Source organism: Carcharodon carcharias, chromosome 1 (genome assembly GCF_017639515.1).
Source record: "Carcharodon carcharias isolate sCarCar2 chromosome 1, sCarCar2.pri, whole genome shotgun sequence".
NCBI classification, from domain to species: domain Eukaryota; kingdom Metazoa; phylum Chordata; class Chondrichthyes; order Lamniformes; family Lamnidae; genus Carcharodon; species Carcharodon carcharias.
In genome coordinates this window covers 129933686-130005774 of record NC_054467.1, presented here as the reverse complement: position 1 = coordinate 130005774, position 72089 = coordinate 129933686, and the positions used below count along the sequence as shown (strand labels likewise).

The 72089-nt window shown below is 44.2% G+C and overlaps 1 protein-coding gene across 1 annotated transcript; it reads right to left on the bottom strand.

Annotated features, from left to right (window-relative positions):
- Positions 1–16934: 16934 nt before the first annotated feature.
- On the bottom strand, positions 16935–37488 carry LOC121275322 (histone H2B-like). The gene is made up of 4 exons (XM_041182812.1): positions 37465–37488; positions 25564–25652; positions 23568–23658; positions 16935–17096 (listed from the first exon to the last, which is right to left on the bottom strand). Exons 1-4 carry the CDS (start codon positions 37486–37488, stop codon positions 16935–16937), a joined length of 366 nt encoding a protein of 121 aa, XP_041038746.1.
- Positions 37489–72089: the final 34601 nt, after the last annotated feature.

Here is a 72089-nt window from a genome sequence, read left to right as displayed (position 1 = left end):
ATCTACTCCTCCTTTTACTGCCCTCTTGCTAATTATGCATCGATAGAACACTTTGGGATTCCCCTTTATATTAGCTACCAGTCTTTTCTCATGATCCCTCTTTGCTTCTCTTATTTGCTTCTTCTCCTGCCCTCTGAACATTCTGTATTCCGTTTTGTTCTCAGTTGCATTTTCTACCTGACACCTGTCATAAGCACATCTTGTCTTCTTTATCTTAATTTCTATCTCCTTTTTCATCCAGGGAGCTCTGGATTTGTTTGACCTACCTTTCCCTTTTGAGGGAGTATGCCTTGACTGTGTCCGAACCATTTCTCCTTTGAAGGTATCCCATTGCTCAGCTACAGATTTTCCCGCCAGCTTTTGGTCCAGTCTATCCAGCGCAACTCTGTTCTCGCCCCATTGAAGTTGGCTCTCCCACAGTTAGCTATTCTTAATCTGGACACCTACCTTTTTAGGAACTGCTCTGCCATCACTCTAAACCTAATGATAAAATGATCACTGTCTTGTAAATGTTCCCCCACTGACACTTGATCCACTTGGCCCACCTCATTTCCAAGGACCAGGTCCAGCAGTGCATCCTTTGTTGTTGGACTGGACACATACTGCAGTAGAAAATTCTCCTGAACATAATCTTGGAACGCTTGTCCCCCCTCCACCCTTTATACTACCACTGTCCCAGTCTACATTCACGTAATTAAAGTCCCCCATTATAATTACTCTACAATGTTTGTATCTCTCTGTAACTTCCCTGCAAATTTGTTCCTCTATATCCTTCCCACTAGCTGGTGGTCTATAGACTACACTGAGCAATGAAATTGCAGCCTTTTTGTTCCTTAGATCTAGCCAAATTGATTCTGTCCTTGAACCCTCTGGGACATCCCCTTTCTCCAGCAATGCAATGCTCTCCTTAACCAATACCGCCACCCCTCCTCCTTTTCTTCCTTTCCTATCTTTTCTGAACACCTTGTACCAAGGAATATTTAACACCCAGTCCTGCCCTTCCTTGAGCCAGGTCTCTGTTATTGTCACAACATCACATGGCAATCTGCACCTGTAACCCCCCAATTTTATTTATTATACTCTGTGCATGCATATAAATGCACTGTAACCCTGATTTAGACTTCATGACATTCTCCCTTACTCCAACACCACCTATTAACTTACTATTCTTTACACTAGTGTTATCTGTCTTTCCCAGTATTTTATGTGCCCTGGTATTCCTCTCTAATAGTCACTCCTGGCCTCCACACCCCTGCCGAGTTAGTTTAAAGACCCTCAACAGCACTAGCAAAACATCCTGCTAGGAACTCAGTCTTGGCTCTACTCAGGTAAACTACCTGCCTAGCTGTCTTGGACTGCCTGGCGGTCACCTATTCCCTTTCTGCCTGCATGCTCCTAGTTTGCGGTGTGATCACCTCTGTAAACGTGTTATCCACGTAGCTCTCAGCCTTGTGGATGTGCCACAGTGACTTCAGCCACCGCTCAAGCTCCAAAACCTGGAGCTCAAGTTTCTGTGGCCATCTAGGACACCAGCAATGTCTATGGCTTCCCACATATTACATGACACGCATTCCACACAACCGAGCTGTCCTGCCATGTCTTAACTTTACTTCTCTTACATTAACTTTAATGTACTTTGGTTTACTTATATTACTTTATTATACTGGCCCTGACTTAATTTTACTCCCCTATTTCTTGCTTAAAAAAATAGCTACTCCTTTAAAGATTATACGCTTTTCTAATTTGCAGCTCAGCAACTCAGAGCCGAAGTTGCCTAAGCTGCAGACACTTTCTGCAGATATAGTTGTCCAGGATGGCAGTGCGTTCCACAGATTCTCACACACTTTAGTCATGATACACCATCAGCCCTGCCATTTCTGTCTAACCTTATTTATTTAATTAGTCAATTAATTAATAATTTACACAAGATAAAGTAATAGAAGGTTACCGAGCTTGGAGACAAGGAAGGGAACTCACCAACCACTGAGGCTGAAAAAAAGTAGACAAATGGGTAACTCTTACTCCCTCTGCACTGATTTCTCACCTGAACCAAATTCCCAACTCCGCACTCAATATATGTCTCATTCAGGCATAGTTGTGTCCGAGTGCCTCTTTCTGCTAAATGCTTATGATCTTCACCACCTACATTATGGGCAGAATCATCCAATCCCATTGGCAGTGGGCTTCATGGTGGGCGAGAGCGGACAATATGGCAAGAAGGCCAAAAATCAATTTCACGCCGTTGTGAAACCAGTTTCGAATTGTCCGCTCCACCCATCAATGGTGGGCCATGTTTCTGGCCGTCCGAGGTCAAGAAATAAATTTTAATGCATTTGCATCTCAATATTGTGCCCTCATGCCTGAATCATCCCGCCATGTCAAATTTACCTCCCACATCAGCAAGGTTTCAGAATAGCGTGCTTGACAACTGCCTTTAAAAGGTATACAACCTGGTGAGTTGAACTCCGAGGAGAAATTGGAGGTGAGTTCACACAATCTTGCACAGCACTCACGAGCATTGTCTGTAGGACATCATGGAAGAGGAGCCATGCATTCAGTTCTGGTGGGGGGTGGGGGGATGCACAGACAACTTGCATTTTGCTGGCTGGTTTTCATTGCGGTGCCAGGGAAAGGGCTAGGGAGAGGGGACATGGCAGCACAGACTGAAGGAAATACACCAGCGCAAGCCGGGGTTGGGGGGTGGGAGATGAGTGGGGGGAGGGGGTGAGGGAAGCGGCCATGCAATTGGTAAAGCTTGTCGAGGGTGAGTATTCTTCCGCAGCTGAGACTGTTCAGCAGCGCCATTAACATGCTTGGAGTTGGGCCTCTGAAGCTTTTCTGCCCACTCAAACAACACAAAAGCATGAATGTGCCACCAAATGCTCCAGAAGCTTCTGCTCCTTGGGCACAGACTGCAAATTAATGTGCTTTTAGGCAGCAGCAGAACAATTGGTTGACTGAGCAAGTTGTAGAATCCCTTTGCTGGTGGAGATGCTCAGAGCCCCTTGTAATGTCTTTATTCAGGTTTGGACCAGAATCACTTATGGTTCAAGCTAACAGAGGAGCCTTACAGTGTGGGTTAGGATAATTCCTGTACCTGAGCTGAGAGCACAGCATGTAGTCCAGTGGCTGAAGCTGCCGCCAATTGGTCAAATGGATTGTTGCTGAGGTCGGTGGGATTTCCATGAAGCGCACTACATACTGGCCATCCAAGTGGTGGTAAGCGCTCTCCAGCATGCATGAAGGGGCCCTGAGATGCAGCGGGAGCTGGAAACTTAAAGATCCATAGGACACATATGCTAACCCACAGGTCTCTCTCTTTGATCCTGCAGGAGGAGGACATCAGGATCATGGAGCCTGGTGATCTAGTGGTATGCCTCATGGTTTACAGAGACTAGAGAAGAAGAAAGAGAGTGTGGTGGAAGTGCCTGGCTTGGCAAAGGGAGGAGCACCTCCCTCAAGCTGAAAGGGCAACAAGGCATGCAGCTGAAGATCCACAGAGAGCCGTTGCTTGTAGGCGCCTGGAGAGATCCAGTGTCTGTCATTCCTGCAGATGATTTAGAAACAGTGTCGCCAAAGTCTGCACATGTCTAAGGAACTGGTCAGTCACATCTGCCACCTGCTGCAGGACATGAAGGGTATCTGGCCGTCAAAGTGACTCTGGCACTCAATTTTTATGCCAATGCTCCTTTCAGGGCTCCACAGGTGACCTGTGTGAAATCTCGCAAGCCTCTATGCACAAGTGCATGCAGGAGCAGGAGGTCATGGAGGCCATCTTCACCAAAGCACAGAACTTTGTGCATTTCACCCGGGATCAGGAAAGCCAGGAAGCAAGACCACTGGGATTTACACAGATCTCTAGTTTTCCACAAGTGCAGCGTGCCATCGACTGCACTCATGTGGTGTTCAGATCTCCATGGGAACAAGCAGTCAACTCTGAGGAAGCAGTCAGCTTTGAAGAAGAGTCACACTGATACAAAACATTAATTCTATTTCTCACTCCACAGATTCTGCCGGACCAGATGAGTTTTTCCAGCATTTTATGTTTTTATTTCAGATTTCCAGCATCCGCTGTATTAAGCATCAAACTACACCAATCACAAGGGCTTCCACTTGCTGAATGTTCAGCTGGCCTGGGACTACCACAAACATATCCTACAGGTCTGCGCACAATTCCCAGGGAGCATCCACGACTCCAACACTCTTAGTAGGTCTCAGATCCCTGACATCTTCCAGGGTCCACAGATGCTGCAGAGTTGGCTGCTCGGGGACAAAGGCTGCCCACGGAGGACGTGGCTGATGATACCATATGGCGGTCTCAGATTGCAGCAGAGAAATGGTATACCAAGGAGTATGCTGGGACCCAAATTTTGGTGGAGCAAACAAGAGTTATTTTGAAAATGATGTACGAGTGGCTCAACAGGTCCAGTGGAGCAATGCAGTTCAATCCCCATCGTCACTTGCACGCTCCACAACCTGGTGCTGCAACAGGGGAGGACCTGGCAGAGGAGGAGAAGGAAGAGCTGCACATCCCCTCCCATGAAGAGGACATTGAAGGCGATGATAGTGATGAGGTCTTCAAAGATGAGAATGCTGGCAATGAGACACTTACATTGATCAGATGAGGTAGGCGCACTCGGGAGGCCCTCATAAGCCACAATATTCATGGTGGATGATGACGAGATGTAGTGAGGATAGCCCTGATATCTTCATCTTGCACCTGTAAAAGTTTGACTCCTGTGTGACTAACGGCAGCGCACATGCCCTCAGTGCTCAGTCTCATGTCTTGGAGATGCAGTGGAGGCCCTAATAGTCACTAGATTCCAAGGGGATGATGATGATGACATGCAGTGAGGACACTCCATAAATCTTCACATAGCCTCTGTGAATGTCTGACCCCTGTCTGGCTGAGGGCAGCTCGCTTGTTCTCTGTGATCAGGGCCATATCATGGGCACGCGGCTATGAAACTTTAAATGCACCTGATCCTTTGTCAGCTTTCAGTACCTGGCCTCTTCAGGAGCACAGCATCACCTGTCACAGATGTTGAAGAGAAGCGGGGCCAGCCCACCTCAAAGATACTGAGAGCACACAGAGAGGATGACGGAACTCTGTGACACCTGCCCATGACATTCTGGCAGCAATGACAAGCACCATTGAGTTGCAGGTATCAGTAATGTGTCCAGTGAGTGTGAAGCTGGACTATCACTTTGGTCTGAAGGTTACACACTGCACAGGGAAGAAGCCCTGGACTGAGACACCTGCCTTTATCTTGTGTAGAAAGGTTTCACATCTGAGTGACATGAACACTGCTCATCAGAACAAGAAGCCATAGACAAGGAGACATTCTTGGGAGTTTATTTATAATAGTGAATATTATTTACAAGTGATTAACACTCATGCTCAGGCTGTGCGATTACATCTTCTTCACCTTCCTAACCCTGCGTTATGTCTTGGTGCTCCCTTGCCACCTAAGGGGGAGGTGGAGGCAGCCTGCTGACTGCTACAGTCTGTCTATGATTACTTCCACATGTATCCTCTGGAGGGCCCAGAAATAAAAACAGAAAATGCTGGAAAAACTCATCCAGTTCTGGCAATATCTGTGGCGAGAGAAACAGAATTAACGATTCAAGTCCATATGGCTCCTTCAAGCTAAAGGGAAATGGAAGTGGATCAAAAGTGAAGCAAAATAGAAGGTCAGGGATAGGTGGGAGCTCAGGAGTGATTGACAAAGGTGCCGTGGACACAAGATAAAGGGAATGTAAATGGTAGTGGTGAAGATTAAAGAAGGTGCTGATAATGGCATAAATGTAAGAAAGCAGAATGTGTTAATATCAGAACAGGCTCTGTAAAAGAACAACATAGAAACAAGTGTCAGATGGCCCTGTGAAGGGTCGGGGAGGGGTTTGTGGGAGGGTGGTGGGGTGCTGGGAAAAGGGATAAAAATAAATAAATAATGAAAATAAAAAGATAAATTTAAGGAAGGCAATTGGATTAATAAAGGAGGGTGAAGATGGAGGAGAAGTTCATGGTCTGAAGTTGTTGAACTCCATGTTAAGTCCAGAAGGCTGTAAAGTGCCTAATCGGAAGATGAGGTGCTGTTCCTCCAGTTTGCGTTGGGCTTCACTGGAACAATGCAGCAGGCCATGGACTTGTGGGCATGAGAGCAAGGTGATGTGTTGAAATGGCAAGCAACAGGAAAGTCTGGGTTATATTTCCAGACTGAGCAAAGGTGTTCCGCAAAACGGTCACCCAGTCTGAGTTTAGTCTCCCCAATGTAGGGGGCAATGCATTGGGAGCAGCGGATGCACTGGACCAAATTGAAGGAGGTGAAAGTGAAGCGTTGCTTTACCTGAAAGAGTGTTTGGTGCCTTAGGCTGTGAGGAGGGAGGAGGTAAAGGGGCAGGTGTTGTACCTTCTGCAATTGCATGAGAAGGTGCCGTGGGAAGGGGATGAGAAGTTAGGGTTGATGGAGGAGTGGACCAGGGTGTCCCAGAGAGAATGGTATCCATGGAATGCTGACAGTGGGGGTGAGGTATGTTTGATGGTGGCATCATGCTGGAGGTGGCAGAAATGATGGAGGATGATCCTTTGAATGTGGAGGCTGGTAGGGTGAAAAGTGAAGACTACAGGGACCCTATCATGGTTCTGGGCGGGAGGGGAAGGGGTAAGCGCAGAGATGCAGGAAATGGGCTGGGCACGGTTGAGGGCCCTGTCAACCACAGTGGGGGGCAACCCTATGTTAGGGAAAAAGGAAGACATGTCAGAAGTACCATTTTGGAAGGCTGCATCACCTGAACAGATGCGATGGAGCAAAGGAACTGAGAGAATGAAATGGAATCCCTACTGGAAGCAGGGTTTGAGGAGCTGTGGTCGAGGTAGCTGTGGGAATTGGTGGCTTGTAAAGAATATCGGCGGACAGTCTATCACCAGAAATGGAGACAGAAAAGTCACAGAAGGAAAGGGAAGTGTCAGAAAAGGATCATGTGAAAGTGAGAGAGAGGTGGAAATTGGAAGAAAAATCGATAAATTTTTCCAGGTCCAGTCAGAAGCCTGAAACGGCACTTATACAGTCATCGATGTACTGACAAAAGAATTGTGGGAGGGTGCCTGAGTAGAACTGAAACAGGGAATATTCTATGTACCCCATAAAAAGACAGGCACAACTGGGGCCCGTGCGGGTACCCATAGCCACACCTTTTGTTTTATTTAAGCGAGACAAGTTAATGGAGAAATTGCTCAGTGAGAGAGCTCAGCCAGGTGGAGGAGAGTGGTGGTGGATGGGGATTATTTGAGCCTCAGACCATCCTGGTGTTGGATGGAGATGTAGAGGGATTGGGCAGTCATGGTGAAAAGGAGGCATTTAGGGCCAGGAAACTGGAAATTGTTGATATGATGTAGGGCATCAGAAGAGTCATGAATGTAGGTGGAAGAGACTGGACAAGAGGAAAGAGAATGGAGTCAATATAGGAAGAGATGAGTACGGTGGGGCAGGAACAGGCTGATACCATGGGTCTACCATGAAAGTCCTCTTTGTGGATTTTGGGAAGGAGGTAGAAGTGGGCTGTGCAGGTTTGGGAGGCTATGAGCTTGGAAGCTGAGGAGGGAAGACCTCCAGAGGGGATGGAGTCAGTAACAGTCATGGAAACAATGGCTTGATGTTCAATAGTGGGGTCATGATCCAGGGGGAGGTAGGAGGAAGTGTCTGAGAGTTGGCGCTCAGCCTCTGTGAGGTAGAGGTCAGTGCATCAGACAACAACAGCACCACCCTTGACAGCAGGTTTGATAACAAAGTTAGCGTTGGACCTGAGAGAACAGAGTGCAGCAAGTTCAGAAGGAGGCAGGTTGGAGTGGGTAGAGGAGCAGGGAAACTAAAACCGCAATGTCACACTGACACTTCTCAATGGAAAGATCAAGAGCAGGCAAGAGGCCAGAGAGAGGGGTCCAGGTAGAGGAAGAACACTGGAGGCAGGTGAAATGCTCCGTTGAACGGGGAGCGGGGGGAAGACTCTTGCCCAAAGAAGTGAGCATGGAGACAAAGGTGATGGAAGAAGAGTTCAGCATCATGCTGAGCCCAGAATTCATTGATGATGATGCCATCACCAAACATATCTTTGCCTCACTAAACTGAAGGCCTGGGTCATGCTTTGTGGAACACCTTCACTAAGTCCGCAAGCATGGCCCAGGCCTTTCTGTCGCTTGCCATTTCAACACACCATCTTGCTCTCATGCCCACATGTCCGTCCTTGGCCTGCTGTAACGTTCCAGTGAAGCTCAACACAAACTGGAGGAACAACACCTCATCATATAATTAGATGCTTTACAGCTTTCCAGACTTAACATTTAGTTTGACTATGTCAGACCATGAACTCTCTCCTCTATCGTCACCCCTTTATTAATCCAATTTTTTTCTTTTATTTTACTTTTTATTTTTTTATCCTTTATCCCCAACACCCCTCAACATCTCCTCCCCCACTCCCACAGGGCCATCTGTCACTTTTTTCTATGTTGTGCTTTCATAGAGCACTGACCCTTGCCTGTTATTAACTCTTACCTTTATACCACTCTCAGCATCTTCTTAGTCTTCTTGGTCTTTGCCACTACAGTTAACACCCCTTTTGTCTTGTGTCCATGACATCTTTGTCAATCTCTCCTTAGCCCCCCAATTTATCTCTGACCTTCCAACTTGCTCCACCTCCTCCTCCCTATCTAAACAGAATAAAATCAGTCACATTTCTACTTTTCTTTAACTCTGAAGAAGAGTCATATGGACTTGAAATGTTAATTCTGTTTCTCTTTCCACAGATGCCTCCAGACCTGTTGAGTTGTTCCAGCATTTTTTGTTTTTATTTCAGATTTCTAACATCCGCAGTATTTTGCTTTCACCTGAAAGATTCTGGCCCCTGCTTTGGGTATCCTGCTGTGGGCCAGCTGCAGCCTCCTTGGCCTCTGGAGCTATAGCTGCAGGCGTCACAGGGAGAGGGGACTTTGATTGGCCGGATGTTCTGGAGTCACTTGGTGGCATGAAAATATAATAATTGTCATAATATTATCATGATTTATTGTAAAGGTAGGTTAATAGTGGGATAAAAGCAAAATACCGTGGATGCTGAAAATCTGAAACAAAAACAGGAAATGCTGGAAAAAACTTAGCAGGTCTAACAGCATCTGCGGAGAGAAAAAAAAACAGTTAACATTTCAAGTCCATACGAATCTTCTTCAGCTCTTCTTCAGACTCTCTTCTTTCTCTCCACAAGTGCTGTTGGACCTGCTGAGTTTTCCCAGCATTTTCTGCTTTTGTTTCAGGTTAATAGTGGGGTTTGGATTAGTTTCTCTGTATTTAGGTGTGTGTGTGGGGGGGTTGGGGGGGTGGGGTAGAGGGCGGGGGGCGGGGGGGTTAATTGAATTGCAGACAGCTTGTCTGGAGCTTTTGGGCTATCAGAAGAGAAACTAGGTTTGAAATGCTAAATATGTAAGCATGGCTGAAGTTTTAGAATTTGAGGAACATTTGCATTTTTAGATAAACCAGAGTCATGAATTTCAAAGAGATGATAAGGTGTTACACCTAGCCAACAGAGGCTAAGCCAAACAGTGTGTTTATTTTTCCCAAAGATTACGGATAATATGAGTACTATGGATGATTTATATTATGGAAAAAGTAAAGTTGCAAATACATATTGGGACAATGGAATTTACATTAAAAAAGGATAAAACTGTATAAAGGACATGAGGTTATTTGTAAGAAGAAGGCACTCCAAGATCTAACAAGTGTGAAAAGGCTCCAGCCTCTGTATACCAAGCTGCTGTCTACAGAAACCAAAGCTAGGCCAATTGACTTTGAATATCACTGTCCAGTGTATTGTATGCTTTGCCTGGGTCTGTTGAAATCTATGTTGTTTTACTGTTGCCTTAACAGAGGTGTTAATGGGAGCTAGATTAATTAGGAGATTTAGGAGTTATTGTAGTAGTAATTTGTAGACCTATGTATGTGCTTAAAATCTTTTCTTCTGTTAATAACTGTTTAATTTAGTTATGTAAAAAAAAACGCTAAGCAGTGGTGGGTTCATTACTATGGAATTCAAGCCATCCATCTCAAAATAAAGTACACATTGCAAACAGTTGTGGCAGCTGTTTCAAGTTTCCCTCTGGGATTTGAGCAACTCAGCATTTACCATCCACTGTGCCATAACACCTGGATGGATGGCCCAGTTGAGCTGCTGGTCCCCTTCCCCCGGGTGCCCGAAAGCCCCGGCTGATTCCCTGAGGAGAAGTGGAAGCTGGAGTAAAATCAAGCTGCCCTGCACCCCTCTTGCATTGACACGGTTGGAGGCCAACTATGGTGTCAGTGATGGAGTGCAGCCAATGCACCAGTGCAGGACCAATGTCCTAAACCAAGGTCTCCATGACAGCTGCCATCCTGCCGTGTTGACGTTGGTGCATTGGTATGCCGGTGCTATCACCTCGGACTGAAGGCAGATGGCCCACCCCCTCCACCCTATCGTCCTATGCAATCTGAGGAGTGCACCAGATATCCCTTCCTGATCTTCCTGTGATTGTCTTTGCAGCTCCACCAACCTATTGAGGATCGAGTCCAGAGGCTCATCATCTGACTCAGATTCAGCAGATTCCTCACTTCCAGCAGATTTCCAAGTACCAGAAGCCAAGAATGTCCCTGCCTCTGCCTATAGTAGAATAGATTGTGTGCTGTACTCACCAGATTGTGATCCCGAGGCTGTTCTGCATCTAGGTTTCACCGAGGTGCATGGTACTGCACTGGTGAAGCGTGTGGGTGAGTATTGTGATGGGTCTTCAACGGTGCTGCCCTTAGGGTCTTCATCTGAGCTGCTCTCGGCGCTGGAGTCGGGGTCAAGTCGGCTTGAGGGCGACATGTCAGATGTGCCTAGGACAGAAAGTGGACATTATTAGTGCTTGGCAGCCGCGTTGAATACAGAGCAGTGAACACAGAGTAATGTTGAGCGACGGATGATGTGGTGCAGGATCCTCACATGGGTGTTCATCTCTGACCTCACCATCATCGCAGGAATGGTCCTCATCCCTTCTGGCCAGCTCCAATGCGCGAGTCTCAAAAGGAGTGAGGACCTTGATGTGAAGCACTCCAATCCTGGTCTGATACCTCTCCAGTTGATTGTGCGCTATCTTGTCCTGCATAAAGACAGATGGAGAGTGTGAGCAAGGCACATGCCAGGCCAAATATGAAGGATGACAGCTGTTGCGTGTGTACTGAGTGGAGCCATGGATGGCTTGAGGAGGCTATTTCCAGAGGAGATGAGGCCAGGTGGAGGTGTGAGGATATGTGTGAGAGAGTGCGTGGTGATGTCCCTTAATGCAAATCTGGGACACTCTGCCCTTTGTTTCTGCAAGGTATTTAAGGGCAATTGATAAGCAAACTGAGCAAGTTCTTAAAAAAAGCGGTGAGCTACTGTTCATGTGGAGCAAAAGGCAGAGTGACATAAATTAACTCATGTTCTGAAGATATGCAACTCATCCCTTAAGTCCATGAAACCGCTGGCTAATTTATGCATTAAGAATTATGCACTAATAAACTATACGGTTTGCCCACCATTTTTTCAGCAAAGCCAGACCCAATACTTGAGTTTTTTTCTGGAGTCTCTAGAATCACAGAATCGTACTGCATAGAAAGAGATAATTCAACCAATCAAGTGTGTGCCGGCTCTTTCGAGGGGTGATCCAGTTAGTTCCACTTTCACACTCTTTCCCACATTTGTGTAATTTTTTTTTTCCTTCAAGTATTTGTACAATTCCATTTTGAAAGTTACTTTGAATCTGTATCCAGACTGTCCGTTCCAAATTCTAACCACATGTCACGTAAAAATGTTTATCCTCATATCCTCAGGATATTTTGTCAATCAACTTAAATCTATGACATCTGGTTATCAATATTTCAACTAATGGAAACAGTCTCTCCTTATTTGCCCTATCAAAACCCTCCATGATCTTAAAATCCTCTATCACACTCTTCATAGCTATTTCTGTAGTAAGAAAAGCTTTCCCTTGATTCCCATTGACATTAATTTTGGGGTTTCCTTGATGTCATGCTCGATCGAACGTTTCCTTGAAGTAAAGGGCAGTGACTCTCATCTCACCTCTGGAATTCAGCTCTTTTGTCTATGTTTGGACCAAGGCTGTAATGAGGTCTGAAGCTCCTGTCGGATCGCAAACTGAGCATGGGTGAGCAAGTTATTGGTGAGCAAGTGTCAATTGATAACTCTGTTAATGACACCTTCCATCACTTTGCTGATGATTGAGGATGGACAGATGGGGTAGTAATTGGAAGGATTAAATTTGTCCTGCTTTTTGTGGATGGGTCATACATAATAGGGCAATTTTTCACTTTGCCAAATAGATGCCAGTGTTGTACGCATACTAGAACTGCTTGGCTAGCGGCACAGCTGGGTCTGGAATACACATCCTCAGTACTGCAACTGAGATGTTGTTTGGGCCAATAGACTTTGCTATATCAATGTGCTTAAGTACTTTGTGATAGCACATGAGTCTTCCTCTGAAGACTGGCATCATTGATGCTGGGGGTCTCAGCTGAAGGCCGAGATAGATCGTCATCCATTTGTCACTTCTGGTTATAGAAGGTTGCAAATGCTTCAACCTTGTCTTTTCAACCACAACCAGACCCCTCATCATTGAGGTTGGATGTAAGTGAAGCTTACTATTCATGAATGGATGGAGCAGAGCTTAGATCTGATCTGTTTTTATGGGATTTGTAGGATTGGAATCCCGTCTAACTAGCAAATTTATGGAACATAATTTCAAACCCATGGACATGACTTGACCTCATGAGTGGAACTAAAAATTATAAAAAGATAAGCAACAGTCAACAGTATAGGGCTGGGCAGCAAGGACTTAATTTGGACTTTTAGTGAAAAAAAGTGATTCATCAAAGGCCATTACCTGCCATCAACTAACATCATCAAGAAGTCTGATTACCTAACACAATGGTACAAAGGACATATCATCAATAGAATGCACTCAAGGAATCATGCGACCAATGTCTGCACCACAGACAATAGTGCTGGAATAGGGTCATTCACTCATTAACTTTGGAGCCATGTGCTGTTACTGTGCTGTTACTGTGCCACCTCAAACAGCAGAGGAATTGCTCATGCAATGAGAACTGATAACATTCATCTAGCTACATCTTCCATAGAAAATCCCATATTGTTTCACCGGGCAGGAGCTGATGACATTTGTTTGGACTTTGCATGGAATCAACTAAATAGACATTGGAACAACAAGAAATATGTTTTGACATGTCTGAGTTAAATTATCTTAAAAGAAGAGCAGATCTGAGTATCTGGGCCGCAGTTGGAAGGAGGGCCAGGGCTGGTCACCTTGACTCGGGCCTACCTTCTACACCGGACAGAAGGATCAAGTTTGGTCACCTTGACTCAGGTCTACAGTCAACATCAGACAGAACAGCCATGTTGGGGATTGTAAATTACAGCCAAATTGTAGTGATATTTGTCTGAGGGTTTTGTGAAGGTTTGGCGTGAAACTTGATGTTTTTTGCCAGTAACTTGTAACTTGTTTCAGCCAAATATTGGTGGTATTGGTATGAGGGCTTTTTCTTAAGGTTTCAGGGCAAACGTGGTGTTTTGCCTGTGTTTTTATAAGTTTAAGCCCAAGTCATGGCGACTTCATGTTGGGTATTGGGAACAGGTTGCTTTAAATTTTGGGTTTTGTATTGTGGGTTTGTGGGTGATTCAATAAAGCAATTGTGAATTATCAGAAGGCACTTGTCTCGGCCATTCTGTTCAAGCCACACACTTGTGAATCTGGCATCACGAACTTGAGTGTGGGGTGGGTCTCTGAGGGAAAAAGAGGAACCTTACAGATTGATTAGCTCTGTCCATGGACGACAGAGCTTGTGCTGATGAAGAAGATGGGTAGTAGATTTCAAGGATGCCTAGCAACTGCCATTGTTCAAATCTAAGTGAATTTGTTTGGAAATCTCACGAGGCTTCATTCTCTTCTTTGAGGCAGAATAGTAGCAGGGTGGGGCTTCAGCTTGTTCTTCTCAACCCACATTGCCTCAACTATTTTCCTACATCAGGAGTCACATAACATGCGGAACAGGCTCATAGCAGAATTCCTAACATTAAGTTAGAGCTCAACACTGCTGAAGAAATGCAGCACCTGAGGACAGTTAAAGCAGCATGAAGAGTCACAAAGAAGAAGTAAGCTGCAGATATTGTAAGAGCAAAGTACTGCAGATGCTGGAGATCTGAAATAAAAACAGAAGTGCTTGAAAAGCTCAGCCGGTCTGGCAGCACCTGTGAAGAGAGAAACAGGGTTAGCGTTGAGTCCAATATGATTCTTCTTCAGATTTTGTAGGTCTCAGCGAAGACTGAATTGGAGAGAGGACAGGACTTAATAGCACCTCCACCTATTCAATAAATTATGGATCTTCCTGTCATTATTCTGGGCTACTAACATCTTTCCCTAGCTATCCTGCCCATAGTTTAAGCTAACACATCTCCTACACCAGTAAAAATTAGAGGTAGAATCACTATATATATTATATACCTTATACAAAAGAACTATTTTACATTTAGTTTGTGACCATCTTATTGCATTTCCTTTCATGGACCAAGATATATTCTGGTTAAAAAAATGCTGAGTTGGCACTTTTTTACTAAATGTACCTAATAGTTCTGAAAATCAGGTCTGATGTTGCGATGCTTTCTCACTCAGCAAAGATGAGGCTTAGGATAATCCCAGTAGATAAAATATTTAATGCAAGATTTTTTTATCTTTCATTACCCTGCACTCGTTCTGAAACAAGGGGTGGAATTTTATGACCCCGTTTTGGCAGGGACGGAGCCGTAAAATGCGGCGCGCCATTCAAAACTGCATTGACTTTGGTGGGGCCATAAAATCCTGCCACCATGGAATGCCGCCCAAGGTTACTGAAGATGCTTTTGAATGTAGAGGGAGTTGAGAAGTACTTATGCAAAAGTCTAAGATACAAGGGCTGAAGTTTCTAGATTTAAAAAAGGGTTAAGTAAAACAGTAAACTTAAGTCACATTCTGGTTTGCTGCTGGTCTGCTTTTGCTTTCATTTTGAGTTCAGCTCCAAACTCACTGGAATCCAGAACAAGCCTGTATTGGCCATTTCCGTACTTTTTTAAATAATTTCTGGGTTTTTTTTTATTTGGATTTTATCAAATCTAGATATAACCAGTAAGTAAACAGATGTTCCACAGAGGGAAACAAAACATTCAAAACTGTAAATTGGCAAGGGGGAAGAATTAATTTGCACTGAGGAAAGCATGATTAATACATGTGAATTGTGCCTTTTAACTATTAAGGTAAATTGGCAACAGCCTGGGAATAACTAGCATTGCATATGACCAATTCATGGGAGCACTGAAAATCATTGCTACTCTTATTTATATATTCAAATATGACCTACTCAGCTTCCAACTGAATTATTTTCCTCCTGAGCGTGAAGTGTTTTTTGAGGTATTTTCCTGTGAAAATAGTTGATACAGAAAATGCTGTTTATGTAGATGAAGCATCCCAAGGTGCTCATAAACTGAATTTATAATGAACATTGGAAAGGTATATCGGAAAGGCACAATTCTAGAATATTTTCATGCGAAGCACAATTGCTGGAACATGGTGTGACCGTACATTAACTCCTGCTTCAATTACTGTAATCAACATTCAACCCATCACTTCGGAGGTGGGAACAAGTTTTAATGATCTGGATTTTCACCTGAGTCTTTTGCTTCTTTTAAGATGTCATGGATGCTTTAAAAGGTATTTCCCCAAAGACACCAATGAGCAATGTATTTATATGTGTGTGTGTCTATTTTGCTTACCCGTGGAGTGAGAAATTCAATTTCAAATAACCCAGCACCAAAGCATTTTTACTTAAAAAAGGTAGGGTTAGTTTATTTCACTCTATTGTTCTGGAAGTTACTTAAGACAAGATAAAGTTACTAACGCATTCACACACACACACAAAGTTTAGTTACAGATGAAAATAAAATGATTCTTATAAAAGTTCAATAGTTTAGTCCATATTTGGAGCAGGTCTGGTATTTTTGAATTTGAGATATTTGGTTGTCTGAAGTGGAGGTTTTGAAGTTGTAAGATTGTCTGTGCAGCTGTGATGGCTTCCACTGTTGTATTGCCAGAGGTTGCTTTACCAGGTGAGCTTAGTAGGGGAAATTAGATTTTCAGGGAGGAGTGAATGTTCCTTTCTTCAGTTTCTGCAGTTGTGGCACTTTCAAGCTGGCTAGTTACTTACAGCAGAAGCTGTGCCTGTTTCTATATGCCTTTCTTTGTCTCTCCCATGGATTGGATCTCCTTCAAGATGGTTCTCTGTGGATCTGCCAGCTTCTTGCCCTTTTCAATGAATCATGTAGGTAAGGCAAGACGGCTGCTGTTATCATCTGACCTGTACAAGACTGCTGAGTCACTTTCTATATAAAGCAAATGGGAAGTCTATTACAGCTATTCAAAGTGTCCTTACCTCCTGTCGTGGTCAAGGTTGTTCACACCTTTTGGTGGCTTATCAATTAGTACCTTTGCATTTGGAGGAAATGCCATCAAGTCAATGGACAACATTTTCCCTGCTAAAGAGCACACAGATCTCCCTGAGGCAAAGTGCTGCCTCAGGGAGATCAGCTCAAATGTGAAAAGCATTTAAAATATAGAAAAAAAATTACTGCCGTGTCGCCTCATGTGACACTGTCACACGAGTTGGGACATGTCCATAACTTTTATTCTAAAATATTCTGAAACTTTTTAATCCCTCATGAAACTTCATCCCGCCATGGATGAGGTTTCATGTTTTTTCTGAAGCCCACCTGGGCTCCCAGCCTGCCCACCAACCTTAAGGTTGAATTTTAAATAGATCTGTCGAGAAGCTCTATTTGCAGCTGGTATATTTAGTGACCGCCTTGGTGCCCTCGGAGACAGCGTGTTTGGCCAGTTTCCCCGGCAACAGGAGGCGGACGGTGGTCTGGATCTCCAGGGAGGAGATGGTGTGCCGTTTGCTGTAGTGGATCAGGCGGGAAGCCTCGCAGGCAACCTTAAGGTTGGATGGACAGGTCCATTAATTGGCTTAATTAGTTTTTCAAAGGCCTTAAGTGGCCGTTGACAGTTCAGCAGGTGCCGAACTGAAAATCTAAATGATGCGGGGTGACGTTGGGACTCCCATCCGATGTCACCCCGTGTCATTTACGCATCGGCGAGTGGGCCCTGCCCCTGCTTGCCGACCGGAAGGTGCAGCCCAATAACTTTCTGTTTATTCTTTTGGAACACTCATTGAATTCAAAATGTACATGTCTGAGGATGTCTTTTCCTTGTCTGGCTGAAGGTGTTCCAGCCCGAACCCTCAAGAAGAAAGTCAAGTGACCTTTGGAAAAAGTCTTTAAACTCAGTCCAAGGTTTACAAAATGTGACATTCAATATAGTTTTTTCCTAAAACTTTTAATGTCATAGCTGTGAACCATAACAATGGATATTATGGACAATAATAGCAAAGTCAACTATGAAAATTGGAAATCTATTTTATTTCATCCCATCATGGCTCCTGAGGTCTGTCCATGATGGGATACTAGGTAACCTGGCATGGAGGGTGGAAGGGAAAAGGGCTGTGAGCATGGGTTGGCATGAGTTGGCACTAAGTTAGCATACACATTATAAAGGGCTTGGAGATGAGAGGGGGCATAGGTTGGTATGGAGTGTATGAGGGGCCATCAGAACTTAGGTGGAGGGACATTGATTGGCATGGACGATATGAGGGTCTGACGTGGAAATCTCATCTGCTGTTGATGAGATGTTAATTAGACTCATTAATTGAGCCAGTTAAAGCCGATTATCTCTGAGCTCACTGGGATTTAATGGTGGCTCAGGGATTTAAAGGAACTCACACAGGTCCCCTATGCCTCCTGAAGGCCACCCAGCAAACGTTCATATTTCAGGTAGTGGTAACAGCAAGTCATCGTTAGTGTTTTTTAAGATACCAAGTGGTAATGTTATTTCTGATTCTGTCACCAGGTATCCAGGAGACCCCATCTCTCCATTCACCAATGCCCGGACACTGTGCCGCCCTGCTGATCTACAAGGTTGCATCTTCTGTACTGGTCAGAGTGGCTCTCATTTGAGGGCCACCTCCAGTTCTTTGTCTTTCCCTGGTGTCCTGCACTCTCTTCTTCTGCAAGGAGAAAAAGCAGAAAGATATGAGTATGAGAAATGGAAATTGTGAAGAGGATTGAATGGCAACATTTACGGAAGCTGTGAGGCATGGGCATGAGATGGCACAAAGTGTGAATGTGAGTCTTGACTGTTCAGGTGGGGATGTGAGGAGGTACCTGGTGAGAGAGGAATGAGTGGAGCTCCAAGACATGTTGATCTGAGTTGTGCTGTGCAGGTGAATGCTGGGGAAATCAGAAAGTGGGGATTGGATCCTGAAGGTGGGACACATTTTGTCTTTCCTGGCCTCACAAGGTCATTGAACCTCCTGCTGCACTGAATCCTGGATCAACGAACTAAATTTCTGCTGGTCACTCTTTCTGCCTGTTCCAGCCATACCTGCTTGGTCTGAGAGGTTGGTCTCTTCCTCCCACCTATAGGAAACAAAATTTCTCTTCAGATCGCCCAAATCGTCTTCAAAGAGTCAGAGAACTGGACAGCACCTTCTCATCTTGTGCTACCATTGTTCTTCTTTCTGAAGCTTCTGGAACCAATGCAGAATGTTCTATTCTGACAACCACCATGGTTCCTTTAACTAAGAATCCTTCTGTTGACACAGGCGTGAATCACCATCATGTCCTCACTCTGCTATTGGTCAAGAAACCTGGAAATGGGATGCTAATGCCATGGCTGAGCTAAATAGCCATGACAAAGCTTGGTTCATTCACAAACAAGTTGCCAAACCAATGCTGACCCCCTCACCGTGAGGAGGTTGATTTGTTAAAATTTCTGCCCTAAACTTCTCTTGGCAATCCCTCGAAATAAATCCACACAAAATGACTGGATACATTTACAACTGTCACAAAGCAGAAATAAAATGCACAGAGTTAGAAATTGGTCTGGAACCATTTTTCTGCTCCAGACTCGCAAAGCAGGAGGCCTGAACATCGATGGAATTTGGTCCTCGAGTCTCAACTGAGTAATTGAAGCATGCTTCTAACACTGTTCCTCCAGGTCCATTATTCTTTTTAAGCTAGGTGTTGGGTTGCTGCCACTTCAACTTAAATATTATTGTAAGACAGAGTACTGTCATTTTATTTGAAATCTGTGATTGAGACTTGCATTGCTATCCAAGCCAGGAAAATTGATAGTCTAAATGAAATATAGAATGCTGTTCGCTGTAAGCAAACCGTGCCAGGATTTTCAATCTCAAGTAACCTGTTAAAAACTGCAGGACCCTTTTTGTTTACAAAAGAAAAGATAAGCAACATCACTGGTCTGTAATAAAAAACAATATTACCAAAACCATGGAACATCTAGCAAGATGCCAAGGGTCATAAATAGAGTTCAAATCAATAATAACAGCCATACTTCAAAGCTGTGTTTTGCTTTGATGCAAAGTTGGAACCTTAGTGAAACTTCGAACAGAATCTTCTGGCTGCCGTGCAGGTGGCGGAGTCCGCACGCCAGCGCTTAAAATGTCGCGAGTGTCCCAAGGTCAGCGCGCGGCATCGCAATATTTCGGTCGGCGGGCGCGCTATGCAGCGGGACACGCACCCGCCATTAATTAAAGGCCTTGATAAGGCCATTAACTCTGCAATCGACCACGATTTTGAGGGGCCCGTGTGAACTTCGGCTCGGCGCACAGGCCCAACGGGCAGGCAGGTAAGTGATCTTTTCACAAACCTCATCCACTGACGGGATGAGGTTTGATATCGGGTTTAAAAACTTTTAATAAAGTGTTTGTGTCCTCACTAACTTGTCCCATCTCGTGTGACATTTTCACTTGAGGGGGACATGTTAATGATTGTTTAATTTTTTTATTTTTAGACTTTCAGAGTTTCAGTGATCTCCCTGAGGCAGCTTTTGCCTTAGGGAAATGTACGCTCTTTCACGCACATGCACAAAAGAGCGCACTCTGGCAGCTGGGGAATCCCTCCCCGCCTGCACAGGAAGCGCATAGCGCTTCCCATCAGGCGGCACACTGGGTGGGCCTTAATTGGCCCACCCACTTAAAATGGCGGCAGGGCCCATTTCGGCGGCAGCGATCAGCTGCCCACCTACCGCTGAGTCGGTCAGGCCCGCCCGCCCATCAAGGACAAAATTCTGCCTGTCATCTGTCAATAAGTCTGATATGAAATAAAAATGGACACAAAGATCATGGCGATGTGGGGCCGGATATTTGTGTTCGGGTGGAAAAATGTGATTTAGGCCCTTTTACAGCTTCCAAAAATTTAGCCCACCTCGGATCCTCATTCCCACCACATTTTGGTCTCATAAAGATGCATGCAGGAGGGCTCAGGTTTTGTGCACCGCAGTGCAGTGCAGGAGGAGTGTGAGTGTGAAGGCAGGTTGGTTAGAAGGCCCATCTCCAAGTTCTTATAGGAGCCCAGATATTTTGCTGCCTAAACCTCACCCCTCACCCCCATTCATCCCCCATGCCCCCTGCATGCCCCTTCATAACCCCATGACCCCATGCCCCAACCATGCCCCCTCATATCCACAAGCCCTCTTATCCTCCCAATGCCTTGATGTCATCTCCCATTGCAATGAAATGCTTCAATATTTTAGCTTTCCTGAGCCCATTCCCACCTCTATCAGGAGACAAAATTCCACCCATGTCTATTCTGAGGGTTCATAAAACCCAATCACAGAAATAAAATATAGACATGGCTGGACATATTTTAAAATTGCTAATTCAGCTGGTATAGGTGATGCATATAGTGTTTGGAAAGTTGTGAGAATATTGCACAAGCTGATATTGATTCATGATGTCAGGGTTTGTCTTCTTCTGAAATGCAGAGCTGTTGATTCCACAAGCAAATTTTACTGAGAAAACTTTAAGAAACATGGGTTATTAAGGCAGGGTGTAATCCTATTGTTTAAACAAATCCAATACGTTGATCGATAATTGTAGCTTAAGGTGGATTTTGATAGGACAGTACAATCCTATCAATGAAAAAACCATCTCCACATTGGAAAGGTGAGTATAAATATCATGGTAAAGAGTGATTTGGGCTGCAGCTTGGTCTGTTGCTGAAGGGCATGATCGATAAGAAGTGGCAATTTACTGGGCAATTCTATGTAGAATCTCTTGTAAGATTTTTTTGACTAATGGGCATCTTGTATTGATATCCAGTGTATTGTGTTGCCAAGTGGTTTTCCTACCAAACCTTGTAAAAAAAAAAACATTTACTAGTAAAAACATTAATGTTTAATTTGATCTTTGAGTGCTGCCTTCTTATTTCATGTAATTCTTGTGTTCAAGCCGCAGGGTAACCTGTCAAGGGTAAAAGGTTACAATTTACAATGGCGCTGAGGATTAAGCAGATTGCAATGGAAAACAGAGATTACATTGTACACCATGGCCTTATTTATCCTTTACTCAGAAGTTTGTTGCTAAACTATATGATGGTGACTATCCTGGGATTGTTTCATCTTCCTCAAATCATATAGGAACCAAGTCAGTTTTTGCTCATTCACTTATTTAGCTGAGTTAATTATTTTTATTTACAGAATCATAAAATCATTACAGTGTAGAAGGAGGCCATTCAGCCCATCTTGTCTGCACCAGCTCTCTGAGCACTCTAACTTAGTGCCAATCTCCTGCCTTTTCCCTGTAACCCTGCACATTATTTCTATTTAAAGATAGATTCTATTTATTAATCTTTCTAGCATGAGTATTTTTATAGGATATCACTGTTTAGTAAAAAGTCCAGTTGCAGAAGTACCTCTATTGAAGAAGTAAATTTCATTCACTTAACCACACCTGCACTCCCTCCCCCACCCCCCACAACCAACTCCCAGGCTCTGGATGGTACGTGTGTTATCATCACTGTTCTTAGATCAATGCCGAGTGCCTGATCTGTCGCTATCGTCACTGTGGCTTATTCTAATTGTCCCAGCCAGAAGACAGGAAGGAAATATATATATATATATATCTAACCTTCAGAAAGCAACAGGGACCTCATTTCCTCTAAAGAGGTGCTAATGCCTGCTGTAAAAGCAGAAAATTAAATTCCAAACAAATACACCAACACCCTTAACATTTATAAGGCAGAGCTCTAGCCAATGGAGCCAGTACATCTGCAAGGACAAAAGGGACTCTGACTCCTCCATTAAACACCTCAAGATTCCAGACCTGGGAAAATATATCCTTTGTCCAACACCCAGGAGAAGAATTGGGAGATATATCACATGACTTGCCCCAAGCTGCTAGAACCTGTAATATTGCTGTGTGGAACTGAATCCAGGCAGTCTACCATTTTACCATCTAACAGGTAGCAGCAGAAAGAGCTATGTGCAGATAAAGTGCCTGGCCTTAATCTACACTGTATACTGTGTACTACTGGAACATCACACCTCCTGTATTTGTGCCCATAAGACTCATTCATCTCTATGTGCCTTCTTCCATTATGAAGTCCTCACTTCTGGACAGACAGATCACCCTGTAACAGTTTCAGCCTGCTAACCTCTGAAGGAATACATCACTGGATTTTTGATTCTGGGTCCTGGACTCATGTGAAACCATAACTCTTATTTTTATCGTGGTCTTGCCCTGTACCCCTTTCGTTCCCTTATCAATCTTTTTTTAATTGTATGAGTGCAAAAAGGGGCAGACATTGCAAAAACCCCTTTCCATGTTTTATGAATGTAAAATAAGCCAAATCACTTATTTTACTTTATCTTAAATTTGCTTTGGGGTTATTAATAGAGGATTGGATCACTCCAAAACTGAAGGATTGGAGAAACAGGCTACCACTTATAAAGGGGGAAACCAGAAATCAGAAACACCTTTCCATTTATGAGCGGGTAGTGAGAGGAGAAATCAGGGCTGTTTGAATTAATCCCCTCCTGTTTGTAACATAATAAAGAACCTAGCAATATTTGGGGTTAAGGTAGAGATAGTAGATCAGCACCCTGGATGGCAAAATTCACAGCTTACATCACTGATCTCACCACTGTAGGAAAATCTGGACAACTATCTTCACCAACTCGCACAGAGCAGTGCATCATAGCCACAAGGCTAAAATGAATCTTGAGGAAAGTTCCTAATATGAATGAAAGATGCCAAGGCCTATTCAGCGAGAGTACTGTGAATGAAATGGTTCCACCAAAAGACTATTGTAGGTCACAGAAGTCATCAGAACATAAATAAAAGCATTCCAGGTTACATACTGAAGCACAGAACATGAAATTCTGTGGAAGAGATATATATTTGAGCAAATACCATAACAGATACGGGCAAAGAGAACTTTCCGTACTGTGTAACATCAAAGGGTTTTGCTTGGACAACATTGATAATCAATGAACATTGTACTTCACCATAAGCATGTGAAGTAATTTCATTCTTACATCAAAGCACCTTGGTCAATTTCCAGTAATCCAAAGTGAATTGTTGCTTCTGACTAATTGGGTAAGGAATCTTCAGTGTTTTATGCTTTCCACAGCTATATCTTGGTGATATAAGACCATAAAAACAATCAAATGAGAAAAGATCTTGATGGAATTATGCAATAACTGGACCATGCAACATGGCATAATCTACAATAACTGGTTTTTATCCAGCGAACTGAATGTTAAAATTAACATTTTGTGGATGTATCCTGTTTTGAAATCTTTATGCTATGTATAGAAATGACATATAGGAAGTGATAGGGCCAAGGAGGAGTAGATAGGAACAGAAGGGTAACGAAACTTGAACCTTCCTACTTCTCAGGATATCAGGTAATGAAGTGAACTCATTGCCACAATTAAAAGGTTCTCTACAATCATCTTAAATTTACCTCTGACCTGAGAAAGTCTTTGCAGATTAAACAGTTGAATTATTACCAGACTATGGAGAAAAGGTATTTTGGATAGGTACTTATGTCTTGACATATGTGCAGTCAGTAAAACCAATCTTCCTCAGAAAACCAGCTGCAACACAATCACTTTAACAATGCACTTTGTAACTTTTGAGGTATAAAAGAAACAAGTATACATAAGGTGTGAGGAGTTACAGCCCTTATTTTACTATTTTGACATTCTTCTTCTGAATCTTTGACTCACCTGTAGCTTCATAAGCCTGATCTTTGGTCACCCAGCAAGAGCAGAGCACATAAGCCTGAGGACTATCTCACGGGTCTGCTCCTGGCCCAGGCAAAACTGGCAATACACAGATGCACGATGAATGCAACCTGCCGGAGGGCAGGGGAACAGGGAGAAGAAGGGGTTTGCTCTGTCTGACTGCCTCTTTTCTGTGGTCATATTTGCACCTGGATGGTCCAGGAGAGGAAATACTTTTGAAGTAGTCATTTGGTAGTACAGAAACTGAGTATTGATGAAAAAAGAGACATGTTGAAGCTTTTCCTCTGTCATTCATGAGGACGCTTCTCAAGAATACCAATAAAGGAGAAAACAACAATTCATACTGTATGAGAAGAGATTGGTTGGTAAGTAGGCTATGATTGGTATAGGCATTGCCATGGATAATGCACCAGTGATGTTGACTGACAGTTAATTGCCAAGCAGTGTTTGAAATTTTTACCATGCAATTTTACCTTAATTGGTTAAGGCATTGCCCTGAGGAATGAGTCAGTGAAAGACTGTGACTTATTTTGCTCAGCTGAAACATGCACAATGTGTGTACATATTCTTTCTGTCTGCAAAGAACAAGGCCCTGTGTATTAATATATGTAGCTTACAGTACACGTAAATGTGCCATGATGCAAGCCCAACTGACAATCTTAACTTGGTTTTCAGCGTAATTCTTAGCATACTGAGGATTACTTAGCAAACGTTGTCCAATCGCAGAATCACATCTAATGTTGGACACTTTGTTTTGAGTTTTGCAAGCACAGGCTTGCGAACAGTGGCTGGGACATGCTGTTTGATACAATCCATCATTCTTTGGGATGTACAGCCTACACAATTAGCATCACATTGGCCCTGGAATTCATATACCACATTATTCATTTGTGTGATGGCAGAATGTCTTTTTGGTTTGACAGTAGCATCCTGTTAGTGGTGAATACCATTTGTGTTGCTACTACATAGTAGAGGTTAACATGATTTTATTGCAATGTGGAGAGTGCAAGAAATAAACTGGGGGAATGAGAAGCCATCATTTTACAGGAAGGTATTGGGCAAGAAATTGCCTTGCATAGAGCCACCTCTAACAGGTGAGGTGGTGTGTGTGAGTCCAAAATGCTAGAGACTGCTGCTGGATGAGTAATAGGGATCTGGTGCTTTGTGAGAGGCTAATGGGACGTATGCGATATAATGTGCAATTCCTTACCTTGACCGTTCATGTAAAGGTCATTGTACTTTTTCCAGCACTAGCTTCGCACTCCCTTCTGAAACTGGTGTGTGAGGATTACCTGTTCCCTGTGCAAAGACTGTGTCCCTGTTGCATTCCACTTGGGATGGCGAAGACTTCAAGGTTCATCTGGGAAAGGAGTTGGAATAACTGTAGAGATAAAAACAAAAAATAAAAATAAAAAACTGCGGATGCTGGAAATCCAAAACAAAAACAGAATTACCTGGAAAAACTCAGCAGGTCTGGCAGCATCGGCAGAGAAGAAAAGAGTTGACGTTTCGAGTCCTCATGACCCTTCAGCAGAACTGAGTGAATATTAGGAGAGGAGTGAAATATAAGCTGGTTTAAGTTGCGGGGGTTGGGGGGGGGGGTTGGGTGGGGAGAGAGAAGTGGAGGGGCGGTGTGGTTGTAGGGACAAGCAAGCAGTGATAGGAGCAGATAATCAAAAGATGTCACAGACAAAAGAACAAAAGAACACCGAGGTGTTGAAGTTGGTGATATTATCTTAACAAATGTGCTAATTAAGAATGGATGGTAAGGCACTCAAGGTATACCTCTAGTGGGGGTTGGGGGGGGCATAAAGGATTTAAAAATAATGGAAATCAGTAGGAAAAGAAAAATCTATATAAATTATTGGAAAAAACAAAAGGAAGGGGGAAGAAACAGAAAGGGGGTGGGGTTGGAAGAGGGAGTTCAAGATCTAAAGTTGTTGAATTCAATATTCAGTCCGCAAGGCTGTAAAATGCCTAGTCGGAAGATGAGGTGCTGTTCCTCCAGTTTGCATTGGGCTTCACTGGAACAATGCAGCAAGCCAAGGACAGACATGTGGGCAAGAGAGCAGGGTGGAGTGTTAAAATGGCAAGCGACAGGGTTTTGGGTCATTCTTGCGGACAGAACGCAGGTGTTCTGCAAAGCGGTTGCCCAGTTTACATTTGGTCTCTCCAATGTAGAGGAGACCGCATTGGGAGCAACGAATGCAGTAGACTAAGTTGGGGGAAATGCAAGTGAAATGCTGCTTCGCTTGAAAAGGAGTGTTTGGGCCCTTGGACGGTGAGGAGAGAGGAAGTGAAGGGGCAGGTGTTGCATCTTTTGCGTGGGCATGGGGAGGTGCCATAGGTGGGGGTTGAGGAGTAGGGGGTGATGGAGGAGTGGACCAGGGTGTCCCGGAATGAACGATCCCTACGGAATGCCGCTGGGGGTGTGAAGGGAAGATGTGTTCGGTGGTGGCAACATGCTGGAGTTGGCGGAAATGGTAGAGGATGATCCTTTGAATGCGGAGGCTGGTGGGATGATAAGTGAGGAAAAGGGGGACCCTATCATGTTTCTGGGAGGGAGGAAAAGGCGTGAGGGCGGATGCGCGGGAGATGGGCCGGACACGGTTAAGGGCCCTGTCAACGACCGTGGGTGGGAAACCTCGGTTAAGGAAGAAGGAGGACATGTCAGAGGAATTGTTTTTGAAGGTAGCGTCATCAGAACAGATGCAACGGAGGCGAAGGAACTGAGAGAATGGGATGGAGTCCTTACAGGAAGCGGGGTGTGAGGAGCTGTAGGCGAGGTAGCTGTGGGAGTCGGTAGGCTTGTAATGGATATTGGTGGACAGTCTATCACCAGAGATTGAGACAAAGAGGTCAAGAAAGGGAAGGGAAATGTCAGAAATGGACCTCGTGAAAATGATGGAGGAGTGGAGATTGGACGCAAAATTAATAAATTTTTCTAAGTCCCGACGAGAACATGAAGCAGCACCGAAGTAATCATGAATGTACCGGAGAAAGATTTGTGGAAGGGGGCCGGAGTAGGACTGGAACAAGGAATGTTCCTCATACCCCATAAAGAGACAGGCATAGCTGGGGCCCATGCGGGTACCCATAGCCACACTCCACCACTGAACATCAAGCCATTGTTTCCAGGACAGTCACTGACCTCATCTCCTCTGGGGATTTTCCTCTCACAGCTTCCAACCTGATAGTCACCAACCTCGGACGGCCCACTTCTACCTCCTACCCAAAATCCACAAACAGAACTGTCCCGGTAGACCAATCAGCTTGCTCCTACCCTACAGAACTCATTTCTCGTTATCTTGACTCCCTTCTCTCTCCCCTTGTCCAGTCCCTTCCCACCTACATCCGTGATTCCTCTGACACCTTACGTCACATCAACAATTTCCAATTCCCTGGCCCCAACCGCTTCTTCTTCACCATAGACATCCAATCCCTCTACACCTCCATCCCCCACCAGGATGGTCTGAGGGCCCTTAGCTTCTTCCTCGAACAGAGGCCCAAACAATCGCCATCGACCACTACTCTCCTCCACTACAAAAACAGAATTACCTGGAAAAACTCTGGCAGCATTGGCGGAGAAGAAAAGAGTTGATGTTTCGAGTCCTCACGACCCTTCAACAAAACTAGGTGAATCCAAGGAAGGGTTGAAATATAAGTTGGTTTAAGGTGTGTGTGGGGGGGGGGGGGTTTGGGTGCGGGGAGAGAAGTGGAGGGGGGTGGTGTGGTTGTAGGGACGAACAAGCAGTGATAGAAGCAGTTCATCAAATGATGTCACAGACAACAGAACAAAAGAACACCGAGGTGTTAAAGTTGGTGATATTATCTAAACGAATGTGCTAATTAAGAATGGATGGGAGGGCACTCAAGGTATAGCTCTAGTGGGGGTGGGGGGAGCATAAAAGATTTAAAAATATTTAAAAATAATGGAAATAGGTGGGAAAAGAAAAATCTATATAATTTATTGGAAAATACAAAAGGAAGGGGGAAGAAACAGAAAGGGGGTGGGGATGGAGGAGGGAGCTCAAGGTCTAAAGTTGTTGAACTCAATATTCAATCCGCAAGGCTGTGAAGTGCCTAGTCAGAAGATGAGGTGTTGTTCCTCCAGTTTGCGTTGGGCTTTACTGAAACAATGCAGCAAGCCAAGAACAGACATGTGGGCAAGAGAGCAGGGTGGAGTGTTAAAATGGCAAGCAACACGGAGGTTTGGGTCATTCTTGCGGACAGACCGCAGGTGTTCTGCAAAGCGGTCGCCCAGTTTACATTTGGTCTCTCCAATGTAGAGGAGACCACAGTGGGAGCCACGAATGCAGTAGACTAATTTGGGGGAAATGCAAGTGAAATGCTGCTTCACTTGAAGGGAGTGTTTGGGCCCTTGGATGGTGAGGAGAGAGGAAGTGAAGGGGCGGGTGTTACTTCTTTTGCGTGGGCATGGGGTGGTGCCAGACGAGGGGGTTGAGGAGTAGGTGGTGATGGAGGAGTGGACCAGGGTGTCCCAGAGGGAACGATCCCTACGGAATGCCGATAGGGGGGATGAAGGGAAGATGTGTTTGGTGGTGGCATCATGCTGGAGTTGGCGGAAATGGCGGAGGATAATTCTTTGAATGCAGAGGCTGGTGGGTTGATAATTGAGGACAAGGGGGAACCCTATCATGTTTCTGGGAGGGAGGAGAAGGCATGAGGGCGGATGCGCGGGAGATGGGCCGGACATGGTTGAGGTCCCTGTCAACGACCGTGGGTGGAAAACCCCGTTTAAGGAAGAAGGAGGACATGTCAGAGAAACTGTTTTTGAAGGTAGCATCATCAGAACAGATGCGACGGAGGCGAAGGAACTGAGAGAATGGGATGGAGTCCTTACAGGAAGCGGGGTGTGAGGAGCTGTAGTCGAGGTTGCTGTGGGAGTTGGTAGGTTTGTAATGGATATTGGTGGACAGTCTATCACCAGAGATTGAGACAGAGAGGTCAAGGAAGGGAAGGGAAGTGTCAGAGATGGACCACGTGAAAATGATGAAGGGGTGGAGACTGGAAGCAAAATTAATAAATTGTTCCAAGTCCCGACGAGAACATGAAGCAGCACCAAAGTAGTCATCGATGTACCAGAGAAAGATTTGTGGAAGGGAGCCGGAGTAGGACTGGAACAAGGAATGTTCCACATACCCCATAAAGAGACAGGCATAGCTGGGGCCCATGTGGGTTCCCATAGCCACACCTTTTATTTGGAGGAAGTGAGAGAAGTTGAAGGAAAAATTGTTCAGTGTGAGAACGATGCTGCCAGACCTGCTGAGTTTTTCCAGGTAATTCTGTTTTTGTTTTGGATTTCCAGTATCCGCAGTTTTTTTGCTTTTACTACTCTCCTCCATCTGGCTGAACTTGTTCTCACACTGAACAATTTCTCCTTCAACTCTTCTCACTTCCTCCAAATAAAAGGTGTGGCTATGAGTACCCGCATGGGCCCCAGCTATGCCTGTCTCTTTATGAGGTATGTAGAACATTCCTTGTTCCAGTCCTACTCCGGCCCCCTGCCACAACTCTTTCTCCGGTACATCGATGATTACTTCGGTGCTGCTTCATGCTCTCATTGGGACTTGGAAAAACTTATTAATTTTGCTTCCAATCTCCACCCTTCCATCATTTTCACGTGGTCCATCTCTGACACTTCCCTTCCCTTCCTTGACCTCTCTGTCTCAATCCCTGGTGATAGACTGTCCACCAATATCCATTACAAGCCTACCGACTCCCACAGCCACCTCGACTACAGCTTCTCACATCCCACTTCCTGTAAGGACTCCATCCCATTCTCTCAGTTCCTTCGCCTCCGTTGCATCTGTTCCGATGATGCTACCTTCAAAAACAGTTCCTCTGACATGTCCTCCTTCTTCCTTAACCGAGGTTTTCCACCCACGGTCGTTGACAGGGCCCTTAACCGTGTCCGGCCCATCTCCCATGCATCCGCCCTCACGCCTTTTCCTCCCTCCCAGAAACATGATAGGGTCCCCCTTGTCCTCACGTATTACCCCACCAGCCTCCGCATTCAAAGGATCATCCTCAGCCAACTCCAGCATGATGCCACCACCAAACACATCTTCCCTTCACCCCCCCGGCGGCATTCCGTAGGGATCGTTCCCTCCGGGACATCCTGGTCCACTCCTCCATCACCCCCTACTCCTCAACCCCCACCTATTGCACCTCCCCATGCCCACGCAAAAGATGCAACACCTGCCCCTTCACTTCCTCTCTCCTCACCGTCCAAGGGCCCAAACACTCCTTTCAACTGAAGCAGCATTTCACTTGCATTTCCCCCAACTTAGTCTACTGCATTCGTTGCTCCCAATGCGGTCTCCTCTACACTGGAGAGACCAAATGTAAACTGGGCGACCGCTTTGCAGAACACCTGCGGTCTGTCCGCAAGAATGACCCAAACCTCCCTGTCGCTTGCCATTTTAACACTCCACCCAGCTCTCTTGCCCACATGTCTGTCCTTGGCTTGCTGCATGTTCCAGTGAAGCCCAATGCAAACTGGAGGAACAGCACCTCATCTTCTGACTAGGCACTTTACAGCCTTGCGGATTGAATATTGAATTCAACAACTTTAGATCTTGAACTCCCTCCTCCATCCCCACCCCCTTTCTGTTTCTTCCCCCTTCCTTTTGTTTTTTCCAATAATTTATATAGATTTTTCTTTTCCCATCTATTTCCATTATTTTTAAATCTTTTATGCCCCCCCCCCACCCCCACTAGAGCTATGCCTTGAGTGCCCTACCATCCATTCTTAATTAGCACATTCGTTTAGATAATATCACCAACATCAACACCTCGGTGTTCTTTTGTTCTTTTGTCTGTGACATCTTTTGATTATCTGCTCCTATCACTGCTTGCTTGTCCCTACAACCACACCACCCCCCTCCACTTCTCTCCCCCCACCCAACCTCCCCCCCACCTTAAACCAGCTTATATTTCACTCCTCTCCTAATATTCACTCATTTCTGCTGAAGGGTCATGAGGACTCGAAACGTCAACTCTTTTCTTCCCCGCCGATGCTGCCAGACCTGCTGATTTTTTCCAGGTAATTCTGTTTTTATGTTGGAATAACTGTATTCATGAAAGAAGGCAAGCAGGCTGTTAGGGAGGTTAATGGAGAAAAGGGAGAGTCAATTCGTGAAAATGTGCGTCTTTTTACAGATTGCAATTATTCTTAAAATTATAAGCAAATATATAAGTGCTTAGAAGTAAATTGTTTCCAGTTGCTGAGGGGTCAATTATCAGTGTTAACATTGCACCGGCTAGAAAAATTCCTTTCCAGTACCAAAAAACCTTACACAGTAACAGCAGAGTGACATATATAAATGTTTTCGTCAATCTTCAGGTCAACAGATAATAATAAAATTATCTGGAACATAAGTGCTGACAAAATTCAATATTTGGTTTGACTTTTATTATTCATTCACGGAATGTGACTAGGCCAGCATTTCTCAGCCATCCTTGTTTGACCCTGAGAAGGTGGTGGTGTGCTGCCATCTTGAACCACTGCAAGCCCATGTAGGATATGTACCCCAAGAGTGCTGTTAGGAAGGGAGTTCCAGGATTTTGATCCAGGAAAAGTGAAGGAACAGCGATATATTCCTAAGTCAGTGTGGTGAGTGACTTAGAGTGGAAATTCCAGTTGGTGGTGTTCCCTTGTCCTTCTAGATGGTAGCAGTCGTGGGTTTGTAAGGTGCTTCTAAGGAGCCTTGATGAGTTCCTATAGTGCATCTTGTAGATGGCACACATTGCTGCCATTGTATGTCTGTGATGGAGGGAGTGAATTTTTATGGATGGATGCCAATCAATGGCTGCTTTGTCCTGGATGATGTTGAGCTTCTTGACTGTTGTTGGAGCTGCACTCATCCAGGAAAGTGGGGTGTATTTCATCACACTCCTGACTTATGCCTTGTAGATTGTGGACAGGCTTTGGGGAGACAGGAGCTGAGTTACTCGCCACAGGATTACTAGCCTCTGACCTGCTCTTGTAGCCCCAGTATCGGTAGTAGCCCCCAGGATGTTGATAGTAGGGAATTCGGTGATGGAAATACCATTGAACATCACGGGGTGATGGTTAGATTCTCTCTTGTTCAACATAGTCATTACCTTGCACTTGTTACTTGCTACTTGTCAGCCCAAGCCTGGATATTGTCCAGGGCTTGCTGCATTTGGACATGGACTGCTTCACTATCTGAGGAGTCGCAAATGGTGCTGAACATTGTGCAATCATCAATGAACATCCCCACTTCTGACCTTATAATGGAAGGAAGATCATTAATGAAGAAGCTGAAGGTGGTTGGGCCTAGGACGCTACCCTGAGGAACTCCTGCAGTGATGTCCTGAACTGAGATGATTTCCCTCCAACAACCACAACCATTTTTCTTTGTGCTGGGTATGACTCCAACCAGTGGAGAGTTCTCCCCTTGATTCCCATTAACTCCAGTTTTGCTCGGGCTCCTTGATGCTGCCTTGATGTCAAGGGCAGTCAGTCTCACCTCACCTTGGGAGTTCAGCTCTTTTGTCCATGTTTGAAACAAGGATGTAATAAGGTCAGGAGCTGAGTAGCCCTGGCGTAACCTAAACTGAGTGTCAGTGAATAGGTTCTTGCTAAGTAAGTGCCAATTGATAGCACTATTGATGATCCCTTCCATCACTTGCTGTTGATTGAGAGTAGGCTGATGGGGCAGTAATTGGCCGGACTTGTCCTGCTTTTTATGTACAGGACAAACCTGAGCAATTTTCCACATTGTCAGGTAGATGCCAGCATTGTAGCTGTACTGGAACAGTTTGGCTTGGGGTGCAGCAAGTTCTGGAGTACAATCTGCAGTACTATTGCCAGAATATTGTCAGGGCCCATAGCCTTTGCAGTATCCAGTGCCTGCAGCTGTTTGTTGATATCACATGGAGTGAATCAAATTAGCTGAAGACTGGCATCTGTGATGCTGGGGATCCCCGGAGAAGGCCAAGATGGATCACCCACACTGCACTTTTGGATAAAGATTATTGCAACTTCAGCCTTATCTTTTGCACTGATATGTTGGGCTCCCTCATCATTCAGGATGGAGATATTTGTGGAGCCTCCGCCTCCAGTGAGTTGTTTAACTGTCCACCACCATACACAACTGGATATTACTGGACTGCAGATCTTAGATCTGATCTGTTGATTGTGGAGTCGCTTAGCTCTGTCTACCGCTTGCTGCTAATGCTGTTTGTCACCTAAGTAGCCCTGTGTTGTAGCTTCACCAGGTTTACACCTCATTTTTAGATAAGCCGGATGCTGCTCCTGGCATGACCTCCTGCACTCTTCATTGAACCAGGCTGACCGCTGGACTTGGTGAAGAGGGGGATATGCCGGGCCATGAGGTTACAGATTGCGGTTGAGTACAATTTTGCTGCTGCTGATGGCCCACAGTGCTTCATGGATGCCCAGTCTTGAGTTGCTAGATCTGTTCGAAATCTAACTCATTTAGTATGGTGGTAATGCCACACAACATAATGGAGGGTATCCTCAATGTGAAGACCAGACATTGTCTCCACAATGATGGTGTGGTGGTCACTCCCACCGATACTGTTATGGACAGATGCATCTGGGGCATTCAGGTAGGTGAGGATGAGGTCAAGTATATTTTTCACTCTTATTGGTTCCCTCACCACATGCCGCAGTCCTAATCTGGCAGCTAGCTCCTTTAGGATTTGTCCAGCTTGGTCTGTGATAGTGATAAATTATTTTCTCTTAGGGCAGAATTTTCAGGTGTCTGCCGCCCACGATTGGCCAATTAATGGCCAGCCAATGTGAAAGGGACGCTGAGAAGCTCAGCATTCCTCGGGTGGGGGTGGGAGAAGGGTGAGTGGAAAAGTCTGCACATGTGCAGTGGAGTGCATACTGAAACTCCCTGAAGGCAGTGAGCTGCCTCAGCGAGCTGAACAATTTTAAAATCCAAAAGGAAAAATTTTTAAAACCTGAAAAAAATGTCGCAACATGGGACTCGCTCACAATAACATAAACAGATTAAAAATTCTGTGCAAAAATTTATATTTATTTTTTATTTAATTGTGGAAATTTCATCCTGCCCGTGGATTAGGTTTCCTGAAAAATGCAAAGTATGCCTGGCCAATTCTCCCACCCACCAACCATAAGGTTTGACGGGCAGCAAAAAATAGCTTTTAATTAATGGATTTGTGGCCTTAATAGGCCTCTTAATTGTTGGTGGGCATGCTGCTGACTGTTGTGCATGCCCGCCAACCAAGACACTCACCTGGCATCATCACACACTATTTTATGCCCAACCAGGTAGGGCGCGTGGGACATAAAATCCTGCCCTTAGTAATTAAGTTGTAATATGAATGCTTTGGCCAATAAAAACTTTGTCCCTGCCTTCACGAGAGAAGACTTAACATAACAATCCATACGTAATATAAGATGGAGTCAGGCCCACCGACCTTGGAAGCGAAGCTGATCCTGCTGACTGCTAAGGCAAGCTGGTTGGAAGGCCCATCTTGATTCTCTGGGGATTTATCCCAGTTGCGTTATAAAATATTTGGCCCTTTAGCCCTTACCCTACATACCTATGCAACCCCCACCTATCCCCATGGCCTCTAATACCCGTATGCCAACTGATGCATCCCACCGATCCCCCATGGCCCCCATGCTAACTCATGCTAACTCACCCAGTATACACTCTGTGCAGACCTCAGGAGCAATGTGGAGATGAAATAAAATAAAGTCCTAGAAATCTAATACCAATTTCAATATGCAGACTCGATAGCAAAAACACTCATTCATGAAATCCCATTCAACTGTTTTTATAAATCTCAAGCACTTAATCTCTTATAAAAACAAACTTCTATTCATAACCCACATCAAAGACAGCTAATCCTTCATTAGTCTCTTTAAATTGTCAATAAAACTGTGAACTCAAAACTCCTGCTAAGATAATTTTAGGTTTTGGAAATCAGCCAAGCAAGTCACAATGACATAATGATAGCCCTTTGGAAAATAGGAACAAACAGCTATTGAAACTGCTAAAAAAAAAGAGCTTTTTTTCAGAACTCTCCCATTCACCTATAGCCTGTATATTTCATTTTTAAAGGGCTGAGGATTTAAAGAGCTTCACAGCAAGACATTTACAGAGAACTTATTCACTCTGCAAGAGCCTTTACGTCTACTCCATAAAATTGTAACTCCCACACTGCGGGTTAATTTCCTTGCAGCCATTTTCCCTATTCTCGGAAATGGGGTTGGGACTTCTATATCTGAATCCTGCCCACCATTTTGGAAGGTCTGCAGCACCTCAGTGACTCTGTGAAAATCCAGGCCAGTGGATGCATTAGTTCTGATCTTCCAGAATTCCCTAGATCCTAGAACAGCCCCTGTAAAATAGAAGGTAGGAAAGAGAGAGTAAACAGGGAACCATAGGCCAATTAGCATGACATCAGTCCAGCATGGTGCCACCACTAAACACATCTTCCCTTCACCCCCGCACCCCCACCCCCCCCCCACCCCCGTCGGCATTCGTAGGGTCCATTCCCTCTGGGACATCTTGGTCCACTCCTCCATCACCCACTACACCTCAACCCCCTCCCACGGCACCTTCCCATGCAACTGCAGAAGGTGCAACACCTGCCCCTTTACTTCCCCCTTCTCATCGTCCAAGAGCCCAAACACTTCTTTCAAGTGAAGCAGCACTTCATTTGCACTTCCCTCAATTTAGTCTACTGTATTCGCTTCTCCCAATGCGGGCTTCTCCACATTGGAGAGACCAAACACATACTGAGTGACCGCTTTGCGGAACACCTTCGGTCTGTTCGCAAGCATGACCCAGACCTCCCTGTCGCTTGCTATTTCAACAAACCACCCTGCTCTCATGCCCACATGTCCAACCTTGTCCTGTTGCAATGTTTCAGTGAAGCTCAATGCAAACTGGAGGAACAGCACCTCATCTTCTGATTAGGCACTTTGCAGCCTTCCAGACTTAACATTGAGTTCAACAACTTCAGATCATGAACTCTCTCCTCCATCCCCACCCCCTTTCCGATATCCCTCTTTCCAATAATTTATTTTTTTTAACTATATATATATTTTTAATATGTTTTTCTTTTCCCACCTATTTCTATTATTTTTAAATTTATTTCCATCCATTGTTTCATCTCCACCTTTTTGCCTATTTCAATCCCTTCCCCCCACCCCAGCCCCACTAGGGCCATCTGTCACTTGCTTGTCCTGCTTTCTACCCTTAATGTCCCCATTGGCACATTCCTTAGCTAATATCACCACCGTCAACACCCCTTTGTCCTTTTGTCTATGATACCTTAGGCAATCTCTTCTTTGCCTCCACCTATCACTGGCCCTCTATCCAGCTCTACCTGTCCCACAACCCTCAACCAGTTTATATTTCACCTCATTTCTATTTTTCCTAAGCTCTAATGAAGAGTCATACGGACTCGAAATGTTAACTGTATTCCTCTCTGCAGATGCTGTCAGACCTGCTGAGTTTTTCCAGATGTTTTTGTTTTTGTTTCAGATTTCCAGCATCCACAGTATTTTGCTTTTATCTTAGCATGACATCAGTAGTTGAGTAAATTGGTAGAATCTAATACTGGGGACAAAATAATAGGGCATTTAAAAAATCATAGTACTATTGGCCACGATCGACATGGATTTATGAAAAGGAAATTGTATTTGGGAAGTCTCTTAGCAGGGTGAGGGAGTAGGGGTGGGGGAACCAGTGGATGTAGTGTAATTCGATTTTCAAAAAAAAACACGATGTTATTACATAAAATTAGGGTTCATGGGATTGAAGATAATAAATTGGCATAAATGGCCATTGTCAAAAAACAGTGGAGGAATAACCCTTTTTGGGTTAGCAGGCCGTAAGGATCTGTTTTTGGGCTCAGCTATTTACAATCTACATCATTGAGTTAGATGAGGGAATTGAGTGCAGTGCATCCAAGGCAAGAATTTTACGTCCTGTGGGAGGGCACACACCCGACCCAAACGGTTGTGAAATAGCGTGAAATGATGTCAACTGAGTATCCCAATGACGTTGCGCAATATTCCACTCAGCAGGTGCATGCGGCAGTTGGAAACATGCCTGCCAACAATTAAGTGGTCAACTAAGCCCATTGGCGATGCAATCAACTGCAATTTTACATGGCCCTTCAAGACTTACAGTTGGCATTCTCCCGGGCGGCATTTACATTTTTGCTCAAACCTCAATCCAGGGTGGATGAAATCTCTGTGGGGAAATAAAATAAAAAGAAATATCTGGACACTGATTTTTTTATGAGGTGTGGTTTCAAGTGCTTGATTGTGCTGCATGGTCATATTTTGCAGCATTTTTCATGTCCTTTAGTCTTTGAAAGTCTGCTTCTCCCTGGGGCAGCTGTCTGCCTTCAGGGAGCTCTCTTGAAGCATTCACCCGCACCCTTGGTTACGTCAGTGCCTGCCCTCTTCCCACCCCCACCACAGCAGCTCTGAGCATTTCAACGCATGTTTTATGCCGGCTGGCCGTTAATTAGCCAACCAGCATTAAATAGCAGTCAGAGACTGGTGGTCCATTTCCTGTCCTCTCCCAGGCACGCCTGATGACTGAAAAGTTCTGGCCCAAGTTTGCTGAAGATATATATGTAAGTGGGTAAGTAAGCTGTGAGGCCAATGTAAAGTGATTACAAAAGGATTTTAGACAGTGAGCAAGAAAGTGACTAATGGAATAGAATTGTAAAGAAATATGAAGTTATCCACTTTGGTAGGAACAATAGAAAAAGAGAATATTTTTTTAAATAGTGAGAGACTGAGAAATGTTGGTATTCAAAGGGATCTGGGTGTCCTTGTACACGAATCACAACAAGTTAACATGCAGGTACAAAAAGTAATTAGGAAAGCCAATGGTATGTTAGGCTTTATTACAAAGGGATTGGAATTTAAGAGTAAATTAATCTTATTGCAATTGTATGAAGCCTTGTGGAAACCATGTCAGGGGTATATTTTACAGAAAGGATTTATTTGCTTCAGGAGGTGTATGATAAAGGTTCTCTGAACTGACTTTGAGGATGAGACAATTGTCCTATGAGGGTTGACTAGATTAGGCTTACATTCCTTACAATTTAGAAAAATGAGAGGTGATCTCATTGAAACTATAAAATTCTTAAGGAGCTGCACAGGGTAGCTGCTAGGAGGATTTTTCCCCTGGCTGGGGTGGTCCTGCCAAGTGGTATATTGCGCAATGTCATTGGGATACTCACGCAACATCATTTTGCACTATTTCACATCTATTTGGGTCAGGTGCATGGGCTGCCCACGGGTCTCAGAATAAGGAATTGGCTGTTTGGGACTGAGATGAAGAGAAATACTTCATTCAAAGGGCCTTGAGACTTTGTAATTCTCTACTGCAGTGAGCTGTAGATGTTCAGTCATTAAGTATATCCAAGACAGAGATTGACAGATCTTTTGGACATTAAGGGAATCGAGGGATATGAAGATAGTGTGGGAAGTGTAGCTAAGGTAAAAGGTCAGCAATGATCTTACTGAATGGTGCAACCAATTCAAGAGGCCTTATAGCCTTCTCCTGTTTTTATTTTTTATGTTATAAAACAAAAGCCAAAATTTAGAATGAATGATGGGGAATCAGATATCACTGCTGCCAACAAACAATCGTTATAATTTTCAGGAAAGCAATTAATAACAAGGAACATTACTACTCTGAATTATTCCACCTATGATTTTTTTAGTAACAGAAATTAGTAAATTCAGAAATTAGGAAAACAAAATTATTAACTTTGTAGATCCCTGAATCTATTACTTGAATAGTATAACTGATACAGTCCAACAGTGACAGTCACATGCAACAGCAACTCATTGAGATGGTCTGATAGTATTAAGTAAAAGACTACACAAAAGAAAAGCCCATTAAGTTAAATATAAAATTAATGCTTGGGGTGATAAAAAGGCAGTTCCCCAAATTAAAGTGCAAAGTCACTTTGTGTCTCTTTTCTCCTACATTGGTAAATCACTGGAAAATTTCTGCTGCAGGGTTGCTAGTTCTGGGATCATAGAAAATATTTTTTAGAAAGATGATGGTTAAACAAATCACTCTTAATTGATCAAGGAAACACTTAACATCATTGAAATTGAACAGTTAATTAAATTGATTACCGTTTTCAACACCAGATTACCTAATTAATTACTCACCTACTTCATCTTTATTATTTCTTTTATATACCATCACTTACATAGCACCTTTAATATAAATATATTGCCAGGTGCTTCACAAATAAAGGTCGGTAAGGAAAATGGTTATGAAATCAAGAAATTGAGAGATAAGAAGATGTGACCAAAAGCTTTGCTAAAAAGAAAGTTTTGAGAAGTTTTGAAGGAAAATATGTAGAGATTAAGAGGTGCGGAGAGCTCCAGAGAGATGAACCAAGGTAGCTGAAAACTCTTGCAGCAATGATGGCGAAGGGACAAGATACATGAGAGACCAGAGCCAGAAGAACAGGCAGAATATATATTTGGATTGGAGAGGTTGGATGGGGCAAGGCCATAGAGAGAATTATAGAAACATAGGGCACAATTTTAACTCTGCGCAAGTAGGTGGGTTTTGAGTGAGTTAAAACATCACTCTAATAGAAACATAGAAGATGTGTGGCATAGAAGGAGGCCATTCAATTCTTCGGGGCTGTGCCAGCTGAAAAAGAAGTATCCATCCTAACCCTACTTTGCAGCTCTTGACTCACTGCCTGTGGTTTACAGCATTTGTATTACATATGCAAGTATTTTTAAATGCAATGTGCGTTTCTGCCTCTACTACTCTTTTAGTCAGTGAGGTCCAGAACCCCACCACCCCCTGGGTAAAAGAATTTCTCCTCCAATGTCCTCTATTCCTTCTGCCTATTACTTTAAATCTATCACCATTGATTATTGGCCTCTCTGCTACTATGTATATTTAGGCTCCTCATAATTTTATGCACTTCAATTAAATCACCCATCATTCTCCTCTGTTCTAAAGAAAACAACCCCAGTCTATCCATTCTTTGCTTATAGCTACAACTGCTAATTTCTGACAATATCCTCATAAATCTGCTCTGTACTCTCTCTATTGTGGTCATATCATTCTTGTATTGTCATACACAGTACTCTACCAAAACACCAATATTTTATACAGTTCTCACATAACTTCCTTCTTTTACATTATATGCCTTGACTAAGGGCAAAATCGTCTGTGCCTGCTGGCATCAGGCATGCTCGACAGCACGAGCAGATAATATGGCGAGAAGGCCAAAAATCGGTTTCACAACATCATGAGACCAGTTTGCCGTTGTCTGCTTAGCCCACCAATGGCAGGCCACGTTTCCCACCATCGGACGTCAGGAACCTCATTGTAATATATCTGCATATCATTGTAAGGCCAGCCCATGGGGATCAGCCCCGCCCGCTGGATCGTCCTTCCATGTCGGCATGATTGTGAACCAACGTGTTTCACAACAGCATAAACAGCATAAACAGCTAAACTTTGAGGGGAACTCAGAGGTGAGTAGACAGTAATGGTGTGCAGCGCTCACCCAGGTCGCCTGTTGGACTTCAAGTTTGAGTCGCGTAGGAGGTATGGGGGCAAGGGCTGCCCTGCAGGTGAGGTGACTTGGGTGTGAGGGCAAGAGCTGCCCTGCATGTGAGGTGACTTGGAGGTGGGGGCAAGGGCTGCCCCATGGTTGAGGCATGTTGGAGGGGTCTAGGAAGGCCCTGCAGTTGAAGGTAGTGCACAACCACGTGCAGGGTAGGGGGGAGGGAAGCAGCCACACATTAGGGAAACATTGTATAAAGTGACCAATCCTCTGCAGCTGAGACAGACCTTACGCAGCCACATTGACATGCTTGGAGTCGGGCCTCTGGTTTATCTGCCAAGCAACACAAAGGCAGGCAAGTGCCACCAAATTCTCCAGAGCAGTTCACTTATTGGGCACAGACTGCAAACTATTGAACATCTTAGTGGACTGTGGGACATTCGGATGACTGGGTACATTGTATAATCACCTTGCTAAAGCTGGCCATGGAGCAGTCATTGGTGGAGGTGCTCACAGACCCTTGCAATGTCACCATCCCTCTTTGGACCAGTCTCCCCCATGGTTCAAGCTAACAGGGCAGCCTTGCAGTGTGGGTTAGGAGAATGCCTGTGCCTGAGCTGAGAGCACAGCATGCAGTCCAATGGGCAAAGCTGCTGCCAATCGGTCAGGTAGAGTTGGGGGGAGGTGGTTGGGGTTTCCGGCAGCCATGCAGCGCACTAATCTCTGACCATCCAAGTGGTGACCAGCACTCTCTGGGATGCATTAAGGGACCTTCAGACTTAACCAAGAGAGGTTCTTAGTATAACCAAATTAAGACACCCGTCTCTCTTTCATCCTGCAGGATGAGCACATCAGGAACATGGAGTCCATTGAATTAGTTGTATGTCTCGTGGCGCACAGAAAGCAAAGACGATGGAGAATAATGTGACAGAGGCACCTGGCTGCACAGAGGGAGGAACAACACCCTCAGGAAGAAGGGGCAGCTGGGACTCCCATACACGCTGCTGAAGAGCCACAGTGAACCGTCATTGGTCGGCACCTAGATAGACCCTGGGCCTGTAGACACTGCCTGTCATTCCAGCAGATGACTTACAACCAGTGCCAAAGACTATGCATTTCTAGGGAACTGGTCGGTCACATCTGCCAGCTACTGCAGCATTTGGTGCCATGAGTCATGGAGAGCATTCACTGCCAGTGGCTGTGAAAGTGACCGTGGTGCTCAATTTTTACACCAGTGGCTCCTTTCAGGGCTCCACAGGTGATCTCTGTGGGATTTTACAAGCCTCCACCCACAAATGCATCTGTGAGGTCACGGATGCCATCTTCGCGAAGGCACACAACTTTATGCATTTCGCCTGGGACTGAGAGAGTCAGGATGCAAGAGCGATTGGCTTTGCCCCGATCTCGGGTTTCCCACAGGTGCAGGATCCCTGTGACTGCACTCACATGGTGCTCAGATCTTTGTCACAACACCCGGTCAACTATTTCAAATGCAAGGGATTGCATTCACTGAATGTGCAGCTGGTGTGCGACCAGAAGCATCTTGCACGTGTGCACACGGTGTCCAGGTAGCGTCCACGACTCTTACATTCTCAGATCGCTGATATCTTCCAGGGTCCACAGGAACTGCAGGGTTGGCTCCTAGGGGACAAGGGCTATTCACAGAGGACATGGCTGATGACAGCCATGCGGCAGCCTCAGGCTGCAGCAGAGCAAAGGTATGATGAGGCTTGTGCTGCAACTTGCAACTTGGCGGGGCAGACCATCGGAATGCTGAAGATGAGGTTCCGGTGCCGGGACCAGTCTGATGGAGCCCTTCAATACAGCCCGCAGAGGGCATCACGCAGCAGCATTGCCTGCTTCCCCCTTCCCGCTGCAACGGGGAGAGAAGCTGGCTGAGGAGGAGGTGGAGGAGCTGGAATTCTCCTCCGATGAGAAGGATGATGACAGGGATGAGGTTCAGTAGGTCCTCAGAGTTGATGATGACGGCGGTGAGGCCCTTGCCCTGGCCAGACAAGGCAGGTTCTCTCGGGAGACCCTCATAGCTGCTAGATTTGTGGAGGATGATGACGACATGCAGTGAGGAGCCATCATAGATCCTGATGTTGCGTCAATGAACAATTAACTCCAGTCTGGCTTATGGCACTGCACCTACCCTCTTTGATAATGCTCCCATCATGGAGATGCAGTAGAGGCCCTAATAATTGCTCAAATGCAGGAGGATGATGACAACATGTAGTGAGGATGCTCCATAGATTTTCACATGGTAAGAGACAGAGAGAGACGGGTTTGGGATGATACAGGTTGAGAAGCCACAGTGTTACTTTACCCGCCCGCTACTACACTTAGCGCGAATCTGGGATGACTCTGCCTTAAAAGAGAAATGTATCCCATATGCCTTCTTAACTGTTGCATAAAGGTTTAACAAATGCAATATGCTATTATATAACATAGATGATGATGTACCACTGACACTAGTCAGTTGTGTAACAGATTCTTGAGAGAGAGGTTGGAAGCATGCCTCAGAGTGAAGTGCCTACTCTGTAACCTGTTTAGAAGGATACTAATAAACAACTGTTAGGCAAAACCAGGTTTTGAATACGGGCTGTCTAAGAACCAAGTCCTATGCCTGGAGACCAAGACAGAAGGACCCAAACTCAGAACATGGTGGCAGCAATGGAGGTATCGATGTAAAAGATACATCAGTGTTATCAAATCAACCAGATTTAAGAAGCCTTTGAAAGCAGCTTGAGAAATTTCAGAGGTAGAAGGATACACACTGAAGAGAGGTAACAATGGCTGTACCTAGTGAACAGTTCCTACCCTTGCCCCAGCCATTTGACTGCCTCGAGAGCCCACAGTGAGGCCAGCAGTGGAAGTTATGGAAGTGCCATTTCTCTGGTGCCAAGCAGTGCCAAGTCTTCACAAAAAAAAGCCAAAGCTCAAAGTTAGTTCCTTTCTTTATAGAAACATAGAAAACAGGAGCAGGAGTAGGCCATTAGGCCCTTCGAGCCTGCTCCGCCACTCATTATGATCATGGCTGATCATCCAACTCAATAGCCTGCTCCCGCTTTCTCCCCATATCCTTTGATCCTTTTCGCCCCAAGAGCTATATCTAACTCCTTCTTGAAAATGTACAATGTTTTGGCCTCAACTACTTCCTGTGCTAATGAATTCCACAGGCTCACCACTCTCTAGGTGAAGAAATTTCTCCTCATCTCAGTCCTAAATGATCTACCCCATATCCTCAGACTGTGACCCCTGGTTCTGGACTCCCCCAGCATCGGGAACATCTTTCCTGCATCTACCCTGTCTAGTCCTATTAGAATTTTATAAGTTTCTATGAGATCCCCCCTCATTCTTCTGAACTCCAGCAAATATAATCCTAACCGACTCAATCTCTCCTCATATGTCAGTCCCGCCATCCCAGGAATCAGTTGGGTAAACCTTCACTGCACTCCCTCTACAGCAAGTACATCCTTCCTCAGATAAGGAGACCAAAACTGCACACAATATTCCAGGTGTGGTCTCACGAAGGCCCTGCATCCTCTGCACAGCTCACCTCTCACCCAGCTTTGTGTCATCTGCAAATTTGGAGATATTACATTTAATTCCCTCATCTAAATCATTAATATGTATTGTGAATAGCTGGGGCCCCAGCACCAATCCCTGTGGTACCCCACTAGTCACTGCCTGCCATTCAGGAAAAGATCTATTTATTCCTACTCTTTGTTTCCTGTCTGCCAACCAGTTTTCTATCCATCTCAATACACTACCCCCAATCCCATGCGCTTTAATTTTACACGCCAATCTCTTATGTGGGACTTTGCTGAAAGCCTTCTGAAAGCCCAGATAAAACATCCACTGGCTCCCCCTCATCAACTCTACTAGTTACATCCTCGAAAAACACCAGTAGATTTGTCAAGCATGATTTCCCTTTCGTAAATCCATGCTGACTCTGTCCCATTCTGCCACTGTTTTCCACGTGCTCAGCTATTAAATCTTTTACAATGGACTCGAGAGAATTTTCCCCACAACCAACGTCACGCTGACTGGTCTATAATTCCCTGTTTTCTCTCTGCCTCCCTTTTTAAATAGTGGGGTTACATTATCTACCCTCCAATCTGTAGGAATTGTACCAGATTCTATAGAATCTCAGAAGGTGACCACCAATGCATCCACTATTTCTCAGGCCACTTCCTTAAGTGCTCTGGGATGTAGATTATCAGGCCCTCGGGATTTATCAGCCTCCAATCCCATCAATTTCCTCAACACTATTTCCCTACTAACACTGATTTCTTTCAGTTCCTCCCTCTCACTAAGCCCTGTGTTCCCCAACATTTCTGGTATGTTATTAGTGTCCTCCTTTGTAAAGACAGAACCAAAGTATGTATTTAGTTTGTCAGCCATTTCTTTGTTCCCCATTATAAATTCCCCTGTTTCTGACTGTAAGAGACCTACATTTGTATTCACCAATCTTTTTCTCTTCACATACCAATATAAATTTTACAATCAGTTTTTCTGTTCCCCCGCAAGCTTACTCTCGTACTCTATTTTCCCCTTCTTAATCAATCCCTTGGTCCTCCTTTGCTGAATTCTAAACTGCTCCCAATTCTCAGGTCTGTTGTTTTTTTCTGGCCAATTTGTATGCCTCTTCTTTGCATCTAATACTATCTCTAATTTCCCTTGTAAGTCATGATTTGGCCACCTTTCCTGTTTTACTTTTGCACCAGACAGTAAAAAACAATTGTTGCAGTTACCCATGCACTCTTTGAATGTTTACCATTGCCTATCCACCGTCATCCTTTTAAGTAACATTTCCCAATCCATCATAGCCAACTCGTGCCTCATACCATCGTAATTTCCTTTATTAATATTCAGGACCCAAGTCTCAGAATCAGCTACGTCACTCTTCATCTTGATGAGGAATTCTATCATATTAGGGAGGTCATGCCTATGCAGTAGGCCCAGTAGCAGACGCAGTTCTCTTAAGGCAGGGTGTGCAAGAATCCACTGCAGATCTTGGTTCCATTATTAAAGCCTTTACAGAATCACAGAATCACACAGTGCAGAAGAAGCCCTTCAGCCCATCGAGTCTGCCCCGACACATCAGAAACTCCTGACCTACCTATCAAATCCCATTTACCAGCACTTGGCCCATAGCCTTGAATGGTATGACGTGCCAAGTGCTCATCCAGGTACTTTTTAAAGGATGTGAGGCAACCCGTCTCCACCACTTTCCCAGGCAGTGCATTCCAGACCATCAGCACCCTCTGGGTAAAAAAGGTTTTCCTCACATCCCCCCTAAACCTCCTGCCCCTCTTATTGAACTTCTGTCCACTTGTGACTGACCCTTCAACTAAGGGGAACAGCTGCTCCCTATCCACCCTGTCCATGCCCCTCATAATCTTGTACACCTCGATCAGGTCACCCCTCTGCTCCAACAAAAACAACTCAAGTCTATCCAACCTCTCTTCATAACTTAAACATTTCATCCCAGGCAACAACCTGGGGAATCTCCTCTGCACCGCCTCCAGTGCAATCACATCCTTCCTATAATGTGGTGACCTGAACTGCACACAGTACTCCAGCTGTGGCCTCACCAAGGTTCTATACAACTCCAACATGACCTCCCTACTTTTGTAATCTATGCCTCGATTGATAAAGGCAAGTATCCCATATGCCTTTTTCACCACCCCACTAACATGAGCCTCCGCCTTTAGAGATCTATGGACACACACACCAAGGTCCCTTTGTTCCTCATTACTTCCTAGTACCATGCCGTTCATTGAATACTTCCTTGTCAAATTACTCCTTCCAAAGTGTATCACCTCACACTTTTCAGAGTTAAATTCCAACTGCCACTTATCTGTCCATTTAACCATCCCGTCTATATCTTCCTCTAGCCCAAGACACTCAACCTCACTCTTAACCACCCGGCCAATGATTTGTGTCATCCACAAACTTACTAATCCTAGCCCCCACATAGTTATCTATGTCATTTATATAAATGACAAATGATAGGGGACCAAGCACAGATCCCTGTGGTACGCCACTGGACACTGGCTTCCAGTCACTAAAGCATCCTTCTGTCATCACCCTCTGCCTCCTACAACTTAGCCAATTTTGAATCCACTTTATCAAACTACCCTGTATCTCATGTGCATTTGCCTTCTTTATAAGTCTCCCAGGTGGGACCTTGTCAAAGGCTTTGCTTAAATCCATATAAACTACATCAACTGCACTACCCTCATCTTCACACCTGTTCACCTCCTCAAAATATTCAATCAAATTTGTTAGGCATGACCTCCCTCTGACAAAACCATGCTGACTATCCCTGATCAAACCTTGCCTCTCCACGTAGAGATAGATTCTCTCCTTCAGAATTTTCTCCAATATTTCCCTACCACTGATGTCAGACTCACTGGCCTGTAGTTCCCTGGCTCATCTCTACAACCCTTCTTAAATAACGGAGCCACATTAGCTGTTCACCAGTCCTCTGGCATCTCCCCGGTGGCCAGAGAGGAATTAAAGATTTGGGTCAGAGCCCCTGCAATCTCCTCCCTTGCCTCCCTCAGCAGTCTGGGACACAAATCATCTGGACCTGGATATTTGTCCATGTTTAAGCCTGCCAACATCTCCAATACCTTGTCACTCCCAATAGCAATTTGCTTAAGAACCTCGCAGTCTCTCTCCCCAAGTTTGATACCTTCATCCTCATCCTCTTGGGTGAAGACAGATATGAAGTATTCATTCAACATTCTAGTGATGTCCTCTGGCTCCATCCATAGATTTCCCCCTTGGTCCCTAATGGGCTCTACTCTTTCCCTGGTTATCCTCTTCCCATTGATATGCTTATAGAATATCTTGGGATTTTCCCTACTTTTACCAGCCAGAGCTTTCTCATATCCCCTCTTTGCTCTCCTAATTGCTTTCTTAAGCTCCACCCTTCACTTTATGTACTCCACTAATGCTTCTGCTGATTTGCTTCCCTTGAACCTGCTAAAAGCAACTCTTTTCCTTCTCATCGTAACCCGAATATCTCTGGTCATCCATGGTTCTCTGGACTTGTTACTCTTTCCTGTCACCCTAGATGGAATATGTTGGGCCTGTCCCCTTCCCATTTCCTTTTTGAATGCCCCCAGTGCTCCTCTGTAGATTTCCCCACAAGTAGCTGTTCCCAATCTAGCTTGGCCAGATCCTGCCTTATTTTACTAAAATCCACTCTCCCCCAATCCAAAACATTTTTTTGAAACCTGTCTACTTCCTTGTCCATAACAAACTTAAACTGTACCATGTTGTGGTCGCTATCACTAAAATGGTCCCCCACCACCACCTCAGCCACCTGTTCGGCTTCATTACCCAGAATTAGGTCCAGCACTGCGCCGTCCCTTATTGGACCTTCCACATATTGACCTAAAAGTTCTCCTGTACACATTTCAAGAAATCCACTCCATCTAGGCCCTTAACACTATGTCTATCCCAATTAATGCTGGGAAAGTGAAATCACATAATATAATTACCCTATTGTTATTGTTTTTACACACCTCCACAAATTGTTCACCTAGTTGCTTCTCAATTTCCCGCTGACTATCTGGGGGTCATAAACACCTAACAATGTGGCTGCCCCTTTTTTATTCCTAAACTCTACCCACAAAGATGCATTTGATGCCCCCTTCAAGATATCATCTGTCCTCACTGCAGTAACTGACTCCTTAACTAACAATGCAACACTTCCTCCTCTTTTACCCCCTCCCCTGTCTCGCCTGAAGACTCTATATCCCGGAATGTTGAGCTGCCAATCCTGCCCCTCCCTCAACCACGTCTCTGTGATGGCTACTATATCACAATTCCACATGTCAATCCTCACCCTTAACTCATTCATTTTACCTGTGATACTCCTGGTATTAAAGTAGAGGCCATGCAGCCTTGCCTTCCTCCCTTGAAACTTAATGCAGCTGTACTCCCTCTGACTTGATTGTTTTATTGTATTATGATGTGTTCCTATTCTGCTAACATTCTGTGTCCCCTCTCCCTGCCGAATTAGTTTAAACTCCTCCCAATAGCACTAGTAAACCCGTACGCAAGGATGTTAGTCCTGCTCTGGATCAAATGTAGACCGTCCTGCTTGGACAGTTCCCACCTTCACCAGAAACGGTCCCAGTGATCTAGGAATTTAAAACCCTCCCTCTTGCACCAACCCTGAAGCCACGTATTCATCTGCGCTATTCTCCTATTTCTGAGCTTGCTAGCATGTGGCACTGGGAGTAATCCAGAGATTACAACCCGAGAGGTCTTGCTTTTTAGTCTGTTATACCTGTTTTTTAATCTGCCATGGAACCCAATTATTGAGCAGGGGGTTCAGCGTGCAATGTGGCCTCAACTCTGAGTGCCAATTCGGGCTGTAATTCCGGGCAACAAATCAGCCTCATCTTCTGTAATGAGAGGAATTTCTGAGGTTTCACATGACTCTGTTGACTGGGTAGGCCCATAGGCAGCAACCTCACCAATGAGAATGCCCGCCAAACTGTGCAGATAAGCACAAAAGCATTGTGGGGTGAAAACTCAGCATAGACACCAAGACTGTCCAGCATGGATTGTGGAATGCTTCCAGTGTGGCAAAACTGGGCATTTCAAGTGTTTCTGAAAATCCGGCAATTTTAATCAAAGTCAAAGACCAGCTAATATTTATGGAACACATTCTAAGAAATGGAAAGTCCAGAACATGACGACCCTACAATGTTGCTCGGGGAAGTCGATAGTCTTGATCAAGACTACTGGTCAGTTACAGTCCAATTTCAAGGCTTTGATACTTCTTTTAAAATTGCTACCAGAGCTGCTGCTAACATATTAGCAGATGATCTCATCTGGCTCCAGCCAATGACCCTTTGTCCATCAGACATCAAGTTATAAGGTCTAGGAGGCATTGACCTTCCAACTAAAGGCAGGATTATTGCTCCCCTTAGCTACAAGGGACAATAGATCATTGATTCTCTCTCTGTTCAACACAACATACATTGTTATTGGGCAGTGATATTGGCATGCTTCTGGGAATCCTGGACCAATTAGGTGATGCTCATCATTTGAATGACTCACTGTCTTTCATGCAACAGTCTTCAGTCTTTTATTTAGTGGCAGTGGAAATTCAACCTTCAGAAGCTGCAGAAGTTCATATACTCAGCAGTAAGTTCCTTTCTTTCACAGAGACACCATCCACTAGACCTGGGGCAGACAAGGAAGTTACGAACCTCACAACTCTTCACAAAGTAAGACCACAGGTGGAGGATACAGAAGGCACTGCAGCAGACAGTGAGCATCCCCATGAAGGCCTGTTGGACTTGAATTGGCTTTTTCTAGAGAGTGATGAGGAAGAATCCCTTATGGTGCTGAGTAATCTCTTGGAGGTTAAGATCCTCGAGAATGATTCATCTTTCCCATTGTTAGATGTGTCATCTGACATCTCTGTTGTCTTTTTAGAAGAATCACTTGTGTTTTTAGTGGTTAAGCAGCATTCCACTGAATTTACCAATGTATTGCCTAGTTTATCTCCTGATGTTCACAAAGAGTCTTCCACAGAGAATGCTTTGTTGAGGTCAAGTTATAGCCCATAGAGGATCACACTATAAGAGAGCGGGTACCTTCCCAGGGTGAAAAACAATTGACACCCATACTTGGGTCCCAGGTGAAAGCCTTCTTCCCTCCAGAGCTGGAGGTCAACACAGAAGCCGTGGCAGAATCTTTAACACTACTGAAGCTGCAGAATCCTGTGCAGCAATCTTGTTCCCAAGTTGATTTTCTGCAAGAAAGTCCTCTCTTTACAGAAGATGAGGCTGCCTTGTCCCCATACCCTCAGCAATTCTTCCCATTGCCTATAGTGAAGCAACCTTGTCCAGAGAGAAGTGGCTCTGTTACCACTGCCTACAGAAAGTAGACAGTCCTCCCAGAAAATCATTAAGAAATCACCTCTTTTTTTCTTGACAGTCTCACAGGAAATTGTTTTTTCCTTCATCATCTAAGTTCATTGAAATCTCAGATCTTCAATGTCTTTTCAGTCATTGATATAGCAGTGTTGATACAGCTGCGACAGCCTTTCCATGAGTTGAAGATCATTGCTCTTCTGAAGCTTCTTCCCAGAGTCCTTTGAGGGAGCAGCAAGTTCCTCAGAGTGCCCTGAGTTCTTCTCTTCTAGTCCCAGAGGGTCCAAAGATCGATTCTCTTCAGTCTTCTCTTTTGAATCAGTCCTTCATTGAAATGTCCTCATTGACATTGCAGTTCAGTCATTCTGAACCCTACACTCAGCTTCCCAGCTATGATGACAGCGATGGTGATAAAGGGTTGCCTATTCTGCAGGTAATGATGTCCAACCTGATGCAGAAGAAAGCTTTCATGTCTCCAAGCCATCTTCTCTAAGGGCTGAGAACACCGAGGGAGATTGAATCCCCAGAACTGTGACTTGGGAAGGGAAAGAGTAAGAGTCAGATTTAGTAGAATCAGTAATTGTAAAAAGGGAGTTACAGAAACGTAATGTAAATAGTTAAAGATATAATTTCATGTTATTGTTAAAAAGTCACATAGCAGACTTGGGGAGGAGGGCAATATAGTATAAAGGGTTAACAAATGGAATATACTAATGTATGACAAAGATAATGATGTTCCACTGACACTAGTCAGTCAAGTGTTAGGCTCTTGAGAGATGCCTAAGAGCTAAGTGCCTACTCTGTAACCTGTTTAGAAATAGCATTAATAAACAAGTGTTAAGCAGATACCAGATTCTGAATGCAGTCTGTCTAAGAACCAAGTCCCATGCCTAGAGACCAAAACAGAAGGACCCATCGTCAGAACATGGTGGCAGCTCACAACATTAACCACCTTATCTACCTACCCTACTACGTCAGGGATCTTTGGACATGTGCTCCAAGGTCCCCCGTCCCTCACACCTCTAAGCATCATGCATGTTTTTTATATTCTTGTGCCTTGTACATTACATCACACTTCTCCAGAATAAATTCCATTGCCACATTTCTGCCCATTTAACTAATCCATTAATAAATTCCTGCAGTTTTCTTCCTCGCTCTCAACCACATGACCAAGTTTTATGTCTCAACTACAAACTTCTTCATCATGCCTCCTACAGTTAAGTTGAAATCATTGACATGTATCATGAAAATTTAATACTGAGCCCTGTGGAGCCCCACTTCCAGTCACAGAAACACTTTGCTTCCTGCCACAGAGCCAATTTTGGATCCAACTTTTCCCTTGCCCATGGATCCCATAGGCTCTTGCTTCCCTGATCAGTCTGCCATGTGGGGCTATGCCAAAATCTTTGCTAAAATCCATGGCAACTACATCAAGCCGGCAAAGCTCAGTGACCCAACTTATTGACCCCTCAGAAAATTCAATTGTTAGTCAGACATGGTCTTCCCTTAGCAAATTCTTGCTGATTATCCTTGAATAATCCATTTTTTTCTAAATGATTTTTTCCAATCATGTCCCCACCACCAAAATTAGGCTGACTGGCCTGACCTGTGCTTTCCGTTCAATCCTTTTAATATAATTGTCAGAGCCTTTGACGTTCCCTTGCTTGCTTCTCTTAGCAATATGGGATACATTTCATCGGGGCATGTGATTTATCTATTTTGAAAGATACTAAGCCCCTTAATATTTCCTTTCATACTATGCATATCCCATCCAACATTTCACACTGCTCCTCCTTAACTACAAAGTCTGCATTATCCCCCTCTATTGTGAAAATAATCTGGGCTTTATGCAATATTGAACTCCCAGTATCAGATCTAACTTTCCTTGTTTTACCATATCCTATGCTGTATGCTTGTTGACATCCAGGGGGTCTAAAGTTGGGTGTTTCACTCTTTTTTATAGGAACATATTTGTTTAGAATCCTCTCTATCTCCTCCTTGAATGTCTCCCAGTGCACTGCCACTGATTTATCTTCAAGTAGTTGTTTCTAGTCCATTTTTTGCCAAATCACATCTCAGCTTAGTAGAATTGGCCTTTCCCAATTTTCCCAATTATAATTGAGGACAAGTGTTTTATATTTAATCTTTTGAGGTATAAGGAGTCAATGAGAACAACAGTGATTGGATAGGACATCAGCAATCGTTTTGGACAGTTTGAGATTTATAGAAATTAAAGGATGAGAGTCAATCATTTTGAGTAGCTGAGCATAGAGATGAAAAAGGCACCTATAAGAGTTTCAAGAGTGGAATGGTAGAGATAGGGAGCATGGCTGAAGTAGGATACATGTGGCATTGCTGATGGACTAGCTGTGGAGATTAAAACTCTCTCAGGTACAACCATGTTGGACCAAATGGCCTCCTTCTGTGCTGTAAATTTATATGTTTCAATGAAGATATAACGTTGAACAAGATTCCAAGGCTGTGCGTGGTTTGGTTCAGCTTTAATGGATGACTGGGCTCCAGTGACAAGGATATAGTCTTTGAGAGCTGGAACCGATGACTTCAGTGTTGCTGTTGTGCGTTGTGATCAAATTGCCCATCATATTTGTCTGGAAACATCAGTGATGAACATTTTTAAAGTAATTTATTGACTATGAAATATTTTGGGACATCCTGAGAATAATCAAAGTGCTATAAAAATTAAGCTTTTTTTTGCTTCCTTGATGTTGGGTTGGAAGATGTTGTGACTCTCGCATGGTGTGATATTGTTACAGCATTCTGACAACATAAAGTCAGTCAAAGGATTGAGACAAGTTGGAAATGTGAAGGAGGGTGACATCAGCATACAGTTAGAAGTGTATCATGTGTCTGCAGCTCATAGAGTCAAGAATCATAGAATTATACAGCACAGAAGGAGGCAATATGATCCATCGTGGCTATGTCAGCTCAGTGAAGGTGTTATCCGATGAGCTCCATTCCTCTCTGCATTCCCCATAGCCCTGTAAATTTTCCCTTTCAAGTACTTACACAATTCCCTTTAGAAAGTTATTGAATCCGTTTCCTCTACACTTCCATGTGAAAAATTTCAGATCATAACTCTGCTTTAAAAAGAATCTCATTTGCCTCTGGTTCTTTTACCAATTACCTTAAATTTATAGCCTTTGATTACTGACCTTTCTGCTGCTAGAAACAGCTCTCTTTATTTACTCTATCAAAACCCTTAAAAAAATCTTTATCAAATTTCCCTGTAACTGTCTCTGCTCTAAGAGGTACAACTCAGTGTATCTAGCCTCTCCATGTAACTAATGTTTTTCATTTCTGGCACCATTCTAGTAAATGTCGTCTGCGTCTTCTCTAAGGCCAGGATTTTCCTGTCAGCGAGTGGGGGGCGGGGCCCGCTCGCCGACACATACAATGATGCTCGGTGGCGTCGGGCGGAACTCCCGACATTGCCGAACCCCATTTAAATTTTCAGGTAGGCGGGGTCTCAGCAAATTCAGCAGTGACCATTGACAGAGTCATTTAAGTAACTAATGGACCTGCCCATCCAACCTTAAGGTTGGCGGGCAGGCCAGGAGCCCTGGCAGGCTTCAGAAAAAGCATGAAACCTCATCCACAGGCGGGATGAGGTTTCATGTAGGTTTTTAAAAATTTAATAAAGTGTTTTTAAAAGTTATGGACATGTCCCAACTCATGTGACAGTGTCACATGAGGGGACATGTCAGGGAATTTTTTTCTCTATTTTTAATATTTTTTAATGTATAGCCGATCTCCCTGAGGCAGCATTTTGTCTCAAGCAGATGAGCACACTGTTTTGTGCACATGTGCGAAAGAGTGCACTCTTGGCTGAGGGATTCCCCCATGCCCACACAGGGAGTGCATAGCTCTTCCATGCTGACATCACGCTGGGTGGGCCTTAATTGGCCCGCCCATGTAAAATGGCAGCACGCCCCAAATGGGGGGTGCTGATCAGAGGCGCGCCTCTGCGTGCCCGCTCTTCAACTTCCACCCCCGACGGGGGGATAATTCTGCCCTAAAGCTTAACATTCTTCCTGCAGTGTGGTGCCCAGAACTGGCCACACCACTTCAGTGAAGGCCCAATTAATGTTTGATAAAGATTTAGCATATCTTGCCTACTTCTATACTCTGTGCCTTTATATATAAAGCCAATGAGCCATTATGCCTATTTAAAAGCATTCTGAGCTTGTTCTGACTTCTTTAAAGAATTGAGCACTTGCACCGCCTGGTCTCTCTGTTCCAAAACCCTTTTAAAATTATACCATTTGGGCTATATTAGCTCTTTGCATTATTTCTAACAATCTCTGCAATTTCCACCTTTACTTCCTTCAGCGCATTCCCTCTAATTGGGTAACGTTTCTACTTTGAGCACTGCCAACCTTTTAAGTAACATTTCTTTATCTATTTTAGCCTATTTGATTCCTCAACTACATTCTTCTTTACAATGAAATTGGCAGCATCCTCTTCTGTAGTGAGGATAACTGCAAAGTACTCCACTTTAGCTTGCAGTCAGCCCTACCTTTCCTTTGATTACTTTTTTAATATTCATATGTTGGTAAATGACTTTTGGGTTCCCTTTTATGTTACCCAGCCACCTATTTTTATACACTCTTTGTACCTTTTTGTTCCTTTTTCAATTCACCTCTCGTACTTTCTGTATTCTCTATGATTCTCTCATTGATTTATGAGCTTTGCCAATAAGCAACAGATGGATGAGGAAGAGGTCAAGGAATGATGCTTGGGATTGGCAGAGGTAAGGGTGGGGGATGGGAGAGGCGGGAGACTTGGTGTGCGGGTAATTACAAACAACTTGGGGGATAGAGATTATGAGGAGTTGTGTCAAAATTGATAGAGTGGCACCACAGGCTGGTCAGCCAACAGTCTGAGATGGTCATACTCATAGTGTCATACTTTTCAGCCAGATCTTTCCATCACTATCCCTGCATTGTCCTATCCAACCAGAGGTGGTGGCACACTGATATATATACAGGAGGGTAAAGGTCTGGGAGTTCTCAACATTGACACAGAACCCCATGAAGTCTTACGGCATCGGGTCAAACATCGGCAAGGAAACGTCATGCTGATTACCATCTACAGCCCTGCCTCAGCTGATGAATCAGTACTATTCCATATTGAACAAATACTGAGGGTAGCAACGGCACAGATTACACTCTAGCCAGCAGACTTCAATGTCGATCCTCAAAATTGGCTTGGTAGCACCACTACTGACTGAGTAGGCAGGATCCTGAAGAAAATAGCTGCCAGACTAGGCCTGCAGAAGGTGGCAAGAGAACCAACATGAAGAAAAAAATCTACTTTGCCTTCTTCTCAGCAATCAGCCTGCTGTAAATGTCTGTCCCATGACAGCATTGTTAGAGTGACAACCGCACTGTCCTGTGGAAATGAATTCACAAGGGAAATTATTTGTTAGGGAGCACTGCCACAATGCTAAATGATGTGGGGCAGAATTTTCTGTGCCCACGGGCATTAGGCGTGTTTGGCAGTGTGAGCGGACAATATGGCGAGAAGGCCAAATATCAGCTTCACAATGTCATGAAACCAGTTTGCAATCATTCACTCTGCCTGTCAATGGTGGCCCAGAATTCCCACCATTGGACATGGGGAATCACATTATAATACATCTACATATTATAAAAAGATGCTCGCCAAAATCATCACCCCCACCACTCCCTGCTGGATCGTCCGCCCATGTTAGCAGGATTGTACGCCAACGTAAGTCACAACAGCATATATAAGGCGTGCACTTGGTGGGCTGCTCTTCAAGAGGAACTCGGAGGTGAGTGCACAGTAACATGGTGCAGCGCTCGCTAGGGTCACCTGTTGGACTTCAAGGTTGAGGCGCCGCACGTTCAGGCGAGGGCACAGGTAAGTTGCTTTTCCATGGCTGGCTGACAGTGTGGTACCGGGGCAAGGACTACCCTCCGGTTGATGCACCTTGGAGGGTTAAAGGGCTGTCCTGTGGTTGAAGCAAGATGCAGGGGGTGGGGGGCAAGGGCTGCAATGCGGTTGATGGTAGTGCACAAGCACATACGAGGTTGGTGGGGAGGGAAGTGGCCACGCATTAAGAAAGCTTTGTATAAAGTGACCATTCCTCTGCAGCTGAGACAGTTCAACACAGCCACATTGACACGCGTGGAGTGGGGCCTCTAGCTTATCTGCCCACTCAAACAACACAAAGGCATGCAACTGCCATAAAACACTCCTGAACTTTTCATCCATCAGGCACAGACTGCAAACTAATGAGCATTTTAATGGGTTGCAAAACAGTTGGATGACTGGGCATGTTTTACAATCTCTTTGCTAAAGCTGGACATGGAACAGTTACTGGTGGAGGCGCTCACAGCTCCTTGCAAAGTCATCATCCCAGTTTGGACCAGTCTCCCCCATGGTTCAAGCTAACAGTGCAGCTTGCAGTGTGGGTTAGGAGAATGCCTGTGCCTGAGCTGAGAGTACAGCATGCAGTCCAATGGGAAAGCTGCTGCCAATCAGTCAGGTGGACTGGGCGGAGGTGCTTGGGGTTTCAGGCAGCCATGCAGTACACTAAATCCGGCCATCCAAGTGGTGGCCAGCACTCTCTGGGATGTGTTAAGGGGCCTTCAGACTTAACCAAGAGAGGTTCTTAGAACACCCATGCTAACTCACAGGTCTCTCTCTCTCTCTTTCATCCTGCAGGAGGAGTACATCAGGATCATGGAATCTATTGGATTAGCTGCATGCCTCATGGCTTACAGGGAATGGAGACAAAGGGGAAGAGAGTGATGGAGACATCTGGCTGCACAGAGGGAGGAGCAACACCCTCAGGAAGAAGGGGTGGCTGGGACTCCTGCAAAAGCCGCTGAAGAGCCACAGTGAGCTGTCGCTGTTCGGCGCATAGTTGGACCCAATGTCTACAGATGCCACCTTTCATTCCTGCAGGTGACTGAGAACCAGTGTTGCCAAAGACTATGCATGACTATGGAACTGGTCGGTCACATCTGCCATCTTCTGCAGGATTTGGTGTCATGGGGACATGGAGGGCATTCACTATCAGTAGCCATGAAAAGTGACCATGGTGCTCAATTTTAACCCTAGTTTTAGCCCTTTCAGGACTCCACAGATGACCTCTGTGGGATATCACAAGCCACCACACACAAATGCATCCATGAAGTTACGGACGCCACCTTCACAAAGGCACACAACTTTGTGCATTTCACCTGGAACCAGGAAAGCAAGGAGTTCTGGGATTTGCCCAAATGTCGGGTTTCCCACAGGTACAAGGTGTGATCGACTACATTCATGTTGCAATGGAGATCTGAGCACCACAAATGGTCAACTACACCATCCGCTAAATGTTCAGCTGATGTGTGGCCATCACAAACACATCCTGCAGGTCTGCGCGGGGTTCCCAGGGAATGTCCACAACTCCTATATTCTTAGTTGGTCTCAGATACCTGATGTCTTCCAGGGTGCTCAGAAGCTGCAAGGATGGTTCTTCGGGGACAAGGGCTACCCACAAAGGACTTGGCTGATGACACCCATGCGGCGGCCTCAGACTGCAGCACAGCAAAGGTATGATGAATCTCATGCTGCAACTTACAACTTGGTGGAGCAGACCATCCGGATGCTGAGGTTCCGGTGCATGGACTGGTCTAGTGGAGCCCTGCAATATAGTCCACAGAGGGTGTCACACACTGTCGTCACCCGCTGCCCCTTTACAACCTTGCGCTGCAATGTGGAGAGGAGCTGGCTGAGGTGGAGATGCAGGAGCTGGAGGTCCTCTCTGTTGAGGAGGGTGTCAACAGGGATGATATTGAGGGGGTCCTTGAAGGCGACAATGATGACAATCAGGCCATTGCACTGGCCAGACAAGGGAGGCACACTTGGGAGGCCCTCATACCTGCTAGATTCTTGGAGGAGGATGATGACAGGGAATGAGAAGACACCATAGATCCTCACATGGCATCTGTGAATGTTTGACTCCAGTCTGGCTGATGACAGCGCACATACCCTCTGTGGAATGCTCTTGTTATGGAGACACAGCACAGGCCCTAATCACAGAATCACAGAGTGATTAGATTCCAGGAAGATGGTGATGACATGCAGTGAGGACATGTCATATATCTTCACATAGCCTCTGTGAAAGTCTGACTCCTGTCTGGCCAAGGGCAGCTCGCTTTCGCTCTGCGATCAGGGTTATATCATGGAGACACAGCCTTGAAACATTAAAAGCATCTGATTCTTTTTCTGCCTTCAGTACCTGACCCCTTCAGGAGCACAGAGTCACTAGTCACAGACAATGTCGAGATGGGGGCCAGCCCCACCTTAAAGGTGCTGTGAGCACACAGAGAGGATTACAAAACTCTGTGACGACTGCCCACAACATTCTGGCAGCAATGACAATCACTGTTGAAGTGCAGACAACAGTTATGCTTCCAGGGAGTGTGAGGCTGGCCCATCATTTTGCTTTGAAGCCTGCACAAAGCACAGGGAAGAGGCCCTGGACTGAGACACCTGCCTTTATCTTGTGCAGGAACCAAGGTTTAACATCTGAGTGACATGAACACTCCTTATCATAACAAGGAGCCGTAGGCAGGGAGACATTCTTGGGAGTTTGTTTACAATAGTGAACATTATGTACAAGTGATTAACACCCATGCCCAGGCTGTGCAACTATATCTTCTTCACCTTCCTAAACCTGCCGCTACCACTTGATGCTCCCCCGACATCCACAGCGGAGGTGGAGGCAGGCTGCTTACTGTGAGGCCTTGTCTGTGATGGCCTTGGCTGGCATCCTCTGGAGGACCGAGACCTGGATGGCCCCAGCCTGCTTTCAGGATCCTATTCTGTGGCAGTGGCACCCTCCTTGATCTGTGAAGCTGATACTGGTGGGGTCACTGGAAGAGGGGAGTCAGATGAGTGAACTTTCCCGGAGTCCCCTGCGTGGATGGCCCCGGGGTGTGACCCTGCTGACCCTCCTCCCTCTGGGTGCCTGAGGGCGCTTGGCTGACTCCTTGAGGAGAAGGGGTAGCTGGAGTGAGATCAAGCTGCCCAGCACTTATCTTGCGTATGCACTATTGGAGGCCAACTATGGTGTCAGCGACAGAGTTCAGCCTGCGCACCAGTGCAGGAGCGATATCTTGACCAAATTCTCCATGACAGCCACCAACTTACCAGCATTGACCTCAGTGCGTTGGCATGACAGCACTTTCACCTCAGACTGAAGGTGGACGGACTCTTCATTGTGCCTCATGATCTGAGGAGTGCAGCGGACATTCCTTCCTGATGTTCCCAAGCTTGCCTTTATGGCTCCAGCAACTGTAACATGACTGAGTCCAGAGACTCATTATTTGACTCGGACACAGCAAATTTCTGGCCTCCAGCTATCCTCCCAGTGCTGGATTACCTGGGAAGTCCCTTCGCCACCTGCTGCAGATCAGACAGTACGATGTTCTCACTCGATTGTGTCCCCGAGGCTACTCTGAAGTTAGGTCCCACCGAGATGTGTGCCTCTGCACTGGTGGAGGGTGTGGGTGATCACTGTGATGGGTCTTTGTTGGATCCAGTGCCCTTGGTTTGCTGGGGTGCACACTTTGTTTGGGGTGATCGAGACAGAGACAGAGAACATCTGGAGGTCATTGTTAGAATAAACACATGCCATTTACTTACAAACTAAACTCTTCATATATACTTGTGTGTTCACAACATAACAAGCCTGTCATCAGTAACTAAGCCGAGACTCTCTCACATTGAGATAGCCTACGCTACTTTGCTATTGGACAATAAGATCATGTGATCTTACATTACAATACTTGTCTTAAAGTTATATTACATCTCAGGTTACTACAGTCTTCAATGAGGGTGCCTTCAGATTCCTCTTCAGAGGCTTTTTCGGGACTTGATTGAAGGCCCCAGGCTCTGCACTCCATCGGCTGTTTCCCAGATGTGCCTGCGGAAGCAAGGAGAGATAATTAGTGCATGGCAGTGGCCTGTGAAACAGGACACATCACTCACAGCATGATTGTCTGATGGATGTTGCACTGCTGGATTCTTACTTGGTAGAGCACCACCGATCTCACTGTCAGCACAAAGCTGGTCCTGGTCATTGCTGGCCAGCTGGATGGCTCTGTTTTCAAAGTGCGTGAGGACCTTGATTTCGGGCATTCCACCACTGGTCTGCAACCGCGCTCTCTCTCTTGTTGTGTGTCAGCTTGTCCTGCAAAGATAGACACAGAGAAAATGTAAGCAGCGTGCCTGCCAGACCAGATGATAAGTATGCCTGGCCTGTGCAGTGGTGTGTTGTCCCATGGACGGGCTGAGGACAATGAAGATGAGTGTGAGAGAGTGAATGGTGATGCCTCTTGAACTGGCAGTGAGTGAGGGCCCTGTGGATATGTGCTGGGTTTGTGAATGTGTAAGTTGGGAGTGATGAAAAGAGTGACTTACCTGGTGGAATGGAAGAGATCATTCATCCTCTTGTGGCACTGGGTGGCTGTCCTCTTCTGAAGGGCATTGGTGCTGACCACCACTTCAACACCTCCCAAGCCAGATTGGTCATGTTGCTGTCCATTCAGATGCCAGAGCGGGGGTATTGGACATACCAGTGGGCCTTCACAGCATCCAGCAGTCACTCAAGGGACCTGTCATTAAACCGGGGGACTGCAGTCTTTTTTCCTTTGCTAGCTATGCCTCTCAGGCAGCGGCTGGGAGCTGGTAGCGATGAGCAGTGTGCTGGCAGCTGCCTTTTAAACATAGCAGCTGGTGTGATGCAATGATGGGGTGATGGCAGTTTGGCAAATGACAGCCCGCCCGCCTTGAAACATAGAAACATAGAAAACAGGAGCAGGAGTAGGCCATTCGGCCCTTTAAGCCTGCTCTGCCATTCATCATGAAAATGGCTGATCATCCAACTCAATAGCCTGCTCCCATTTTCTCCCCATACCCTTTCATCCCTTTCACCCCAAGAGCTATATCTAACTCCTTCTTGAAAACGTGCAATGTTTTGGCCTCAACTACTTTCTGTGGTAACGAATTCCACAGGCTCACCACTCTCTAGGTGAAGAAATTTCTCCTCATCTCAGTCCTAAATGGTCCACCCCGTATCCTCAGACTGTGCCCCCTGTTTCTGGACTCCCCCACCATCGGGAACATCTTTCCTGCATTTACCCTGTCTAGTCCTATTAGAATTTTATAAGTTTCTATGAGATCCCCCCTCATTCTTCTGAACTCCAGCGACTATAATCCTAACCAACTTAATCTCTCCTCATATGTCAGTCCTGCCATCCCAGGAATCAGTCTGGTAAACCTTCGCTGCACTCCCTCTATAGCAAGAACATCCTTCCTTGATAAGGAGACCAAAACTGAACCCAATATTCCAATATTCTCACCAAGGCCCTGTATAATTGCAGCAAGGAATCCCTGCTCCTGTACCCGAATCCTCTGGCTATGAAGGCCAACATACCATTTGCCGCCTTTACCACCTGCTGCACCTGCATGCTTACCTTCAGCGACTGGTGTACGAGGACACCCAGGTCTCATTGCACGTCCCCCTCTCTCAATTTATTGCCATTCAGGTAATAATTTGCCTTCCTGTTTTGCTACCAAAGTGGATAACTTCACACTTATCCACGTTAAACTGCATCTGCCATGCATTTGCCCACTCACTCGGCTTGTCCAAATCACACTGAAGCATCTCTTCATCCTCCGCACAGCTTACCCTCCCACCCAGCTTTGTGTCATCTGCAAATATGGAGGTAATACATTTAGTTCCCTCATCTAAATCATTAATATATATTGTGAATAGCTGGGGTCCCAGCACCGATCCCTGTGGTACCCCACTAGTCACTGCCTGCCATTCCGAAAAAGACCTGTTTATTCCTACACTTTGTTTCCTGTCTGCCAACCAGTTTTCTATCCATCTGAATACGCTATCCCCAATCCCATGCGCTTTAATTTTATACGCTAATCTCTTATGTGGGACTTTGTCAAAACCCTTCTGAAAGCCCAAATAAACCACATCCACTGGCTCCCCCTCATTAACTCTACTAGTTACATCCTCGAAAAACTCCAGTAATTTGTCAAGCATGATTTCCCTTCCGTAAATCCATGCTGACTGTGTCCGATTCTGCCACTGTTTTCCACATGCTCAGCTATTAAATCTTTTATAATGGACCCTAGAATTTTCCCCACTACTGATGTCTGGCTGACTGGTCTATAATTCCCTGTTTTCTCTCTACCTACCTTTTTAAATAGTGGGGTTACATTATCTACCCTCCAATTTTAGGAACTGTACCAGATTCTATAGAATCTCAGAAGGTGACCACCAATGCATCCACTACTTCTCAGGCCACTTCCTTAAGTGCTCTGGGATGTAGATTATCAGGCCCTCGGGATTTATCAGCCTTCAATCCCATTAATTTCCCCAACCTTATTTCCCTACTAATACTGATTTCTTTCAGGTCCTCCCTCTCACTAAACCCTGTGTTCCCCAACATTTCTGGTATGTATTTAGTTGGTCAGCCATTTCTTTGTTCCCCATTATAAATTCCCCTGTTTCTGACTGTAAGGGACTACATTTGTATTCACCAATCTTTTTCTCTTCACATACTATAGAAATTTTTACAGTCAGTTTTCATGTCTCCAACAAGCTTACTCACGTACTCGATTTTCCCTTTCTTAATCAATCCTTTGGTCCTCCTTTGCTGAATTCTAAACTGCTCCAAATCCTCGTTCTGTTGTTTTTTTCAGCCACTTTGTACACCACTTCCTTGGATCTAATACTATCTCTAATTTCCCTTGTAAGCCATGGTTTGGCCACAGTTCCTGTTTTACTTTTGGGCCAGACAGGAATAAACAATTGTTGCAATTCACCCATGCGCTCTTTGAATGTTTGCCATTGCCTATCTAGTCAGAATCAACTACATCACTCTCCATCTTGATGAAGAATTCTATCATATTATGGCCGCTCATCCCCAAAGGGCCTTGCACAACTAGATTGCCAACTATTCCTTTCTCATTACCCAATACCCAGTCTAGGATGGCCTGTTCTCTGGTTGGTTCCTTAATGTATTGGTCCAGAAAACCATCCCGTATACACTCCAGGAATTCCTCCTCTGTGATGTTACTAGTTTGATTTTGCCCAATCTATATGCAGATTAAAGTCACCCATAATTACAGATGTTCCTTTATTACATGCGTCTTTAATTTCGTGTTTAATGCCATTCCCAACATCACCACTACAGTTTGGGGGTCCAAATACAACGCCCACTAACGTTTTTTGCCTCTTAGTGTTTCTGAGATCTACCCATATAGATTACACATCATCAAAACTATGATGCCATTGCGTTAATGCAGCAATGCAACCTCACCGCTTTTTCCTTTTTATCTGTCCTTCCTAAATACTGAATACCCTTTGATGTTCAGTTCCCATCCCTGGTCACCCTTCATCCATGTCTCCGTAATCCCGACTATATTATACCTGTTTACATCTATTTGCACAGTTTATTCATCCGCTTTATTGCGAATGCTCCTCACATTAAGGCATAAAGTCTTAAGGCTTGTCTTTTAAACATTACTTGGCCTGTTCCCACTATTTTTCACTGCAAGATAGGTAATGCACAATAGCCAGAATCACAGAGAATGTTGTTTGTTACTTTAACTAGGGTCAGAATTTACGAGGTGCAGCAATTCAAACAAGTAAAATGGTTGGGAAGCTGCTGTCAACAGCATATTGAAGGATCTTTGGAGAAGAAAGGGAACAATACCAGTGGTGTCCTATTTTCCACCTTTATTCAGTCTGATTTGTTGTCAAAATTCTCTTCACTAGCTCATTACCTAAAAAATGATGGTTAAAGGTCCCATCTCAAAGATAACTAAGTCAATATTGCTTAGTACTAGCAATGAGCAGCAAACCAAATTCTCAGCTGGAAGTTATTTGAGAATTGAGAGACTATAAGTTCAAGAAGCATTATCCCTTTTCAACAAAATATTCCTATCCAGATATATAGCAATGAAACATGCTGTGATTCGTCCTATCTACTTAAACTTATCAATGCCTGCAGCAACAATTGAAATGGTGAGGTTTTAATATTGCTACTTTGCTTAGTTCAGTCTCAACAAATATATAACAGATCGGCCTTAGCAACTCGGAACCCTACCAAACACCCCAGATGATGAACATGGTCATCTTCACCTTGACAGATGAACAAGATATGATAGTTTTATAATGTTCTGCTTGTAATTACAATTCTGCCCACATAAACATTGTGCTGATAGCTCTGTAAAATTCAACATTAAGCGGCTGTAAGGAGAAAACTCAACAACCTTTTCATATTTAGATCCAAGGGAATTGCTACATGTAGACAAGAAAACAGCATATTGAATTACAAAAAAAAAAATCAGAACCTGGCCCCTGTTCTTGACCTATTGCCAACAACAGATGTGTGCATGAGGATCCTCCCCCATAGCTTAGGCACTGTGTCAGAAGGGCATAAATCAGTCAACTTGACCATTGAAATAGAGTTTACAACAGAAAGGCCAAATCAGTCTAAGACAACAGAACTGAGGTTCTACAGAGCAACATAAATGGATGCATTATTACTTAAAGGAGCCAAGTAGCAGGGTTATCAGCAAGGGATTCTGAAAGGAAGTCAGCACATAGAGTGGTAGAAGTAGGATTGAGCAGCTATTAACTGCATTAAGAGGGCAAATATATTTACTCTGGAGACATCCAAACAGCTTTTTATCGAGTAATATTACCCTACTAAAAACAGAAAATGATTAAGCACTCAGCAGGTCTGGCAGCACCTATGGAGGAAGAAACAGAGTTCAGGCCTCTTACCTGTTCTCTTTGCTACAAAAGTAATCTATTGTAATGAACTCTAACTTAATAATCATAATAAGATTTAAAATAATATTTTTAATAATCAATTTAATGCTGTGTTGGTAGTTAAGTAGAAATTATTCACTTGCTGTTAACTCTGACTTCTTAGGGACTTACTTTTTAAAATCTTTTTAATAAGTTTTCTTAAAGAAAGGATGAGTGGGAAGATCTCATGCCCCTAAAAATCTATTTGACATTACACAAATACGGGACAGCTGGAACCTTGGTGAATGATGAGGCCAATAGTCTATCTCCTTAAACAATGAAACTTAAGAATAAATAAAGAAGTAGAGCAAATGATGGAGAAGGAAATAAGGTTAGTTAGAGAGAAATCAGATACAGAAACAGAAATAATGAAAGGGAAAGAATGATTGATGAAGAAAGAAAGAGAAAAGTGACCGAAAGGAGATATAAGATAAAAATTTCTTATTGGTTGATCGGCATTACAGGAACCTAAATTTTGTCATTATATGAGTCCTTTCATAGCACATCGAATTGACAATTAATGTACAATTCCAGCAATTTCTTAAAACTCATGGAAAATTCGATAGCGAGTTCCTGCTTCTGCAAGGCTGATGGCAGAGCAACACAAGTCATCCAACAGTTTGTCATGAATCACAACTTCTGCTGTATGTCTTCTTCGCTACAAATTACTGTTGCTTTTACACACGAGTAACATTGTGCACATTTATCTTGCTGTTATTTTTCCAACATATTCAGTGCAAATGTTTGTGTAGAAAGCTCATCTGCTGTCACTGCAAAAAGCACTTAATAAATAAAGTGGTTAAAGAGTTATCAAGTGGAGAGAAAAAAACTCTTACTATTTTGATGTTATATTTCTGAAGTTAACATGATTGCAGCCAGAATAACATGGCCACTAGCCTGCTTATATACTGGACAGTCTGGCTTTTGCCCAGTCTGGCCACTGCTGGTACCAGTTGGCCTTATGTCTGGTATTTTGTTCCTTAGTTCACTTACCCCAATGAAGCAGTGACCGGGGCCTGTAAAACTAACTGTGATGCAGAAAACAGAGATTGATTTTCATACTTTTGTCCTACCCTGCCTCAACCCCCACTCCCCATACTCCCCTCACCACCACCCCGCCCCCCCATCACAGTCTCTCACTTACTGGCAGTTGGGCCTCTTCCATCTTGAACCATAATGGATCTCCATATGTGATGAAGTAAGCTCTGGACATGCCATCCCTGTATGTCACAGCAATATCCATTATTAGCTGCCCCCAGCAGTGGTTACATTAAGCCAGAAGCTACTAAAACGTGGTTGCTTGCAATTGGAAACACATGGATAACTCTAATGTGAGAAAACAGAGGGTGAAAGAAAATGAAATGGATTCTGTTTCCTGTGCTTACAGTTTTGTGTTCAAGATTATATATCGTTAACTATCCCAGGGTGACCACCTAGATTTATTCTGCAGATAAACAAAAAAACCCTAAAGTCCAACAGTTTTAAATTCCTTTTACATGTTCATAATAAATCTGATGTATTTGGAGGAAGGAAAATCCTAGTGGTAATAACACTCCTAAAAAAAAAGAGCAGTTGATTTTAATCAGACCAGGTGGCAGTAACCTCTGTCCTTTGAGATATCTACTTCTCTCCAATTCTGTACAAATATCACAGCCACAAAAAATCCCAAAGATAACATGCTATTTTAATGAAGTCACTGATAATTTTATCCCACGCAACAATACTTGTGCCACAATCTGAAAATTCATCATACAAAATGCACTCTGTTGTTTAAAATATGTGTCTTCCTGCTTGCAATTATTACGGAGATGGTTAAATGGAAGATAACTTTACTACTGTATTCCATATTATATGACTGTTGCAGTTAAGTGTAAAAACCACTGCAGATATAAACATAAACTGCTGAACAGATGAAAAGTGAAAAAATTGAATTTGCAGAACACGTTAGATGAGTGGATTCAATTTCAAAACACACAGTATGTGTCATTCAAAATGCAAGGCACCAAGGAATAAAACTTTACTGCAATCTATTAGTAGTACAAAAAATTTATATCAGGCTTCATTATAAATTTCCTAATTTTCTACAATCTCAATAGAGACAAATACCTTTTTAAAAAAAAAGAAATCCAAAATCCCAGCTACTTACAAAAGAATCAAGTCACAAGATTCCACAGTTTAAAATCAGAAAAAAATTACTACACAAGAATCAAACAAAGCAAACTTTAAATACTACCTTAGGTAACCCCCTATATTCGAACATCCAGAACCAACATAAGTGAAACATGAATTAATAGGCAAATTGTGGTCAATTAGACCATCAATTATACCTTAAATGGGAGATACAACTTGCAGATCTTGCAAATTGTCTTGGCAGTCCACAGTATGTGGATTATCAAACTCAGTCACCAAGTTCTTCAAAGCTCTGGGCAGAATTTAGCCCTTATAGGGTGGGCTAGGTGGGAAGCCCACGATTGAGGTCAGAAGGCAATTTCATGCTGGCGGGTCAATTATGGTCCACCTAGTGTGAAATGCGAGCAGCAGTGCTCAGCGCTGCCTGTGCGGAGGGAGGAGGGCGAGTGGGGCGAGCATGAGTGCATGCTTGAGAATCTCTCTGAGGCACAGGACTGCCTCAGAGAGATGAAGAGGTTTCAAAAAAAAGAATTAGAAAAATGATATAAAGGATGTCCCCTCATGTGACTCTGTTATAAGTGAAATTTGAAAAATTTTATTTCATTTTTATTTGATGTTGGAAACCTTATCCTGCCCATGGATGAGGTTTCCAACAAAGTACAAAGGCCACTTGGCCTTTTTGCCTGCCCGCCAACCGTAAGGTTGTACGGGCAGTGAAAAATTTAAGTTAATTGATCCTTTAATGACCTTAATAAGCCTTTTAATTGTCTGCCAGTTCCCACATGTACCTGCTGACCGAACTCTCGTGTGACTGCGCGTTGACTTCGGGACGCTAGCCCAACATCAACGGGCTTCATTTCATGCTCGAGTGGGTCAGGCACACGCCCACCCACTGAGGTGAAAATTCTGCCCTCTATCTTTCCTATGAAGAACTTTAGTTCCTCCTTCTCAGAGCTAGCCTGATCCCCAACCAATGTTGAAAATGTGAGAAAAATAACAGAAAATGTTGAAAATGAGTGCAGGTCAGGCAGCATCCATGGAAAGAAAAATCAGAGTTAGCATTTCAGGTCTTTCATCAGAACCTTGGGTACACTGCTAGCCTATCTGGACTGAAGTTTGTGACCCTGCTTGGACTGGGGTTGTCCAAAGGTTCCTGCTCTGCCTGTGTGAGGGTGATGATGTTGGGGAACTCCTACATCAATCCTGGTCATCTCCTTCCTGCCTTACCCGACAGAAAGAGAAGTCAAGAATATACAGCTGATGAATAGGTAAGTGGAGGTGTGTGGGATTTGTGCTTATGGTGGATGTATTGAGAGGTATAGAAGAAACAGGGTGGAATTAGAATGAGGAGATGTTAAATGTAAAGGGAGATACATGAAATGTGAATGAGGAAGGAGTCCAGGGATGAGTTGGTGTTGTGGAATTAGCAGAATATGAAAAGTAACTGGTGTCATTGTGCACTTTTGAGGGGAAATGAAAGGGTGAGTGTATTTAAAATGAGAAAAAGATCTCTTTTATTATGTCATTGTGATTTCATAGTGAAGAATGTGATGGATGTGATGGAAGGTTATAATCTACATGTGTGTATACATTTGAGTCAGGCTGTGGTGGGTACAGCACCAAATATATCTAATATTCTCAGAGTTGCTCAGGGTGCTGTCCTAGGTCCAACCATCTTCAACTGCTTCATCAATGACCTTCCCTCCATCATAAGATCAGAAACAGGGGTGGTTGCTGATGATTGCACAATATTCAGTGCCATTTGCAACTCCTTGGGTACTGAAGCAGTCACTGCCTATAGGCAGCAAGGCCTGGGAAATATTCAGGCTTGGGCTGATAAGTGGCAAGTAACATTCATGCCACACAGTGCATGTAATGACCATCTCCAACAAGAGAGAATGCAACCATCTCCCCTTGACATTCAATAGCATTACCATCACTGAATCCTCCACTATCAACATCCTGGGGGTTACCACTGACCAGAAACTGAACTGGACTAGCCATATAAATACTGTGGCTACAAGAGCAGTTCAGAGGCTAGGAATCTTGCAACAAGTGAACCATCTCCTGACTCCCCAAAGCCCATCCACCATCTATAAGGCACAAGTCAGGAGTGTGATGGAATACCCCCCCCGTGACCTGGATGAGTGCAGCTCCAACAATATTAAAGAACATTGATAAGTTCCAGGACAAAGCAGCCTACTTGACTGGCACCCCATCCACCACCTTGAACATTCACTCCCTCCACCACAGACGCACAGTGACCCCAGTGTGTACCATCTGCAAGATGCACTGCAGCAACTCACCTCAACCTCCTTCAACTGCACCTTCCAAATCCACGACAACTACCACCTAGAAGGGCAAGAGCAGCAGACAAGGGAGCACCATCATCTGCAAATTCCCTTCCAAATCACACATCATTCTGACTTGGAACTATATCACCGTTCCTTCACTAGGTCAAAATCCTGGAACTCCCTCCCTAACAGTACTGTGGGTGTGCCTACTCCACACGGACTGCAGCAGTTCATGAAGACAGCTCATGACCTCCTTCTCAAGGGCAAATGGGGATGAGCAATAAATGCTGGCCAAGTCAGCAATGCCCTTATCCCATGAATGGATAAAAAAAATTGTAGTTTCCTCCTGCAAAATGTTACAGTCGGAGTGGCGCAGCACAAAGTTGTAGGAAGGCGGTCAGGGTCTGTAATGTTGCCTGGCAGTCCTGCTGGAAGATGTCAGGAAAAAATGTGGAAAAATATCTTATTACACATGGGTTCTCATTGGCTTTTACCCTTCGGATAGCACAAGCAGGTTTATGATCCATAGATTATACAAACAGAAAGGGGTCTGAATGACATTTCAAAATCATTCCATTAAATTTTACAAGGTTTGTAGTTTGCTGCCACTTTCACAGAAAAATGAGCAGATTCACAAAATAGTTACATTTCCCAGAATCTCATGTAATAAAAACAGAACTCTCTTCACTTATTGAAGTAAACCACTCACCATAATTACAAATGAACAAACTCTTAGAGTGTGATCCAAATACTCCATTTAAAAATTCCAGAACATTGTGCCATAAAAACAGAATTTGATTTATTCAGTTAACATAAACAAGTGGACTTGCATTCCAGCTATTAAGCCCTAATCTGTTAAAAGATGAATGTATAGGCCTAATTTCTTTATTTCACATGGATTCTTTTCTAAATTTTGAGGGAGTTGCTGAGTCTTCTTCGCATTCAAGGGCACAGTAATATGCAAAACAAAACAAAGAAAAAATTATAGACTATGAATAATTACAAACAGACAAATCAGAGCAGCTGCTGATTGATTCTTTTTAAAATGACACCACACCATATAATACACAGCTAAAATGAAAGTGCCAGAAATGTCAGGAAGAAATACAAGACAACTTCCAATAATGAAAGATAGGAGAAATTGATGAGAGTTCTAGTCACATCACTCCTTAGAACCAGAATATAATGGCAGTTCTCTCCTGTAGCTGTTTAATCATGTGCTGTTATTTATGAAAGTATTTGGCTCTAGTGTTCTGTCATGCTGTTTTTTCTTTCTTTGCTCCATTCTCTTGAGGCAATTTTACAGTCATTTGTGAAATCAACTGTGTCTGAGAGAAAGGTGTCTGCAGTAAATTCCGTTACTGAAGAAAGGAGAATACAGAGCATTATATCTAGAAGAGCACATTCAGAATTTAGTATGGCGCTTTTCTGCATTGCTCCACCTTAAAACTCACATCCCTCCTTCAGAATTTCACTGATATAGGTTGTTTCACTGAATAGAAAGTTGTCAATAGCAAGTTAAATTTGACTTCTATTAAACTAAATTCCTGACATTGACTTAACAAAAAACTTAAGATAACCTAATCATAGCGATGAAAATTCAAAGAGCAGGTAATAGCAGTACTATGGGCCTGACACACCTTGCATTGAAAAATGGAAGAATGTTTCCATCCTCCAAAAATAATGATCTTCAATTGAAACTAAATTGAAGCATAGCCTTGAATATGCCATTTCAACAGCTATGAGATCAAAATTTCTAATTTTGCTAATTTAAATAAAAAATAGAAGTGAGTGAAAGTTGCTGAAATATACGGATTAAACTCATTGAATTATTCACCCACGTATGTTAAATCAGAGGATTCCTATCACTCCACAATTGAATTAACCAACTCCGTGAAAATAACGTTTGTTTTAGAGATTGGTCATGTTGATTCTTGGTTAAAGATCAATCATGGCAGATTCTTAAGAACTTTGAAAATTGTATATTTAGCAAAAGTCGGTCATTTATCAGTAAG

What these genes read in the sequence shown, in the direction of transcription:
- LOC121275322 (XM_041182812.1), bottom strand. Translation starts at nt 37,488, where the DNA reads ATGCCGCCCGGGAGAATGCCAACT. An exon ending in AGTCTTTGCACAGGGAACAG is followed by an intron (nt 23,659 to 25,563) that starts GTAATCCTCACA and finishes TATATCACCAAG; the next exon opens with ATATAGCTGTGGAAAGCATA. An exon ending in ATTACTGGAAATTGACCAAG is followed by an intron (nt 17,097 to 23,567) that starts GTGCTTTGATGT and finishes TCCAACCTTAAG; the next exon opens with GTTGCCTGCGAGGCTTCCCG.